At 36.8% G+C, this 62,482-nt stretch overlaps 2 protein-coding genes across 9 annotated transcripts; one reads left to right on the plus strand and one right to left on the minus strand.

Annotated features, from left to right (window-relative positions):
* Nucleotides 1–2,370: 2,370 nt before the first annotated feature.
* On the minus strand, nucleotides 2,371–13,774 carry LOC121372984. Of its 6 annotated transcripts, none has more exons than XM_041499454.1 (5): nucleotides 13,416–13,754; nucleotides 5,469–5,559; nucleotides 4,727–4,883; nucleotides 2,873–3,343; nucleotides 2,371–2,842 (listed from the first exon to the last, which is right to left on the minus strand). In XM_041499454.1, exons 2-5 carry the CDS (start codon nucleotides 5,538–5,540, stop codon nucleotides 2,535–2,537), a joined length of 1,008 nt encoding a protein of 335 aa, XP_041355388.1. In that variant the 5' UTR covers nucleotides 5,541–5,559; nucleotides 13,416–13,754; the 3' UTR covers nucleotides 2,371–2,534. The 6 variants fall into 6 exon arrangements, 5 of the variants coding, with proteins under 5 accessions (XP_041355388.1, XP_041355366.1, XP_041355381.1 ...); XM_041499432.1 differs by adding an exon at nucleotides 10,024–10,127 and having other exon boundaries at nucleotides 2,371–3,343; nucleotides 13,416–13,710; XR_005958027.1 differs by having other exon boundaries at nucleotides 2,371–3,343; nucleotides 4,703–4,883; nucleotides 13,416–13,774.
* A 21,970-nt stretch (nucleotides 13,775–35,744) lies between these two features.
* On the plus strand, nucleotides 35,745–54,976 carry LOC121373022 (putative cyclin-dependent serine/threonine-protein kinase DDB_G0272797/DDB_G0274007). 3 transcript variants are annotated; one of them, XM_041499482.1, is made up of 3 exons: nucleotides 35,745–35,951; nucleotides 52,252–52,336; nucleotides 54,056–54,976. In XM_041499482.1, exons 2-3 carry the CDS (start codon nucleotides 52,271–52,273, stop codon nucleotides 54,689–54,691), a joined length of 702 nt encoding a protein of 233 aa, XP_041355416.1. In that variant the 5' UTR covers nucleotides 35,745–35,951; nucleotides 52,252–52,270; the 3' UTR covers nucleotides 54,692–54,976. The 3 variants fall into 3 exon arrangements, with proteins under 3 accessions (XP_041355416.1, XP_041355402.1, XP_041355408.1); XM_041499468.1 differs by lacking the exon at nucleotides 35,745–35,951 and adding an exon at nucleotides 35,973–36,019; XM_041499474.1 differs by lacking the exon at nucleotides 35,745–35,951 and adding an exon at nucleotides 44,160–44,301.
* Nucleotides 54,977–62,482: the final 7,506 nt, after the last annotated feature.

Below are 62,482 nucleotides of genomic sequence, written 5' to 3' on the forward strand. Positions count from 1 at the left end.
TTGGTAAATCTGACATATAGTCTTAGAGAGGAAACTTGCTACATGTTTCTGTTAGTAGCACGGTATCTTTTATATGCATCATCCCAGAGACAGGATATCATTGGCTGGAACGAGAAATAGCCCCCCGACGGGCATTTCTAGTCATTCTAATGTTTGTATAAGTTTTAATGATAAATATCACGACACATCTCATCAGTAAAGTTTATTGTTTTTATTCTGGTTCAGAATTTGATATTGATTACTAGAAAATATTTCTACTTTCTGAGCTATCACAGACATTGCATGTATGGTCTAATGAAATCTTCAGTTTGCTTTACATTCAATCTCAACAAACAACTGTTTAGTAAAATTTATAATATTGTCTTTTTCTCCTGACCAATGAAGTTTGTTTTGTTTAACAACACCGCTAGAACACATTGATTTATTAATCATCGACTATTGGATGTCAAACATATGGTAATTTCGACATATAGTCTTAGAAAGGAAACCTGCTACATATTTCCATTAGTAGCATGGGATCTTTTATATGCACCATCACCCAGACATGACAGTACATACCACAACCTTTGATAAACTAGTCATAGTCCCGTCCCTATCTCCTGACCAGTTCAGAGTTTGATGCTGATGAGAAAGTATTTGTTCTTTCACGTCTATCAAACACACTGCATGTATGGTTTAATGAAATCTTTAGTTTGATGCTGACGAGAAAGTATTTGTTCTTTCACGTCTATCAAACACATCGCATGTATGGTTTAATGAAATCTTTAGTTTGATGCTGACGAGAAAGTATTTGTTCTTTCACGTCTATCAAACACATTGCATGTATGGTTTAATGAAATCTTTAGTTTGATGCTGACGAGAAAGTATTTGTTCTTTCACGTCTATCAAACACACTGCATGTATGGTAGAATGGTTTAATGAGAAAGTATTTGTTCTTTAGTTTGATGCTGATGAGAAAGTATTTGTTCTTTCACGTCTATCAAACACATCGCATGTATGGTTTAATGAAATCTTTAGTTTGATGCTGACGAGAAAGTATTTGTTCTTTCACGTCTATCAAACACATCGCATGTATGGTTTAATGAAATCTTTAGTTTGATGCTGACGAGAAAGTATTTGTTCTTTCACGTCTATCAAACACATTGCATGTATGGTTTAATGAAATCTTTAGTTTGATGCTGATGAGAAAGTATTTGTTCTTTCACGTCTATCAAACACATTGCATGTATGGTTTAATGAAATCTTTAGTTTGATGCTGATGAGAAAGTATTTGTTCTTTCACGTCTATCAAACACATTGCATGTATGGTTTAATGAAATCTTTAGTTTGATGCTGACGAGAAAGTATTTGTTCTTTCACGTCTATCAAACACATTGCATGTATGGTTTAATGAAATCTTTAGTTTGATGCTGACGAGAAAGTATTTGTTCTTTCACGTCTATCAAACACATTGCATGTATGGTTTAATGAAATCTTTAGTTTGATGCTGACGAGAAAGTATTTGTTCTTTCACGTCTATCAAACACATTGCATGTATGGTTTAATGAAATCTTTAGTTTGATGCTGACGAGAAAGTATTTGTTCTTTCACGTCTATCAAACACATTGCATGTATGGTTTAATGAAATCTTTAGTTTGATGCTGACGAGAAAGTATTTGTTCTTTCACGTCTATCAAACACATTGCATGTATGGTTTAATGAAATCTTTAGTTTGATGCTGACGAGAAAGTATTTGTTCTTTCACGTCTATCAAACACATTGCATGTATGGTTTAATGAAATCTTTAGTTTGATGCTGACGAGAAAGTATTTGTTCTTTCACGTCTATCAAACACATGCATGTATGGTTTAATGAAATCTTTAGTTTGATGCTGATGAGAAAGTATTTGTTCTTTCACGTCTATCAAACACATTGCATGTATGGTTTAATGAAATCTTTAGTTTGATGCTGACGAGAAAGTATTTGTTCTTTCACGTCTATCAAACACATTGCATGTATGGTTTAATGAAATCTTTAGTTTGATGCTGACGAGAAAGTATTTGTTCTTTCACGTCTATCAAACACATTGCATGTATGGTTTAATGAAATCTTTGAGAAAATATTTTAACTATCAAAACATACTGAATGTATGAGTTAACGAAAAACTGATGGAGTCTGCCTCACTTACAATATCATCAGTACAGTTTATGCCGTTTTCCTTTGCTCATTTTAATATGGATGGTAACAGATTTATACTATCTGAGGTAGGCCCATTTCTAGCTCAGAGTTTAATCAAGATTGTGAGAAAATATTTTGCCTATCAAACTTACCGCATGTATGGGTTAATGAAAAACTGATAAGATTCTATTTCACTTACAATATTATCACACAACCAATTAGTAAAGTTTATTGTGTTTTTCTAGTTCAGAGTTTGATCAAGATTATGAGAAAATATTTTAACTATCAAACATACTGCATGTATGAGTTAAGGAAAAACTGATAGAGTCTGCCTCACTTACAATATCATCAGTACAGTTTATGCCATTCTCCTTTGCTCATTGTAATATGGATGGCAACAGATTTATACTATCTGAGCTATCTGGCTGATTGCTCGTATCATCTAATGGAGAATGGAAAGAAATATCACAACTCTGGGTATCAGTAAACTGAATGGTATTTTCACTGTCAAAAGAGGGAGTATCATCACCATGACGACAGTGCAAGCTGGTTTTATACTGCTTCGAATACATGTTGCCTCCCAGTGACAAAGTTTCGTAACAAGAATCTGAAAACTGCAAACTTTCTGTGCATAATCTATCACAAAGATGATCACAATTTTCATTTTCTCTTGGCTTACTGTTCTGTAAAATATTATTTTCATCATTTGTACAATGTAAACTTTTCAGTGATTGTACATTAGTCTCTAATCTTCTCGTGCTGGAACCTTCATTATGATCAAAACACCTTGGTTCATTAATTACAGGCGAGTAATTACATGCTAAATTGTCATGAAAATTTTCTTTTTTGTCGTCTTCAAAAACCTCAGATTTCGTATTTTGGCCTAGCACTATTTTACTTCCGGGTGAATCTGCAACTGTTAGTCTTTCTGAGTCGGTGTCACTTGACGATGATGCATCTATGATGGTGTTGGATCCACTTTCGCGTAAGGCTTTAAGAGTTGTCTCCCTTGAATCGTTCAGCTCAGCACTGTCGCCATCAGCTGGTGACTGGGTTGATAGATCTGCAGGCGATACAACACTGAGATGTTGCACAGGATTATCTAACACATCATCGAGTTCAGTCTGTTCTGCAGAGCTAGAAAGGCTCTTGTGTGGCGTGGTTTCAAATTCTGTTTTCTTTAAATCTGTAAAATTAGAAGAAATTACAAGGAAGGAAATGTTTTATTTAACGATGCACTCAACACATTTTATTTACAGTTATATGGCATCAGACATATGGTTAAGGACCATACAAATATTGAGAGAGGAAACCTGCTGTCGCCACTTTTCGATTAGAAGCAAGGGTTCTTTTATATGCACCATCCCACAGACAGGATGGCACATACAAAACCACTTGAGCCATACCATGGCCTTTGTGGTGCACTGGCTGGAGCGAGAAATAGCCCAATGGGCCCTACTGACGGGGATTGATCCCAGACCTTACACCAAGCGAGCACTTTACCCCCAGAAGAAATTACAATATAGTCATAACATCAGGGTTTCTGCCAGAGGGTAAAACGGGTATGGCACCATTCCCAAATGTTTTTGCAGATTAGTGTGTTTTTTCCAGTTAACCTTTTGACAAAATGAATTACTGTTATCATTACTGTATGATTTTCTCAACCCTAACCCTAAACCTAACCCATTTTCTTTCTGGAGGAGGCTCCCTATACCCAATGTTGACTGTGGTTGCATTCACTTCCATAGGCCATACCCAAACATTTATTTCCGACAGCAACACTGGACATCATATTTCAGCCTCATTGTCTGATAACCTAGTGCTGGAAATAAGTTGGAATTTCAATATCAATCATCGGTTATAATAACTGATTGGGTTATTGGATGTCAAACATTAGTCTTAGAGAGGAAACTCACTACATTTTTCCATTAGTAGCAAGGAATCTTTTTATATGCACCATCCCACAGACAGGGTAGAACATACCACAGCCTTTGATATACCAGTCGTGGTGCACTGGCTGGCAAGAGAAATAGTACAATGGGCCCTGATGGGGATTGATCCCAGACGACCACACACGGAGCATTGTTTTGTTTAACAAAACCACTTGAGCACATTGATATATTAAATTAATGATTAAAAAATCATAGACTATTGGATGTCAAGTATTTGGTCATTTTGAAATATACATGTAGTCTTGGAGAGGAAACCTGCCAAATTTTCCCATTAGTAGCAAAGATCTTTTATATGCACCATCCCACAGACAGGGTAGTACATACTACGACCTTTGATATACCAATCGTCGTGCACTGGCTGGAACGATAGAAATAGCGCAATGGATCCACCGACAGGCATTTCTAATCATTCTAATGTTTTTAGTAGTTTAATAATGTAGATTTCTGTCTACATTTTGGAGGAAATTAACAGCATGATTCTGCATTTATTTTTCAGTTTAATAAATAATTTGGGGACTTTTTCTGCTCACATAGCTAGCTAGCCCTGGTTTTGGTATTGAAATACCAAGCAATTTTGTAGGAGGATCCAGTACCTTTAAGTAAAGGTTGTTACACACCTGATGACTTGAAGAAACTGAGCAGACTACTTTGTTTGGTGGTGGTCTTCAGCTGTAAAGGTGGCTGGGAATTCTGAGTCAGTTGCCATAACGATGAATTCATGGACATCACACGGGCCAGCCGACTCCTTTTAGGGAATTTCTCAGCAGGTCTCACCTTGAAAAACAAATTAAAAATATATATATTATAAAAAAACTAAAGAAAAAATGCCTGAATTCAGATGGCACAGACTACAGATCTATAATGCCATTCAGAATGCACAATATTTAATAATAATCAGTTTATACACACACACAGGTTTTGTTTTCCCCCATCTAATTTTTGAGAGTATCTCAAATACAACCAGGAATGAATGAAATGTTTTTATTTAACGATGCACTCAACACATTTTATTTATGGTTATATATGGCATTGGATATATATGGTTAAGGACCACACAGATATTGAGAGAGGAAACCCGCTGTCGCCACTTCATGGGCTACTCTTTTTATTAGCAGCAAGGGATCTTTTATATGCACTATCACACATACAAGATAGCACATACCACAGCCTTTGTCATAGGACACATTCTGGAAGGACGATTAATATGCAAGGAAATGCAATGTTCCATGAGAGGACAACAGCTGATCTGAGGAGAATTCCCACCCCTGCTTCAGTGTCGCCGTAAAGTTTGAGCCCTGCAGAGGTACAGAGATCTCTTTATGATTCAGTGGTTGCCCCATCACTGTTCTTACATCTCACCTTTTTTCTATTTCTTGTGGACAGCCATTCATCACACTGTTCTTGAATGTCCTCGATCTTGCGTTTCATCATTTGAAGTCAACAGGTAGTGCTGCAATTTACCATAAATATCATGTGTTATTTTAGGCTACCTACATACAGCACTCAATTTTTACGGTCGTCCGTGACAACCTAATATTCAGTCGGGCAAATTAATTCTATGATACTAGTTGCCCGTCGGATGACTAATATTTTTAAACGGCGAGTTAAGCTGTGTCCCATAATAATGTGCAGTTTCCTTGCCCACAATCGCTTTTAAACTGTTGTTATCTAAAGCGTCAGTCAATCAGTCGAAATCACGTGGGTTTGTTTGCCAATCTGTGAGACATCATGAAGAATCGTAATTGGCAGAAGTTTTCCGAATAGGAAACATTCCAGTGCGTTAGATTGGAACACAGAGTGCATTCGATTGGAAAATAGCTAAAATCACTGCTGCCAATGTTGACTCTGTGATGTTGACTGTTTCTAATCAGGGTTCGCACGCCTCATGGAAAACATGGAAAGTCATGGAATTTGAGATTTAAAAATCCATGTCTGGAAAACCGGGCTTTTTATTAAAAATCATGGAAAGTCATGGAAAATCATATTATTACCCATATGGTTACAAATATCTTGGTACATATCAAAGTGATACGTTCCACTAGAATGACAAGTGGGACGTAACACTTTTGACGTCATCAATTGGCGCACTACAACCTTATAGGAAAGTCAACGAAACGAGATGAGTGACATAAATTAAGATTGATTATTGGTAATAAATAGGATATTAAACGAGCTACCATTTCGTATCATGTTTATGTGCCATGTGAAATAATTTTCAGTCACTCACTAAAGCTCGTGAAAATTTAAAATTATTTCACTCGGGACATAAACATGATACGAAATGGAAGGTCGTTTAATATCCTATATAAATATCGCATCCACGCTGAAAAAAAAGGAAAAATAATTTTAATAATAAAAAAATTATTCTTAGATTGGTAATTCCGCTCGTCATCTCGAATTCCCAAACTGGTTCTGGCTTGAATTATGGAATGGAATGGAAAACGGTTTAACGTGCACATTCAGAGCACGCTTGTCCTGGACACAAGCACAGGTACCCTCAAACAGAAACCCATAATATAAATGCTATAGTTACATATATAAAGAGTAAAGGTAAGACACGTCCTAGTTCATCAAGATTAACTTTGACTACAAGTGCAAGCACTAACAAAGTTAATCCTGGGAACGAGCAGTTTTGCTTGGAATGGAATTCCATCCAAATTGTGGTAAAAAACCCACACACATTGCCCTCTGTCAATATCAATTTCCTAGGTCCATAAAACATGATATTGCCGTCAATGACGGTCAATAATTGATAATTATATATATCTATAACGCAATTTGACGATTAGGCCGGATTTTTTTTTTTACTTGTTTCCTATTACATGCTGGAAAAATATAGGGTAGGTAGGTAGGAAAAACATTTTATTTTGGAAAATAATTTTATTTATGGATATTAAATAAAGGTGTTGACTACCGGTATCCAAAATATCCTCTGCATGTAAAGAAATGCATTATGCAAACCAACAATACCATTCATCACAGTGTTTTCCCTAGAAATGAAGTAAGGCATGGTAAAGTGACGTTTTGGGGGCATATTTTATGTGCAGTTTTAAATATAAGGGTTTTTTTTTTTTTCCATTATACAATTTTCAAAAGGACAAAAACCGTATGGCCATTTTCTTTTCTTTATCTATTTCATAACTTAATTAAAAAAAAGGAAAGTTCCCAGTGACCACTTACAAAAAATAACGAAACGCATCGAGATCTTACTGACATATTTAATAATTTGATTTGGCAGTAAACTCCATCAGTATCGGTAAACATTCCCTTCCCTAGTTTATCGGAAGGTCACTAAATTTCTACAAGGCCAGTTTGTAGCTGGAGTAAATCATTAAATATAGTTATTATTATTATTATTATTAATCAGAACACCTCACTACGCTAGATGTAGAGTAAATCGGAAAAGATCGCATATATTCGTGAAAACAATTTTCCCGACTCTTCGCCCGATATTTCACGAAAGTTACTGAACTTCAATTTGAAGGGAAGTAACCCCATCAATCAATTGTTAGAAGAAAACATTTCGTGGCTAATGGGTCGCCAATAAAACTAAATTTGCGACAGTAAAACCACCGATATATGTCCGCAAATCGGAAAACACAGTAGGGTTATCCCCTAAATGACACCAAATTAGTACTTGGGATAGTTTTGGAATGTTTTCGTGGAAATCGTTGTTATATTAAAAAAACATTTTTGGATATACAAAAAAAGTTTTAGGGTCGGCAGGTTCAAATTAGGGTCGGTCGGGTAACCGGGAAACAAACAATATTTTATGATATGCCTTACTGACCTTGTTTTTGTCATATTTGCGGAAATAAACTCTGTATAAAGATGTTATCTTTTTGCTGAAGGACAGCAAAGAGTTTTGTCACAAGTTTGTGCTTGTTTACATTAGAATTAGCAGTTGAAGTTGCATTACGTTACCTACTCATTAATTGGATAGAATTTTGTCTCTGTTATTTTCACTGGTCAGGGCAATATCACTTTTGTTGGACCGGTGAGATCATCTCAGGGCAATATCACTATTTACAGACAGTCATGCGACTGGTTTTTGACCAATAAGAATACAGATATATTTTCATTATGTAATATATATATATATATATATATGTATGTATGTATGTATGTATGTATGTATGTATGTATGTATCAGGCCTTTCCCCAGGATTTTTTTAAGGCACTTACATATTTAGCATCATTATAACACAAATCAAGCCAAAAGAAGTGGGGTAGTGGGTTGAAAACAGTTAAGTGTTTGCCTTCAATTCATCTAATCATGTTGGGTTTTGTAAAAATAATTTTTAATTAGCAAATGCTAAATTGGCTACTGACAGCGCGAGCCCTGGATGTTTTCAGTGTGTGTTTTGGGAAGGGGGTGTTAGGATAAAAATTACTGATTGCCAACTTAATTGTATTCTGTCAATGGGCATCTTTTTTAATCGGCCTTGAAGCTTGCAATTGATTGCTCGGCACGGGAATCCTGTTACACGTAAGCGCCTTCCTGACGGATTAGTGGTCCCAGTAGATGTGGTAAAATTACCAAACACCAATTGTGAGCAGACGACTGGTCCATTGTTATGTGTTTAGGAAGTGTTTTACCTGTCTTAGTGATTAGGTGTGCTTGATATACTGGTACACAAGTTATTTGCAAGATAACGACTGCCACGCTTGTACTTGTGATAATTGTTTTTCTAAAGCACTTCAAATCAAGGCGTAGCAGCAATTGATTTAACTTTAAGGCCCTTTCATGCCATCAAAGCGCTTATTTTACGGACCAAGGCATGTCGGGCCGCTACACCTAACGGCCCTGGGGATACCAATGTGTGTGTGTGTGTGTGTGTGTGTGTGTGTGTGTGTGTGTGTGTGTATGTGTATGTATGTATGTATGTATGTATGTATGTATGTATGTATGTGTTTTCCCTAGCTTGTTTTAGCATGGTGCAGCACCATGCATCCATAGTCTAGCACAATCTTGCCTTAATCAGCACCATGCTGCCCTGAGATTAAACAAGCCTTTTTCTCTAATTAATTCTAAAATTGCCTTTATAAAACACCCAAAAAAGTATTATTAATTAATAAAATATGCCTTTTATATCTTTTGCCATTCATTTATTAAAGCAAGCATATAAATTACATTAATGTTTAATGAAAAACAAGTGCCCCGAAAATGGTGGAAATGCCCCAAAAGTGTTTGGTCTACCATGCCTTGCCAAATTTCTAGGGAAATCATTAGTATGTATATATATGTATGTGTGTGTGTGTTTAACAACAAAATAATACTTTAATATAAAAGTTCACCAATTTCTCTACAAATACATGTAACTAAAACATAAGTACTATAAGAGAGTTGAACAAGATATACCAAATTTGACGTGTGCCTTTTTGAGTATTTTTCACACACACACACACACATAAATTCATTATTTATTACAAGAAAAAACATTGGCATTTAATTTTAAGTAATTAAATTATATTTTTATTTCATTTCTATTAGGCCTACTTAATTAATAAAAGTATTTTATTTTCTTAACTTTAATTTCATTTTATTTTATTATATTAACTTTAATTTATTTTTACTTTTAAGTTATTTTATTAAATATTATTTTAATAAATTTTTAGTTTTATGGTTTTTTGCTGTATTTATTATGGAACGAGAAATTACTTCACTGATCCTTTTCCACATACAAGACTGTTCCGAGTTTCATTTTCCTCCCATAAGAAAAAACGATGTTTTTCCTTTAATTCAAAGTGAAGATTGTTTCAAAGTAAGTATTTCTAAGTCTCCATATGCTTGAAAAAGATCACAATACACGATTAGGGTGGGAAAAGGTGATGGTAGTCGCTATTTCGACCGCAATTCCTGTGTCTGTGAATGGAAAAATGGCTATGCCAGATAAACTCAATGTGCACTTACATTCGAGTTTATCTTGATGAACTAGACATATCCTAGTTACGGTAGACACGTCCAGACAAGAATTTACGATGTTCATGTACAGGTGATGCACCAGTTCCGGATCACTTCAAACAAAATTGTGAATTATGTCAACATGTGCGCGTATGACTTTAAAAGAAATTCTTGGTAATAAAGACAATCAACCACATAAATAAACAGTCATATAAAATGTAAATTTAGGTAAACATTTAACACCAAAAACTGTGTTGTTCGAGCCGGCATACCTACGCCAGTTGCGGATCACATTGTCCATTTCCGGATCACTTTAGAAAGCCTTCAAAAGCACTATTTCCAACATCTTAGCACTTTCTGTACATTCGTGGATCCTGCCTGACATATTTTATGGCCATTTGCAACTCTATGAGGTAACCCCCCCCCCCCCCCCCCCACCCCCCCCCGATTACGCCCCTAATTAGCAATTTCTAAAATTGACTGAAAATGAACAATGGCATCCCATGATGTCAGATATACGGGGCTTGTGTCAAAAATAAAAGTGTGACTACGATCCTTATTATTTTCGTTTTGTACTTTCAACAAGTATGAATTATATTCGATTTCTGGCATTCTATTATATAATAATAATAATAAATATTTTTTTCATTTATTACCGTATATATCAATAATAATAATAACAGAGGCGATACAGTGTAAAAAAAAAAAGTGGTACGGCTCGTGGTTGCCAGACTCACCTTTCAAATTACTTGTAAGGACATTTTCACAGATATAACAAATATAACACACACACACACACACAAGTGGTACGGCTCTTTGAAAAGTAGTATGGCCATGGCCATACCGTCTGCGCTGCCCCTGATTAATAATAAAATAATAATTATTATTATTATTATTATATTGATGACTTTTAAAAGTCACATTTTCTTTGTGAAAGTAACAAAGGCTTGAATAATCAGCACCTTTTATTGGAAATAGAAAGAAATGACATCAGCAAAATATCAACTTTGGGACTGCTTAGTATTTATCATAATATTAAAATTAAGCAAGTAATTTTGAAGCAGGACGGTTAGACCCCTAGTTAATATAATGATAAATATTAATATAGTGATACACACTAAACAGTCACAAAGTGGAATTATTATTATTATTTTTTTTAATTCCTTCATTGGGATGTCCTTTTAAGTTTTAACATGTTGTTCCATTTGCTCTTTTCCAGTTAGTCCCCCACACCCGCAAAATATTTCCTGGATCTGCTCCTGAATGTAGAATTATTTTCAACGGCGGTCTAAAGGCTAGGACTAGCTCAGATTGACCATGCGAATACACAAATCATTTTCCTGCATCAGAATGCGATTGTATAAAACAAAAATCCCACTGAAAAAATTAATCCACCATATAGTGGTACACACTGTTGAAAGGAGAAGCCGTATAAGAGATTATAAGAGGACCCTTTCCCCAAAGTCGAGCAGTCAAGTATGCGAAAAGCACGTGCAGTGGCATATGTGAAACAGACCGCTGGCGGTGGCAGGATTTTATAAAGGTCCTCTAATTTGTCAAACTTGTGCCGATTCTTTTGTTTGTACAGTAAAATGTTTTTGTGGGTTTTTTCTCAATAAATCAAGCAAGTAATGGGGTGGACGGCTCTCACACTGATGGGGGGTGGACAATAATATTGAATAGTCTTATGGGCAAATACAAGACACGTGTGCAGCGATTTTAATAGCAGAGATGTGGGGTCTAGACTGGCGATCTAACATAGGCCATACGGGCTCCCGTTTTTGTGGACAGGGCAGACTGATTTTTGCCCGAATTAAACGAAAATGGATTTTAAAAAACAACATTTTATTTATATTAGCATTACTGTTGAATGACTGCAGCTGTATGTGTACAAATGACAAATTACATACATGTACAAATATAATGTTAGAGACAAGTGGACGAACACTTAAAATCATAGTTTCAGTTTATAAAATAGGCCTACGTGTCTTTACATTATATACATATTGTCATTTACCTGTAGAAAACAAAAATAATACATGGTTCATACAAAAATTTCAAACCTAAATTTAGGGGCTTTTTAGGGACTTTTAGGGTCAATATAAGTAAAATTTAGGGACTAAAACTATGCTGTCCACCATTTGCAATGACCAATGAAACGTGTTTCGTTTTAGAATGACCAATCATGCGCTCCCCGAAAGTTAAGAATGAATCCTTCTACGAACAATACCAAACATTGACAACGTTTTACGAATGAATCGTTGTTATCATTTTGGCATTATTCACACACCAACGTTCGAGCGAGCATTGAGATCAACAAATGAATGTAGATATTGATGTATTTTTGGCAATTTATTTAATGTTTCCGGAAGAAGAAAAATGTCTATCGATTTCAGGGCTTATATGGTCCAATTTAGGGTCTTTTGTGAACTTGCCCATCAAATATAGGGCTTTTTAGGGCTAAATCATCAAAATAGGGACTTTTTAGGGAGGGCAACCCTTTAAATTTAGGGCCTTCTCAAGCGTGTGCGAACCTTGTAATAAGAGAAAAATAGATGGAAATACAATTATTAATAGAATATTTTGCAGAGGACGACTGGTCATGGAACGAATAGTCTAGAGCTACTATGATATGGGTCCGACACATGCAGGGTCGAATTATTATGAACTAGTGATCGAAATGACGAATCCAGAGACGTTTAAGGAAGAAAATAATAATTTAAAAAACAAAAACATTCCAGTGTTTAGCGTTTTTGAGTCTTGAGATAACCCCTGCGTTCATTGCGCCATCTTGCTGCAATTACAATGTAAATACTTCCGTTTTGTGAGTGATCCGCAATTGGCGTATCAAGTGTGTCCCCTTTGAGGAGTTACGGTAAGTCGTTTACAGCATCACTTTTCATAAAACTAGTCAAGCACAATCTATATATGTTTCCCCTACACGTACTATAAAATTTCAAAGGATATAAATAGAAAAAACATCAAAAACTTCATCTCTCTTGTTAAACGTCTTTTTTTTTCATGTCGTCTGCTCGTGTAAATGGTAGGACTTTCCTTTGGCACTGTCACATAGCGTAGGCTATAATAATAAAGAACATTATAAATACTTATCATTGAGTTAGGGTTAAGGTTAGGGTTAGTGACAGTCCCAAAGGAAAGTCCTTCCCAGTTTATTTTACGTACAATTTCAAGAAACATGTATTATTTGTTTGTTAGAATACATTTTTTAATGAAGTTTACATCAAGAATGACTAAAAATTGATCGGTAAGTGATCCGGAACTGGTGCATCAACTGTATTAATTTTAAAAAGATCACCACAAAGCACATACCAAACTCATCAGCAAAACCTGTATTGCATTTGATTTAATTTTCATAAATTAAACCAATGAATTGTATTTACCATCTAAAATTAAGTAGAGTTTGAGTTAAAGTTGGTTTTTATCATGACGGACTCGTTTCGTGGTGGGGTTTTTTTTTTTCAAATGAAGGGCGCGCAACTCTTTCAGCATTATTTTTATGTATTTCACACCTTCCTCACGAGCACAAACGTAATTTTATTTCATTAAGGTCTCACTACACAGATGTCATCTTCCATTGAAACCCATGTTAAATTACCCAACTTCAAACGAAGATTGCCAATAGAACGGGTTCTCACTGGCACTAACAACATACACCACTGCGAACATACATTATATAAGCATTTGTTTTCACTCCAAAATTGAGAACATTTTCGTCTCAGTTGTTTGCTATAAGACCGCATCTGGCTGTAGTACCGGTCCGAACAGGTGGTTCATTAACCGATTCACTCAGGCTGTCTCTTGCGCTGTACACCAATGTCCCAAAATGTCAATGCACAATATTACAAAATAACATGGGTAAAATACAGCCAGAAGGCTTACCATTAAACATACATATTGTTTTAATTCTTCACCATTTCCTAGAAGTGAATATGTGAACCATAGCATGTGTCACAATTAGGAACTATAATAGTGGACCGTCATCAATCAACTCTCACCCGGAAGTTATCTGTGTAGTGAGACCTAAGAACAAACGACAGACACGTATTCGAGAACAGCAGCATTTATTTAAATTATTTGAAATGTTAACTTGCATGTTCGGCACAGACGTTTCTGTCCCGGTAAATTTCAGCCACAAAACCGTAGTCATTTCTCCCCCAGACACATGTTGATTAGCGTTTAATTAATTGAAAGTATTTATTCAATTTGTGTGGGTTTTGTTTTTCAGATATCGTTATATCGTGTACAATGCTTTGTGCTATTAATTATCAATTAATTTGTTACATTTAAAGCATAGACAAATCTTCAAAATAATTGGAATCATGAATGTCTTCCCATTTCTTTCTTTAAATTAATAATTAATGGAATGAACGTTCAATGGAAAAAGAAACAAAACAGAAAAAATACAACAACATTTGCTTCTGGGAACATGTAACGTATACAACATTCAAATTATTTAGGTATATATGCATGATATATACTATATTTATTCAATACAGACATAGTTTGTATTGTCGGTCGGTGTTACATGCTGAGGTACAATGAGCATTTATTAGCGTTCGTTCTTGATGAGGAGGAAAATACACAAAAATAATGAAAGAGTTGTCGGCCTTGTGAAAAAACGAAAAAAAAAAAAAAAACCCCAAAACCACCAACCCTTACGCATCCCCCCCCCCCCCCCCCCCCCCCGTTTCGGTCACACTGAAAGAAAGAAAGAAATGTTTTATTTAATGACGCACTCAACACATTTTAATTACGGTTAGATGGCGTCAGACATATGGTTAATTTAAGGACCACACAGATATTAAGAGAGGAAACTGTCGCCACTTCATCGGCTACTCTGAGTCTTTCCGATTGGCAGCAAGGGATCTTTTATATGCACCATCCCATAGACAGGATAGCACATACCATGGCCTTTGATATACCAGTCGTGGTGCACTGGCTGTGACGAGAAATAGCCCAATGGGCCAACCGACGGGGATCGATCCCAGACCGACCGCACATCGAGCGAGCGCTGTACCACTCACACACTGAAGTTCCCAATATGATGGATGCCCCTTATTTATTTCTCCCCCATCCACTAAATAAACTTCCTGTGGCGCGTGCTCAAAATCCTGGTAAAGAACCTCCCTTCCAACAAATAAGAGTTTCTGTATTTTTTTTTTTTTTTCTATTTAGAATCGCCCGACATAAAAATTTGTAGTAAAATTATCCATTAGGGGAAACCGGGGCACAGTGAATCAGTGAAATGATTTTGCCAGTTTTCTTCTTCCTATTTGTAATGGAGTTTCCATTATGTGTTGCATATATAATAGGGGGATGTTGTATATAAACACAAAACAGCAGCTCCTTGCCAACTCCCTTATGTTTTTGGTGAGAGACGATTTTTGTTTTTTCAATTCAAAGTACTCCGGTACTGGGGCAACGTGCCCCAGTACCGGAGTACAGTGAATAAGCTTGCAGGGCACAGTGAATCACTCATTAATATGAATGGCATTCACTTAATTTGCTTGATTTACATTTATGTAAACTTTAAACATAACAGATCCCACATAGGCTGGTTCATGGTAGATGGATAAAATAACTGTAGGCCTATTGTCCACATTATTTGCCTGCACTTCGGAAAGGGAGTGGGACGTAGCTCAGTGGTGTGGTGGGTGGTCGTATCGATTCCACATGGTGGACCCATTGAGCTATTTCTCATTCCAGCCAGTGCTGCACAATTAGTGCATCAAGGGCCATGGTATGTGTTATCCTCTCCATTGGAATGTGCATATAAAAGATCCCTTACTACTAATCGGAAACAGTAGCCCATGTGGCGCAGCAGGTTTCCTTTCTCATTATCAGAATGGTACTTAACCATATGCCTGACGCCATATAACAGTAAATAATATGTGGTGAGTGAGCCGTTAAATAAAGCATCTCTCTCTCACTTCGGAAATGCCCAGTACAAATGGGGGCAGAAAATTCATGATTTTGTTGAATCCCCTCAAAGTGTGCCAGTAAGTCATGACGAGGACACTTCTAAACACTTTAATTTTTAAACTTTTACAAGCAGACAACACCACTGATTGTTTCCAATCGTACCAGGCCTAGCTCTAACGCAGGGTATCAGAGTAACACTCCAGGTCCACTGGAAAAATGAGATGTCGAGCAAGTCTAGCAGTGCCACCATATTAGACAACATCCTTGTTACCTTAATTAAAAAGGTGTATGGGCTTTTGACGAACATATTGATTTCATGTGGGGCACAGTGAATCACACAAGTAGTGATTCACTGTGCCCCGATTCACTGTGATCCGATTCACTGTGCCCCATGTGCACTCATTGATCTAAACTACCTCGTAAGCTCACGTGCTGCTTTACCACAGACCCCAAACAATTTTTTTTTTTTTTTTTTTCTTTATGGTCATAGTTTCATTAAATATGTTGCTCTTATTGAAAAAAACATCACTATATTATCCAAATGAATCAAAATAAAGTCGTAGTAGCCTTGTACTTCTGTGACCAAACATGGCCGACATGACGATTTTAATTGTCATTTACGTCCACTTTTGTAAACCAAAAAATAACAGAGAAATTTCTGTTGTAAGCTTATAGATGTTACAAGCAGTTATCAATGTTGCATCTCTGAAAATTTCAAGTGAAAATATAAAGGGTTACTATTATTTCTGATAACATATGTATTCTTGGGGTAGGTTCGAAACCGCTCCAAAATGACAAAAACACACAGAAATCTTGGAATACGTAATTTAATGACATAATAATTGATGCAAATGTTACATCAGAATAACATTTTCAGTTCACATTTATTTACGCTTATACAATAATGTACATCTAGACCAATAATAAAAAGGAAAACACAAAGGTTTAGATCGCAGATAGAAAGTGGATACACGTTACATAAAAAATAAGCTTCGTTTCAAAATATTTAAAATATATATATATATATATATATATATATATATATATATATATATATATATATATATATATTTACCTAGACTCATAATAATATTGAATACTTGAAGATTTCAATAAAAGATGCAATAAAACTTATCATATGTACCAGTCTTTTAACTCAAACCAGTAAAAACTTATCACACGACGAATGACAATGATTGACCAATATGTTTAATCAATTTCTTACATAAATATTTACATATTTTACACCTTCAATATCATTATTAAAAACAAAGCAATGTAAGTAGCCATATTTCACCTTTGAAAGGAATGTCCAAACACTCGTACAATATCAGAAAGGTAAATTTCTATCCAGAAAAAATATCCCCAAAACATATTTTAGCAGCTGAAACACTTAAGGCATGAGACAGCAGTCACACATGTGTGCTAAATAATTTACTAAATGCAGCTATGATTATTTTGGTTCAATAAAGTGCTTTATAAAAACAAATTCAAACAATGAATTATTATAAATATAACTATATACCACTTTGAATTATAATAAACAATTTATGGCTATATCTACCAAATTTAGCATCCATGAAAGAGTATTAGTCTAAATTTGTCGATGAATTATTGTCACACACTTCATTTCTGTTCCAGGTTCTGTCACAGTTGGAAACAGAAAACATAACAGCATCAAGCTTGAAGTATAATTGAATCTACTGAAAGTTGTCTCATAACCACGTGTACTCTCCCACTCCGTTTCCATTTCAGGTTTCTCCATAGACGCACAGAGACTATAAATTTCCTGGAATAAAGAAAAATACCCATTATGACCATGGCTATTTATCTTTTTGTTTCAAATATTGTAATTAGTTTGACATAATATTTGTAAATAGAAATATTCATTACATCAGATGAAACACACCTTCAAATGTTTTTTCTGTATGTAGTTATTTTCACCTGTACAAATGGTTACCAATAGTGCCACCTCACATATGCCAATTTTAAGCAGAAACTTAATGTTCAGCAGAGTTCTTCATTATATAAAAATATGATTACCAGCATTAATAGAATTAAATCGTGAGACGTTATCTTTTTTCTTATTTATAAATAGACTGAGACTTCAATTGAGGATTTTATTGGTATGTGTACAACTATTTTGCACATAAATGTAGAGGTGCATATCTTAGATACGGTAACTGTGAGAGTAACATACACTGTCATAATCTAATATTAAGTGTACTTCTTAGATCAGAACGTGTCATTGTGGGATCATCTGTTAGTCCTTAGCTGATGTGGAAGTATTCGCAACTGTAATATTGATTAGAAAAAAAAACAATTATTACAGAGAACATTTTGTTTTTAAACTGTTTATTAGTGACAGTGCTATCAATTTAAGAATTGATTAGCAACTACTATTTAATGTTTTAGCATTGTATAGCTACTTATATATCTGAAACTTGCAGAGTCGATTGTGATGCTATACAAATGTTCCCTGTATTAAATATGCTAATCTCATCTACTTTACACTTTAGTATCTTTTACAAATAATTAATTCTTTACCATTTTTAACAGTACTTAATATTCATTGATGAAGTGATGAAAAAGTATAATTATACTTAGAATTTAATGTTACTTGGTTACCAAAAAATTGAAGTTTGTGTCACAATGTGAGAAGTTATGGTACCTGAAACATTTTCTTTAAAAAATGTATTTACAAATATAACAGACTTAAAAAGTACAAATTCTCTGTATTATACTTAATAATTTATTTCCATTGCATTAATACTATTCTTTTGTATAAAACTGATCCAGTCATATGCTAAACTCATTCAAATTATTTACATGAAAATAGATTTACATGTCTATATTTGAATAGTTATGCATTATCAAAATGTTTTTTAAAATCAACTTCAGCTATCAGAAACTGCTGAGTCATCATGATAAGCAAAACATTATTTTAAGTTATTTTGAATTCAATATGCATTGTCTTCTAAAAATAACGCTTCAGTATGATATATATTCTACCCAAAAAGTTAATAATGGGTAGATAAATAATGACAAAGCATCAAATACGTTTAATTTTATCAAAATGTGTCCCTGCTGTGAAGTTCTGTATTTTCGCTTTTGCGGGTCAGCGGTTCAGAGTTACCTCCCTTGAAATATTTTCGATGTCGAATTAAACTAAATTGCTTCTTTTTTTTAAATTACCAAAAAAGTATTTTTATGCTGTTTTATTATATTACTATATATATCTATCAATATCTTAGTGAAATCGCCCTTTTTGGGGCAAAATAAGACGTATTCAAAGTTTCACTTGCCTCAAAAAAAGTCTTTTTGTAGTCGTTCAACTTCGGAAACAGGATATACATCAATCGGAAGGTGTGTACTTGTCATAACAACAAAAAACCCGTGCAAAATCGTCATCAAAATAAGCGTATTCTGGCCTTGAACAACACTACCAATTGTGAACCAAACTCGTGACATTTCGGAATATGGGCGCAGCTGCGCCCCTAGCGGCGGCTGCGGTCGCTAGCTTTAGTTTGAAGGACACACCCCTTCAGTAATATCACAAATAAACACTCTAAATAATACATCATAACTGGTTTAATACTTCTGGATTCACTGTGCCCCGGTTTCCCCTATAATTTTTGTTTCTTTTTTCTTTAGGCTATGCGCAAATAAATTATAAAGTACCCCTCCCTTGTTTTGATTGAAGTCAAAATTGTCCTTGCTAAATTCTGCCCCGGATCACGGCCGTAGCTAGCGAGGGGGGGGGGGGGGGGGGGGCAAAAAAATCCGGAGAGCATTATAGAAACTTAAAGAAAAGTCTCTTCTTGACTGTTTAAAGAGTTTTAGACTATTAACTACTCAGTTGCCCCCCCCCCCCCCCCGACAAAAAAATCCTAGCTACGGCCCTGCTGATTGGGCCCCTGGAAGGTCAGGGGCCGAACCTAGCTGGGGCGGACGTGCTCGAAACCTCTGTGGTACATGTATGAGCATGTGAAAGCCTTACGCACGCACCCTTACGCATCGCGTCTAGGATTTATAAATCAACTGTAAACTTTAGTTCATAAAAATAAACTCGAATGTAAATGTACATTCGAGTTTATTTTTATGAACCACTGTAAACTTATGTTGAATATATACAGGTAAATTTATTTACGATTACAGTAATGTGCAATTTTTCGTTGTTAAATGTTGGTTTTTGGGGGTGAAGATTTCAAAAATATTTTCTATCGGACGTCTTACTTTTACTCTTTATTATATAACTTAAAGTTTAAGTTATTATATAACGTTACTATAACATATCTGACGTTTTTTGGGGATACATGACGACACAGGCTCTGTGAAGTTGGTTACTGATTCCTCGTTCCTCGTTCCTTATTCAATATCGAATAAGTAACTGGAAATTCTGTTTCACATTCGCTTTGCGCGTATTACATGTTTAAATTTATCGACTGGTAAGGTCTGTCTGAAACCTTGCAATATTGTCAAAAACAAGTGAAAATTCGGTATTATCGTAATTATCAGAAATATTTTACAAATAAATGAGTTGCAGCAACAACAACGACTATTAGTATTACTACTGCTACTACTACTACTACTACTACTACTACTACTACTACTACTATTACTACTACTACTACTAATATATACGAGTATGCGTTTTCTGCCAATTTTCATTATGGCGACAGGCCATAGACGAACAACGTCGTGACGATGGGTTAGACGGCATGGACCACCAGCCCGTTGCATTAGATATGTACTTAGAATATGTCTGAACATTTTGACACCTAGCCTTGCCTGGTCCATGGGGTATAAGTGCATGTAAATGCATTGCGTATATACGAGTATGCGTTTTCTGCCAATTTTCATTATGGCGACAGGCCATAGACGAACGACGTCGTGACGATGGGTTGCACGGCATGGACCACCACCCCGTTGCATTAGTTATGTACTTAGAATATGTCTGAACATTTTCACACCTAGCCTTGCCCGGTCCATGGGGTATAAGTGCATGTAAATGCATTGCATATATACGAGTATGCGTTTTCTGCCAATTTTCATTATGGCGACAGGCCATAGACGAACGACATCGTGGTGATGAGTTAGACGGCATGGACCACCACCCCGTTGCATTAGATATGTACTTAGAATACGTCTGAACATTTTGACACCTAGTCTTGCCCGGTTCATGGGATATGAGTACCTCAAAATAGATTGTATAGACATGATTATGCGTTTTCTGACGATTTTCATTATGGCGACAGGCCATAGACGAACGACGTCGTAACGATGGGTTAGACGGCATGGACCACCACCCCGTTGCATTAGATATGTACTTAGAATATGTCTGAACATTTTCACACCTAGCCTTGCCCGGTCCATGGGGTATAAGTGCATGTAAATGCATTGCATATATACGAGTATGCGTTTTCTGCCAATTTTGATTGTGGCGACATGCCATAGATGAACGACGTCGTGACGATGGGTTAGACGGCATGGACCACCAGCCCGTTGCATTAGATATGTACTTATAATATGTCTGAACATTTTCAAACCTAGCCTTGCCCGGTCCATGTGGCATAAGTGCATGTAAATGCATTGCATATATACGAGTATGCGTTTTCTGCCAATTTTCATTATGGCGACGTCATGACGATGGGTTAGACGGCATGGACCACCACCCCGTTGTATTAGATATGTACTTAGAATATGTCTGAATATTTTGACACCTAGCCTTGCCTGGTCCATGGGGCATAAGTGCATGTAAATGCATTGCATATATACGAGTATGCGTTTTCTGCCAATTTTCATTATGGCGACAGGCCATAGACGAACGACGTCGTGGCGATGGGTTAGACGGCATGGACCACCACCCTGTTGCATTAGATATGTACTTAGAACACGTCTGAACATTTTGACACCTAGCCTTGCCCGGTCCATGGGGTATGAATGCCTCAAAATAGATTGTATATACATGATTATGCGTTTTCTGACGATTTTCATTTTGGCGACAGGCCATAGACGAACGGCGTCGTGACGATGGGTTAGACGGCATGGACCACCACCCCGTTGCATTAGTTATGTACTTAGAATATGTCTGAAAATTTTCACACCTAGCCTTGCCCGGTCCATGGGGTATAAGTGCATGTAAATGCATTGCATATATACGAGTATGCGTTTTCTGCCAATTTTCATTATGGCGACAGGCCATAATTCGATCAGCTCAATATTCAGATTTGACCTACAATTTTGAAACTAAACTTAGAATGTTTATCATATGATAAACAAGTGTTCAGTAGTGCACGTCCTAGCCATATATATCAAACACGGGTTGGCTGAGGCGCAACTTCCTAAGTAATATGTATGGTACACTGTGTAAAATCAATCTACCCACAATTCTGCAACTAAACATGTTTATCATATGAAATAAAAAGAGGAAGATATAGAATACGGGATGCCCTCTTTTGTTTTTGTCATGTAGTATATACTGGATAACAAGAGTATATTTAATAAAAGTGTTTATTTATTTATTTGGAATGCATAATAGTATTTGTAGAAATAATTATCGACATATATTTCTACTAATCAGAGCCGCAGCTGTTTTTACTCCATGAATATTTTAACTTTGACACGGGGATTTCTTCTGTGATACATTGGACGCTATAGCTTTGCACCGTCTATATTGCTATATTACAATAATGTCATTCATGGTCAGCACCTTTTCAATGGTATTGTCAACGAAAAAGTTCATTACAAAACGATAAAATAGTAATAGTGACATACGCCATTTTATATTGCCAATTATTTATTAAAGCCATGTTAATTACGTCGGAAACTCGATGTCGCCATGTTATGGACTAGTCTTCGATTAGCAACACGGGATCTATTATATGCACCGTCCCACAGACAGGTTAATATATATCCCGGAATTTGTTACACCATATAATGAAGACTGGCTCGAAAGAGAAATAGCCCAATGAGTCACGCCAAGAATCAATCTTAGACCGACTGCATATTACGAGTGTTTTTACCACCAGGCTATGTCCCGCCCCAAAGAGAGAGAGAGAGGGAGAGGGGGTGGGGGGGGGGAGGGGGAGGGGGCAGAGACAGACAGTCACAGACACAGAGGCGGAGACTGAGGAATATATAGTTACACGCGCGCGCGCACGCACACACACACTTTACTTTGTTTTGTTTAACAACACCATTAGAGCACAACGATTAATTAATCATCGGCCATTGGATGTCAAACGTTCGGTAATCCGCTACATTTTCCCTAATGCAGCAAGGTATCTATATGCACTTTCCCACACACCGGAAACCACATTTGTGGTGCAAGAACGAGAAAAGCCCATTCAGTTGATTGGATCCACTGAGGTAGTCCGTCTGAGCTAAATCCCGCTCTCAGAGACGGGGGGTGGGGGCATGGGCGTACGACCGGGGGGGGGGGGGGGGGGGGCAAAACAGTGGGGAAAATTCGGGCAGTTTTTATCTGGGTAAAATTTCGGGCAAATCAACCCCTCCAGCCCCCCTAAATCAAAGAGTCCCCATACGCCCATGGGTGGGGGTGTGTGTCACAGACAGACAGACAAAGAGTTACAGATAATCACAGACAATCACAGACCGAGAACGAGAGAGAGAGAGAGAGAGAGAGAGAGAGAGAGAGAGAGAGAGAGAGAGAGAGAGAGAGAGAGAGAGAGAGAGAGAGAGAGAGAGAGAGAGGTATGTGTATATATATAGATAGATAGACAGATAGATAGATGCATAGACAGATAGATAGATAGATAGATAGATAGACAGATAGATAGACAGATAGATATTAATATATGGTTGTTACCTTTATTGATGCGTCAGTGGGCTTATTGGGCTATTTCTCGCTCCAGCCAGTGCACCGCGACTGGTACACCAAAGGCCGTAGCGTCTGTGGGATGGTGAATATAAACGATCCCTTGCTGCTAATCAAAAAGAGTAGTCCATGAAGTGGCGGCAGCGGCTTTCCTCCCTGAATATTTGTGTGGTCCTTAACGATATGCCTGACGCCATATAACCGCAAGTAAAATGTGTTGAGTGCGTCGTTAAATAAAACATTACCTTCCTTTATTGATGATAATTTATTGCAACATAATATATTGACGTGATCAGTGAAGTTATGACGAGCTTTTTTTAATTTTGAGAATAAATGTTTGTTCTGGAAAATTTTCTGACTCTTCTGACTCTCACTTGTTTTTTCTGTCTCCCTTGTTTGGTTCTCATCCTCTATTATTTTGTTACATTCGACTGTACGTAAATAAATTGTAGACATACTAAATGATTTGACAAAACCGTATTACGTGATCAAAATTGTATCTCTGCACAAGGCAGAGTCGAAAATATGTTTTAGACAAAGCATACGCAGCATAAATTATGTAGACACTGCATATATATCAAATGAACATCATGTATTGAAATTAATTATAGTATATCAAATGCACACTAAATACGTCATATATACACAACGTATGTCAAGTACAAACTACTAACGTACATTATACACTGTCAATATACAGTATACGCTAAACAAGAGCTGACCATTAGCTACATGCCATATGTAATACGTACTCAAGATCTACAGTATACGCTAAACAAGAGCTGACCATTAGCTACATGCCATATGTAATACGTACTAAAGATATACAGTATACGCTAAACAAGAGCTGACCATTAGCTACATGCCATATGTAATACGTACTAAAGATCTACAGTATACGCTAAACAAGAGCTGACCATTAGCTACATGCCATATGTAATACGTACTCAAAATCTACAGTATACGCTAAACAAGAGCTGACCATTAGCTACATGCCATATGTAATACGTACTAAAGATCTACAGTATACGCTAAACAAGAGCTGACCATTAGCTACATGCCATATGTAATACGTACTAAAGATCTACAGTATACGCTAAACAAGAGCTGACCATTAGCTGCATGCCATATGTAATACGTACTAAAGATCTACAGTACACGCTGAACAAGAGCTGACCATTAGCTACGTGCCATATGTAATACGTACTAAAGATATACAGTACACGCTGAACAAGAGCTGACCATTAGCTACGTGCCATATGTAATACGTACTAAAGATATACAGTACACGCTGAACAAGAGCTGACCATTAGCTACGTGCCATATGTAATACGTACTCAAGATATACAGTACACGCTAAACAAGAGCTGAACATTAGCTACATGCCATATGTAATACGTACTAAAGATATACAGTAATTGCATTAATTTAAAGGCGCAGACCTTAGTTTCAACCCATGAAAATGGACACTACGATTAGATAAGTTACAAACCTGTAACGCATTTGGATAACGGTGAAATATCGTTAAAAGTAGACTAATACTCTCGACTCCATAACTGTTATTTCTCAGACGCACGTGCGTTTTTTAAAATATGAAAAATGAATTTTGTGGTATTAGAAACACCAGGATAACCAAAAACACTCCGGTTGTACGGAAATGGATTATCTAATCAATAAAATATAAGTAATGTTTGAGTTCAGTGATCATAAACAGCTCAAATAGTGAACAAATATGCTGTAGTGTTTAAAAACTAGGGTCTGTCCCTTTAAAACTATTTTTGAAGTAAACACTGCGCATTTCAGGTATACATTGCGTACATAGTGTATATACTTGGTGTACGTAGTGAATACTTGATGCACATAGTGTATACTTAATGTAAGTACAGTACATTCTGTGCACATAGGTTATCCTTCATTTAAGTTGTGCACACTTGACCTACTTAGTGAATACGTATTACATGTGGTATAACCTTTATACACGTATTACATGTGCGTAATGTGTAGTATATGTATTTCATGTATATCGTATACACGTAGTGTGTCCCGTATTTGCGTAGTGTTTACTTGATGTATGTATAGCATACTCTATACATGTTTACTTCATATACTTAGTGTATACTTGTACGTGGTATATATGTATGTGTGTAATGTATGTGTATAGTATATAATAAGCGTATGTAGTGTATGCTTGATACAAGTGTGTAAACACAGTATGTTAAACATTCTATGATAAACATTCTATGTTTGCTTTCAGAATTTTGATTTGATTGGTTTTGCACTGTGTACCTATATATATGGGGCGTTAAGTGGAAAGTTGCCCCTTAGCCACTCTATGTTTGATATTTATGGTTGGGTGTGCACTACTGAACACGTGTTTATCATATGATAAACATTGTATATTTAGTAACAGATTTATGGGTCTAATTTCAATATTGAGCTGATATCCGAATGTCGAACTTCAAGGGGCGTCACGTTCAGATAGAGCCTTGGTCTACTCTAGGTTCTACTCATTTCCATAGAACAGGCACTAAAAGGTTAATCTGTAGAATTTCATAAACTTTCTATTTTTAGTTCCAGAATTGTGTGTTTTGTAAACGAGTGTGTTGTAATTATACTATGAACCATACACTTTGACGGGGCGTTACCTTGGAAGTTGCGCCTGAGCCACCACGTGTTTGTTATATGTGGGTTGTATGTAAACCACTGAACACATCTCTATCATATGATAAAGATTATGTGTTTAGTTTCAGAAGCTGAATGGGTACGTTCATTTTACACTGTATACCATATATGTATAAGGATGTATAAGGATGAAGCGTTACGTGGGAAATTGCTCCCGAGCCACCCTGTGTTTGGTATTTGTGGGTTGGATATGCACCGCTGAACACGTGTTTATCATATGATAAACATTCTATGTTTTAATAGTTTCAGAATTGTGGGTATATTGATTTTACACTGTGTACCTTATATATGGATGGGGCGTTACGTGGGAAGTTGCCCCTGAGCCACCCTGTGTTTGTTATTCCTGTGTTGAGTGTGCACAACTGAACACTTGTTTATCATATGATAAACATTGTATATTTAGTAACAGATGTGTGGGTCTAATCTGAATATTGAGCTGTTAGATACATTCCAGATACATATCTAATGCATCGGGGTGGTGGTCCATGCCGTCTAAGCCATCGGCACGGCGTCGTTCGTCTATGGCCTGTCGCCATAATAAAAATGGGAATAAAACGCATATAGTCATGTATATGCAATATATTTTGATGCACCTATACCCCATGGACCGGGCAAGGCTAGGTGTCAAAATAGTCAATCTCATTCTAGGTACATATCTAATGCATCGGGGTGGTGGTCCATTCCGTCTAAACCATCGGCACGACGTCGTTCGTCTATGGCCTGTCTCCATAATGAAAATTGACAGAAAACGCATAATCATGTATATGCGATATATTTTGAGGCACTTATACCCCATGGACCGGGCAAGGCTAGGTGTAAAAATATTCAAACACATTCTAGATACGTATCTAATGCATCGGGGTGGTGGTCCGTGCCGTCTAAGCCATTGGCACGGCGTTGTTCGTCTATGGTCTGTTGCCATAATAAAAATGGGAACACAACGCATAATCGTGTATATGCAATATATTTTGATGCACCTATACCCCATGGACCGGACAAGGCTAGGTGTCAAAGTGTTCACACACATTCTAAGTACATATCTGATGCATCGGGGTGGTGGTCCATGTCGTCTATCCCATCGGCACGACGTCGTTCGTCTATGGCCTGTCGCCATAATGAAAATGGGAACAAAACGCATAATCGTGTAGATGTATATCCAGTATATTTTGATGCACCTATACCCCATGGACCGGGCAAGGCTAGGTGTCAAAATGTTCGTACACATTCTAAGTACATATCTGATGCATCGGGGTGGTGGTCCATGCCGTCTTAAGCCATCGGCACGACGTCGTTCGTCTATGGCCTGTCTCCATAATGAAAATTGACAGAAAACGCATAATCATGTATATGCGATATATTTTGAGGCACTTATACCCCATGGACCGGGCAAGGCTAGGTGTCAAAATATTCAAACTCATTCTAGGTACATATCTAATACATCGGGGTGGTGGTCCATGCCGTCTAAACCATCGGCACGACGTCGTTCGTCTATGGCCTGTCGCCAGAATGAAAATTGACAGAAAATGTATAATGATGTATATGCGATATATTTTGAGGCACTTATACCCCATGGACCGGGCAAGGCTAGGTGTCAGATTGTTCACACACATTCTAAGTACATATATAATGCATCGGGGTGGTGGTCCATGCCGTCTAAGACATCGGCACGACTTCGTCTATGACCTGTCGCCATAATGAAAATTGGAAGAAAACGCAGTCGTGTATATGCGATATATTTTGATGCCCTAAAACCCCATGGACCGGGCAATGCTAGGTGTCAAAATGTTCAGATATATTCTAAATACATTTCTAATGCAACAATGTGGTGGTCCATGCCGTCTGATCTATCAAAACGACATCATTTATCTATTACCTGTCGCCATACTGAAATGTATTGGTGGTGGAAATGGGGTGGGGTGTGACAAATTTGTCACTTTGATTGTCCGTAATGGTGATGTTGACGATAATAATAATAATAATAGTAATAGTGGTAGTGGTAGTGGTAGTAGTAGTAGTAGTAGTAGTAGTACTAATAGTTGTTGTTATTGCTGCTGCTCATTTATTGGCAAAAAGTAGTAAAATACCGAATTTTCACTTGTTTAGACAATATCGCAAGGCTTCAGACAGACCTTACCAGTCGATAAAGTTAATCGATATTGAATAAGGAACGAGGAATAAGTAACCAACTTCACACAGCTCCGGCGTCATATGAATTAATCTTACGACTGGTATTTGTATAGCTATTACGCATTACATTCAGGCATATCGCATGCGACAGAGAGCTCTGTGAAGTTGGTCCGTTTCACATTCGCTTTACGCGTACTATACGTTTAAGTTTATCGACTGGTAAGGTCTATCTGAGGCCTTGCGATATCGTCTAAACAACAAAAAATTCGGTATTATCGCAATATATCACAAATATTTTACTACTTTTTGCCAATAAATGAGCAGCAGCAGCAGCAGCAGCAATAACAACAACTATTAGTATTACTACTACTACTACTACTACTACTACTACTACTACTACAACTAATAATAATAATCTTATTATTATTATTTAATTATTATTGTTATTATTATTATTATTACGACTATTATTATTATCGTCAACATCACCATTACGGACAATCAAAGTGACATATTTACATAACACGTAATTTGTCACATCCCACGCCATTTCCACCCCATTTCCACCACCATCTCTCTCTCTCTCTCTCTCTCTCTCTCTCTCTCTCTCTCTCTCTCTCTCTCTCTCTCTCTCTCTCTCTCTCTCTGTGTGTGTGTGTGTGTGTGTGTGTGTGTGTGACATGTCTGGAATTATTGACACCTAGTCTTGCCCGGTCCATATGGCAAATAAGTGCATCAAAATACATTGCATATATACATGATTATGCGTTTCTTCTAATTTTCTTTATGGCGATTGGCCATGGATAAACGACGTCGTTGCTATGGGTCAGACGGATTGGACCACCACAACGTTGCATTAGAAATGTACTATAAATGAATGAATGGTTAACGACACCCCAGCACGAAAAATACATCGGCTATTGGGTGTCAAACTATGGTAAATGCAAACAAATAAAGTGATGAACAACATCAATATAAAAATTCAACAGATAAATTAAAACACAGTGTAAAGAACTGTGCAAAAAATACAAATATCACAGATAGATAATATTAAAATTTACAATAAAAATCAGTATCACGTAAAAACTGTAAAATAAGTTCTGGATGGAATCGAAAGGATTCTAGAAATGTACAAAGACCACATTTTAACAACTAGACTTGTCCAGTCCATGGGGTTTAAGTGCATGCAAATGCATTACATATATACATCATATTGTTGTTGTTTTTTCTGCCGAATTTCAGTATGGCGACAGGTCATGGATAAATTATGTCGTTTCGATGGATCAGACGGCATGGACCACCACCCCGATGCATAAGATATGTACTTGGAATATGTCTGAACATTTTGACACCTAGCCTTGCCTTGCATATACACGACTATGCGTTTTCCTGCAATATTCATTATGGTGACAGGCCATACACGAACGACGTCGTGCCGATGGCTTAGACGGCATGGACCACCACCACGATTCATCAGATATGTACTTAGGATGCGCGTGAACATTTTGACACCTAGCCTTGCCCGGTCCATGGGGTATAGGTGCATCAAAATATACTGCATATACATCACTATGCATTTCCTTCAATTTTCATTATGGTGACAGGCCATACACGAGCGACGTCGTGCTAATTGCTTAGACGGCATGGACCACCACCACTATGCATCAGATATGTACTAAGGATGCGCGTGAACATCTTGACACCTAGCCTTGCCCGGTCCATGGGGGTATAGGTGCATCAAAATATATTGCATATACACGACAATGCGTTTTCCTGCAATATTCATTATGGTGACAGGCCATACACGAACGACGTCGTGCCGATGGCTTAGACGGCATGGACCACCACCCCGCTCCATTAGACATGTACCTAGAATGTGTCTGAAATTTTTTGCACCTAGCCTTGCCCGGTCCATGGGGCATAAGTGCCTCAAAATATATTGCATATACATGATTATGCGTTTTCTGTCAGTTTTCATTATGGCGACAGGCCATAGACGAAATACGCCGTGCCGATGGGTTAGACGGCATGGACCACCACCCCGATGCATTAGATATGCACGTGGAATATGTCTGAACATTTTGACACCTAGCCTTGCCCGGTCCATGGGGTATAAGTGCCTCAAAATATATTGCATATACACGACTATGCGTTTTCTGCCAATTTTCATTATGGTGACAGGCCATGCACGAACGACGCCGTTCCGATGGGTTAGACGGCATGGACCACCACCCCGATGTATCAGACGTGTACTTAGAATGTGTGTGAACATTCTGACACCTAGCCTTGCCCGGTCCATGGGATATAGGTGCATCAAAACATATTGCATATACACAACTATGCGTTTTCCTAACATTTTCATTATGGCGACAGGCCATACACGAACGACGTCGTGCCGATGGCTTAGACGGCATAGACCACCACCCCGATGTATCAGACGTGTACTTAGAATATGTGTGAACATTCTGACACATAGCCTTGCCCGGTCCATGGGGTATAGGTGCATCAAAACATATTGCATATAAACGATACTGAATCGAAACATATGTTTATCATATGATAAAGAGGGAGATATAGAATACGGGATGACCCCTATTGTTTTTATCATGTAGTATATACCGTATAACAAGATTATATTTGATAAAAGTGTTTATTTATTTATTTGGAATGGCTATTGACATACATTACTACTAATCGGAGCAGCAACTGTTTTTACTCTGTGAATATTTGACGGTGCACCTCGAACTTTGACACGGAAATTTCTGCTTTGATACATTAAAGGTTCTAATAGACCAAATCAATTCCTATTGTCGATAATGTTAACGTTCAGCAATAAAACTGATATAAGCTGGGTATCAACACACCCAGGAAGTACAGCAATAAAACGTCTGGCACCTCGCATCTAAATTACCTGGAAGAAAATCGGGGCTCACATACAATTTAGGAGATTTAATGAATGTTTATAATAGCAATCGTCATTTTTGCTGAAAAGTGCCGTTCCATTTTGGGGGTACTCCGCATTAGTTTCAACCTCTGGTATATACTGCATAACAACTGTATAACAAAAATGTATTTATTTATTGTCAATTGATAATAGTATTCGCACAAATAATCAATGTCACATATTACTACCAATCCCACACACAGCTGCTTTTACTCCATAAATATTTGAACTTTGACACGGAACTCTCTTCTTTGGTACCATGTAACCTGGAAGCTATAGCTATGCACCGTCCAGTATGTTATATATTACAATGATGTCATTCATTGTCAGCACGTTTTCAGTGGTATTGTCAACAAAAAAAGTTCATTGAAAAGGATAAAACAGTAATAGTGACATACGCCATTTTACATCGCCAATTATTTAGTAAAGTCATGTTAATTACGATTATAAATATGGCGTCTGACAAATGGACCGGGCAAGGCTAGGTGTCAGAATGTTCAGACACATTCGAGGTACATATCTAATGCATCGGGGTGGTGGTCAATGCCGTCTAAGCCATCGGCATGACGTCGTTCGTGTATGGCCTGTCGCCATAATGAAAATGGGAGGAAAACGCATAGTCGTGTATATGCAATATGTTTTGATGCACCTATACCCCATGGACCGGGCAAGGCTATGTGTCAGAATGTTCACACACATTCTAAGTATATATCTGATGCATCGGGGTGGTGGTCCATGCCGTCTGACCCATAGCAACGACGCCGTTTATCCATGGCCTATCGCCATAAAGAAAATTAGAAGAAACGCATAATCATGTATATGCAATGTATTTTGATACACTTATTTCCCATATGGACCGGGCAAGACTAGGTGTCAAAATGTTCAAACATATTCTAAGTACATATCTAATACAACGGGTGGGGGGGGGGGGGGGGGGTCCATGCCGTCTAACCCATCGTCAGGACGTCGTTCTCTATGGCCTGTCGCCATAATGAAAATTGGCAGAAAACGCATAATCATGTATATACAATATATTTTGAGGCACTCATATCCCATGGACCGGGCAAGGCTAGGTTTGAAAATGTTCAGACATATTATAAGTACATATCTAATGCAACGGGGTGGTGGTCCATGCAATCTAACCCTTCGTCACGACGTCGTTCGTCTATGGCCTGTCGCCATAATCAAAATTGGCAGAAAACGCATACTCGTATATATGCAATGCATTTACATGCACTTATACCCCATGGACCGGGCAAGACTAGGTGTGAAAATGTTCATACATATTCCAAGTACATATCTAATACAACGGGGTGGTGGTCCATGCCGTCTAACCCATCGTCACAATGTCGTTCGTCTATGGCCTGTCGCCATAATGAAAATTGGCAAAAAACGCATACTCGTATATATGCAATGCATTTACGTGCACTTATACCCCATGGACCGGGCAAGACTAGGTGTCAAAATGTTCAGACATATTCTAAGTACATATCTAATGCAACGGGGTGGTGGTCCATGCCGTTTAACCCATCGTCACGACGTCGTTCGTCTATGGCCTGTCGCCATAATGAAAATTGGCAAAAAACGCATACTCGTATATATGCAATGCATTTACGTGCACTTATACCCCATGGACCGGGCAAGACTAGGTGTCAAAATGTTCATACATATTCTAAGTACATACCTAATACAACGGGGTGGTGGTCCATGCCGTCTAACCTATCGGCATGACGTCGTTCGTGTATGGCCTGTCGCCATAATGAAAATTGGAGGAAAACGCATAGTCGTGTATATGCAATATATTCCGATACACCTATACCCCATGGACCGGGCAAGGCTAGGTATCAGAATGTTCAGACACATTCGAGGTACATATCTAATGCATCGGGGTGGTGGTCAATGCCGTCTAAGCCATCGGCATGACGTCGTTCGTGTATGGCCTGTCGCCATAATGAAAATGGGAGGAAAACGCATAGTCGTGTATATGCAATATGTTTTGATGCACCTATACCCCATGGACCGGGCAAGGCTATGTGTCAGAATGTTCACACACATGCTAAGTACATATCTGATGCATCGGGGTGGTGGTCCATGCCGTTTAACCCATCGTCACGACGTCGTTCGTCTATGGCCTGTCGCCATAATGAAAATTGGCAAAAAACGCATACTCGTATATATGCAATGCATTTACGTGCACTTATACCCCATGGACCGGGCAAGACTAGGTGTCAAAATGTTCAGACATATTCTAAGTACATATCTAATGCAACGGGGTGGTGGTCCATGCCGTTTAACCCATCGTCACGACGTCGTTCGTGTATGGCCTGTCGCCATAATGAAAATTGGAGGAAAACGCATAGTCGTGTATATGAAATATATTCTGATACACCTATACCCCATGGACCGGGCAAGGCTAGGTGTCAGAATGTTCAGACACATTCGAGGTACATATCTAATGCATCGGGGTGGTGGTCAATGCCGTCTAAGCCATCGGCATGACGTCGTTCGTGTATGGCCTGTCGCCATAATGAAAATGGGAGGAAAACGCATAGTCGTGTATATGCAATATGTTTTGATGCATCTATACCCCATGGACCGGGCAAGGCTATGTGTCAGAATGTTCACACACATTCTAAGTATATATCTGATGCATCGGGGTGGTGGTCCATGCCGTCTGACCCATAGCAACGACGCCGTTTATCCATGGCCTATCGCCATAAAGAAAATTAGAAGAAACGCATAATCATGTATATGCAATGTATTTTGATGCACTTATTTCCCATATGGACCGGGCAAGACTAGGTGTCAAAATGTTCAAACATATTCTAAGTACATATCTAATACAACGGGTGGGGGGAGGGTCCATGCCGTCTAACCCATCGTCAGGACGTCGTTCTCTATGGCCTGTCGCCATAATGAAAATTGGCAGAAAACGCATAATCATGTATATACAATATATTTTGAGGCACTCATATCCCATGGACCGGGCAAGGCTAGGTTTGAAAATGTTCAGACATATTATAAGTACATATCTAATGCAACGGGGTGGTGGTCCATGCAATCTAACCCTTCGTCACGACGTCGTTCGTCTATGGCCTGTCGCCATAATCAAAATTGGCAGAAAACGCATACTCGTATATATGCAATGCATTTACATGCACTTATACCCCATGGACCGGGCAAGACTAGGTGTGAAAATGTTCATACATATTCCAAGTACATATCTAATACAACGGGGTGGTGGTCCATGCCGTCTAACCCATCGTCACAATGTCGTTCGTCTATGGCCTGTCGCCATAATGAAAATTGGCAAAAAACGCATACTCGTATATATGCAATGCATTTACGTGCACTTATACCCCATGGACCGGGCAAGACTAGGTGTCAAAATGTTCAGACATATTCTAAGTACATATCTAATGCAACGGGGTGGTGGTCCATGCCGTTTAACCCATCGTCACGACGTCGTTCGTCTATGGCCTGTCGCCATAATGAAAATTGGCAAAAGACGCATACTCGTATATATGCAATGCATTTACGTGCACTTATACCCCATGGACCGGGCAAGACTAGGTGTCAAAATGTTCATACATATTCTAAGTACATATCTAATACAACGGGGAGGTGGTCCATGCCGTCTAACCCATCGGCATGACGTCGTTCGTGTATGGCCTGTCGCCATAATGAAAATTGGAGGAAAACGCATAGTCGTGTATATGCAATATATTCTGATACACCTATACCCCATGGACCGGGCAAGGCTAGGTATCAGAATGTTCAGACACATTCGAGGTACATATCTAATGCATCGGGGTGGTGGTCAATGCCGTCTAAGCCATCGGCATGACGTCGTTCGTGTATGGCCTGTCGCCATAATGAAAATGGGAGGAAAACGCATAGTCGTGTATATGCAATATGTTTTGATGCACCTATACCCCATGGACCGGGCAAGGTGGTCCATGCCGTCTAACCCATCGTTACGACGTCGTTCGTCTATGGCCTGTAGCCATAATGAAAATTGGCAAAAAACGTATACTCGTATATAGTAGTAGTAGTAGTAGTAGTAGCAGTAATGCTAATAGTCGTTGTTGTTGCTGCAACTCATTTATTTGTAAAATATTTCTGATAATTACGATAATACCGAATTTTTACTTGTTTTTGACAATATTGCAAGGTTTCAGACAGACCTTACCAGTCGATAAATTTAAACATGTAATACGCGCAAAGCAAAAGTGAAACAGAATTTCCAGTTACTTATTCGATATTGAATAAGGAACGAGGAACGAGGAATAAGTAACCAACTTCACAGAGCCGCGACAGAGAATTATTTATGTACGACTGGTATTTGTTGACCCCTCCGCATGACGAGTTAACCACGCCCCCCGTCACACGCGATGCAAGGTTAGACAAACTTTTAATAATGGGTGCCAATTCGCATAGGTCGATAGCAAAATCAACCGATCTGCCGAGTAAGTTTTGTCATAATTCATTTAGAAATATCGTTCTTTAATTAAAAAGCCGACAAGAGGAGACATTAATTAAGGTATTTCACTACTGAGTACATTTACGATGACAACGTGATTTAAATCGACGAAACCATTTTTACTTCCGTGTTCTGAAGCACAAGAACACGGAAGTGACGAACGTCGAATGCAACCAAAACACCATTTAAAATATCCAATGCTAACTTTTCTTGTCAGGACTGATAAATTAAAACGTCTTGTTAGTTTCTTTGGCCTCAACTTGTTTAAAACCGTGGCGTCTTTATTTTTGGTCGGGTTGCCTTTAATATTTGGTTTAAAAAATGGGGTTGGGGACGTGAGCAGTAACATTAAAATACAAGGCGTAGGGGAATGCTAAAAGTGTACCATAATCATAATGTTATGCACGAAAGGTTACAAAACTACAGCAGGATACAATCGCCTGTGCAAAAATTATGCAGGCGGTGGTTTAGATTGTGGGATTGCTAAGTTTATGGGGATGTATTCTTACATAGCTGCATAGCCCAAGTAAGAGAGCTAGACGGACATTTGGACATAAATACGCTGTAATGAGAGCGTATTTATGTCCAAATGTCCGTCTAGCTCTCTTACAGTCAGAGTACTCGGGCTAATAGCTGCACTGCTTGAACTAACCGATATACGGCACTTGCCCTAACTAACCGATATACGGCACTTGCCCTAACTAACCGATATACGGCACTTGCCCTAACTAACCGATATACGGCACTTGCCCTAACTAACCGATATACGGCACTTGCCCTAACTAACCGATATACGGCACTTGCCCTGTTTATGAAACCAAAGCCGTACACGAAATTCAAAACAAAAAAAATCACAACTGGCGTAGCCAGAGATAGTGTTGGTGGGGACCACATCTTTGGCCCTCCAGTTATGAATACTAACATTGACCCGTCTTCGTTCTGACAAGACCTATTAGGGCTGTGTACGTTTGGGTGTCCCATCCTCTCTTTCTAAAATCAGGCTGTCCAGCACACCCTTATGAAAAAGTAGGACACAATTAGGAATGAAAATATAGAACAAAAGTAGGAAATGTAGGACAAAAGTAGGACTTAAACAGTACAGAGCGACATTATTCATGCTCATATTGAGAAAAACCTTTTTTATGTGGTGCTCAGTTTGTACATGTATTTTGTGTTCTATCAAAAATTATGTGAATCTTATGTAACGATCACGTTATACATTTATTTCAAATTACTGTATACTATATTAATCAAAATACATGTTTACATGCATAGTAAGGCTGATGCACAGTAAAACAGAGTTAACATGATAAATTTAAGTTTTCCATAATGTATTATAAGATTCTGAAGTCATACATACACATAGTACATTATAACCCTATTAATCATTGGAAAATATGTTGGTTTTGAGGGTTAATTTTAATATGTTGAGATTATATGGTGCCACAAATTGGGAGATATATCTTGCTGCCAATAAAAATAAAAATAATTCTCATAACTGTTTACTTTTATAACAACACAAGGAATATAACACTTTAACAGCAATTCGCTGCATTTTCAAACAAAAAAGTAAGAAAAACTATGTATTTTGAAGAAAAATTAGGAAAAATAGGACAAAGACCAAAAAGTATGACAAAGTAGGATCACTGGGCAGCCTGTAAAATATTTGCCAATTAAGCCAGTACAATACAGTATTTAAATAAATTATAAACTCATGTGTTGTGGCAACAACTGTTGGGAATCAAACGAAGCTTCTGGCCCCCACAACCCAATCTCACCCCCCCCCCCCCCCCCCCATTAGTTATCCTACTGTCAGCACAAAATGTACTCGCAAAGATTTCATAGAGGCATAGGCAGAAAAGAAACTACTAAATATAAGACAACCCATGCCTACAGAACAATAATAATTATACAAAATAAAAATGTAATTAAAATTTTTTTTACTTAGGTCAAACAAAAAAATAGGTGTTTCCGGTCGACCGACCGTCCCTAGTTTTACTACCCCCCCCCCCCCGACCCTAATTTTTTTCTCTTAAACAAAAAAAAAGAAATAAAAAAAAAGAAGTAAAAATAAAAGAGGACAACATCACCAAACAAGAGTATTTCCTTCCTTGCACATTGTTTATGTACTATTATATACGATACATTTTGCACATTTAATTCCCTTCCGAAAAACATCGAGAAATTATGGAAAAGCTTTTGTAATAGAGTTCCTTCCCCTGATTAGCTACCACCGAAAAAACAAAACCCCGAAAAAAAACAAAAAACCTACCTACCTACCCTAATTTTTGGGGGGGATGCAATCGGAAACACACCTATTTTTTTGTTTGGCCTTATGTAAAAAAAACAAAGAGGCAAAATTATATATTACACTAATTTCACGTGAAACTAAACCAGAGATTGCAGTTCGCACAATTTTTTTAATATTATGAGAATACTTCCTAACATTTTCATTGTCCTCATTAATCACCATGCAGTCTAGTACCGGTAAATATATATATTCTAAAATGTATCTTTCTGTGGCATCCATCTCCAAATCCTTGAAACTTGTACAGTCAACTGAGAAATTAAATAATACCATTTGATGGGTGGTGTTAAACTAAATCCCAGGTCTTGCAAGTCTGAATTACTCCTTAGCAGCAATATGTAAACACAAAAAAAACAATGAATATTGTATTAAATGAAATTGTTGAAAGTGTTTCATTTTCAGCAGCAATTTCATCCCATGCCCCAGTTTTTCTTTCACATATCAGTTGAAACTGTTCTATTATTTCTATCATTTTGTAGTCAGTATCAAGAAGCAATGTAATTTGTTTAATAATTTGTCTTCAGAATCTCATTTTCGACATCAATCAATGACTCCACATCCATTGGTTCAGTTGCTGAAATATATAAAAACAAACATGTTAAGTATTTCACATCCATTTGAAGAAGTATATTAGTCTGTAGCTTAAGTACATATCGTTGTATTAATTTAAAGTTTAATTTAATTTCAGGAAAACATTTGTTTAACAGGAAACAAAATCAGTGTGACTAAACAAATTATAAAATTAAAAGTATAGCAGTACATTAAGAAAATTAGTAAACAATGTATTTAACTTGACAATGTTATTTGATTTTTTATTCAAAAGTTGCAGAAAGCTACATACATGATGACATGCGGAAGAAGAAAAATGCCTTTGCTTTGCTAAAATTTTGGGTATAAAATAATGATGAAAAACAAAACTACTGTCTCTAAAAGAAAATCATATGTAGGGTAGGTAATAAAAACAAAACAGACGTACATGTACGTGCCTCATCTAGGTGGTTATGGGTTTGAAATGTTTTGAAATTAGGACATTACATTTCAAGCACAAGACCAATTGTAAACAAGTGTTCTTTTACTATTATTCATCTAAACATTAAAAATATATATCCATTAATTTCCAAGATTTTAGGGTACATAATTTTACCCTCTGTACCCTCTGGCAGAAACCATTTAAGTGGAAAGTTCTAAAAAATATATCCATTAATTTGCAAGATTTTAGGGTACCGTATATCTTCGCCTATAAGTCGAATTTTTTCCACCCAAAAATTATTTTATAACTTGGGGTCGACTTATAAGAGGGTAAAAAAATTTCACCCAAAAATATTACCGTTTTGGGGATTATTTTACAAGTTTTATTGTTGAAGTTTGCCCTGTATTTATACTCAAATATGTTAATTTGACACATTTGTTTTTTATAACCTTTTTTTTGTTTTGACATTAGAACGGTTTTGGTTATGCAAAAAGGCATGCGATCTCACTCGCATGCCAAGAGAACAGTCCACTTAGTTAAAATAACAGTCATCACTAATAGCAAAAATGTAAACAATACTAACTACCTGTTGCCTGAGTTTATTTTGAAATCTGGTCACTGGCATTAATGGTTGTTCAAACAATGTTTTGTTGGTGATTAACTTCAGCTTAGACTGATATCTGCAGTTAACTGGAGCAATAGGGACATACATAAAAACCAGTGTACTTTCCAGAGTTATCCTCCTTACATGTATTAATATGGCGACAAAACATGTGATTAACTGATACTTTCAGTTTTATTGTAGTGATCTGTTGTCAGTGTTTATAAATAAAGTTGTTTTCTGTGCACAAAACCATGCTGTACAGTGCCATACGGTATATAATTATAACAGCCAAACAGCTTTCACTATCTACTAAGGGAATATTTTGTTTTGATGCTATGTTACTTGTTTGCGATGTACAAAACGTTAAAACCGAAGTTTGTAAAATAATTTTCATTTGTTCAAATATTGTACATTATTGTTCTCATGTGCTGAAAATAAGAAATACTTCAATATTTATAAGTTGTTTTTCATGGGTCGACTTATAAACGGGTCAATAAAAAAATACGTTTTCAGGGCTTGAAATTAGGGACTCGACTTATAGCCGAGATCGACTTACAGGCGAAGATATACGGTACATAATTTTACCCTCTGTACCCTCTGGCAGAAACCATTAAGTGGAAAATTCTAAAAAATATATCCATTAATTTCCAAGAATTTAGGGTACATAATTTTACCCTCTGTACCCTCTGGCAGAAACCATTAAGTGGAAAGTTCTAAAAATATCAAAGGGCTAGTCACAGATCACAAAAATTTGAACATAATGCGATAACAGAGGAGCATAAAACAAGTCTTACCCATGAATGTCCAAATTTACTTTTGTTCTTTTGGTTCCTTGCAAATGTTAACAGAATAAGTGTGGGATTCCCTTTGTGACAATACACTGAATTTTTTTTTAAAAATACACCAATACATGTTGTACCTGTTTAATTACCATAGTAAACAAAATGTCATTAAGGTTAATAGTATACAATAAACAGAAGGTGCATGTACATATTTTAGAATTTGTTCAAAATAAAATCCATTCTGTACAAATACAAACAATAAAAGAATAATAAAGTATTTATTATAAATTACCTAAGATTGGTAATTGATCTGCTGTTAAGTGAGGAATTGTTTTAATATATATTATGGTAAAATTGTGTTTTAATTGGGGGTGGGGTGGGGGGGGGGGGGGCAGCAAAACCAGTTAAAAGTTTGTTTTGTTTAAAGACATCACTTAGAGCACATTGAATTATTAATCATCAGCTATTGGATGTCAAACATTTTGTACTTTTGACATGTATAGTCTAGAGTGCAAACCTGCTACATGTTCCCATTAGTTGCCAGGTATCTTTTATATACACCATCCAACATACATAATAGCACATACCACAGCCTTTGATATGCTAGTCGTGATGCACTGGCTTAATACGAATCAAACTGAGAAACCGTAACCGGCTGATGTGTTTTGATTGCAAAAAAAAAACACGATTTGTTTTTTTTCTCTCTTTCTTTTTAGATTCAAACAATTTCAGGGTCCCTACATAAAATTAGGGTACGTCAGGGAAACCGGAAAAATACACACTCACACACACACACATATATCTCGTCAACGTCCCTAAGTGAATTATGCTTCAAATTCTGTTCACTTTGTTTTCTCGTGCACGGTTCGCGCAGTCAACATCCGATTTGTTGTCATCGGCATGCTATTCATTTATGAGGTTTTTCTTCACAGTTCAGGAACATTTTTCTAAACAATAAAGTTGAGAAAAGTAAGTATCTAAATACAAAACTTTACAAACCCCTAAAACCATTAATTTTACTAAGTTGTTTTTGTTTATTCCTTAAAATTACCGATATCGGGTCCACATGACTCTTAGAAATTGACGTAAAATGGAGAAAGATGAATTAACATTCGGTGCGTGTCACACGACCTCACACGTGACAGATCAACAAGGCCAAAGAATTAAATTTTTATGATTTTTAAGACCCCTGTTGTTAGAATTTGTTTTCAATTATTATATTCGATCTGCAAAAGGTATGCTACATTTCTGTGCCTCTATTGTGGTAAATAGTATTCATAATCTATTCATAACAGTTGTAAATAATTTTGAGTATATAAATTGTGTTAATTTAGAATCAATTCATTAAAAAAAAAATATTTTACAAACTATTCGCAGGTATGAACGTAATGCTTATCAGTATTGACATCAAGTGTGAGCGATGTGTGTTGGTAAAACACGAACCGGACCAGAACGCTTGATAAATTGAATTTTTCCTTTGAAAAAATTAATAAATTAAGTGTTCGGCAAGTTTGCATAATTAAAAAAACATATATTTTTTAAGTTGTTGCCTTAAGTATAGAAAATTACGAACCGTACATGCGCAGTACGATACTTTTTGCAAATGCATGCGCCTGAACGCAGTTAAAAACGTCGCACTCTTTCCTGTTTAACGGAGGGTGTTTAACTTTTATTTATTAGAATGGATTTGTTTTACGTCCACATTGTTGATTTTTTACGTTACTTGATTGCAATTTATTTTGTTTCACGTATTGTAGCTGAAAAATGTAGAATAATATTTCCGTAAATATTGTATTCGTGTTTTTGTTGTTAGGTGAACGCAGTTTGGGACGTCGATGGTATATATTATTGTCCGAACCAAATTGTTAACAACTACAAAAAATTACTCTCCTACCTTTAATTGCTGTTAGATTTCCTCCAAAGCTTGTCCAGACACAAATTGCAAAAAACACACTACAAATATACAGATTCCACACACGAGACTGCAACGATGTCGCCGATACTGTCTTTGCTGAGATTGCATAGGGAAAAATACATGCAGTTTTTTACTGCCGTCTGCCATGTTGCTTGTTTATGGAATACTCTTCAAGAGGGGTGAAAGCCTCCAAAGTATGTGACACAATTAATATGAAATCGATGATCTCTAGTGGTATCATTAAAATAATAATAATAATAATAACAAAAAAAATAAAATAATATGACGTCATCACGTTTGCTTTTATATCATAACATGTTATGACGTTGTTAGATTAAGTCCTATCCTTTCACCCCTGTTGAAGAATATTCCATAAAAAGTCAAAATGGCAGCTGATACAAAATTACATGCTTTTTGTCCCTATGCGCTCTCAGCGAAGTCGATATAGATGACATGGTTAGCATCTGGTATGTGGAATCTGTGTCATTGTAATGGTTTTTTCAAGATTTGTGTCTGGACAAACTTTGGAGGAAATCTAACGGCAATTAAAGGTGTGAAAGTAATTTGTCATAGTTGTTAACAATTTGGTTCCGATGATAGGCCTAATTTATAACTTTTCAGACAATACTTCCTTATCTCCCATAAAGCTCACAACCATATAGGCTACTCCCTCACTCCAACACACACACACACACACACATACACACATACACACACATCACATGCATACACTTGCATACATACATGCAAACAAAAAAACAAAAACAAAAAAAAGTTGTTTTTATATTAGGCATCATGATTAAAAATGGTTTAAGGACAGTCACTTTTCGCATCCTTGTTTTGGGTTCGTACACAATAAATATAGCATATTTTACCGTAATTTCACTTGAAATCCATATTTCGTAAAAGGTACAATTTTTTAATCACAAGATTTTCTTCAAACACATTCAGATGCATTAGTAATGTTCAAACCAAAAAATGTCAATAGCAAATTTGTATTGGAATTTCCCCAGCATTCTTAAAAACGGAAACGTCATGTACCCAGTGTATGGTTATTGTAAGGTCTCACTACACAGATGCTATCTGCCATTGAAACCCACGTTAAACTGCACAACTTCAAGAGAAGACTGCCAATAGAACGGGTTCTCGTTGGCACTAACAACATACACCATTGCGAACATACATTATATAAGCATTTATTTTCACTCCAAAATTGAGAACATTTCCGTCTCAGTTTTTTGCTATATGACCGCATCTGGCTGTAGTACCGGTCCGAACAAGCGGTTCATTAACCGATTCATTCCGGCTGTCACTTGCGCTATATACCCATGTCCCAAAATGTCGATGCATAATATTACAAAATAACATGGGCAAAATACAGCCAGAAGGCTTACCATTAAACATACATATTGTTTTAATTCTTCACCATTTCCTAGAAGTGAATATGTGAACCATAACAAGTGTCACAATTAGGAACTATAGTGGACCGTCATCAATCAACTCTCACCCGGAAGTGATCTGTGTAGTGAGACCTAAGGCGATTCAAAGTGACGTCATTGGAATACTGACCTCATTCAAATTCAAAATTAGCTATATTATTACAATGCTTTGCCACATTAAAATAAAAACTGGTCTACTAACCTTGACCCCTCTAAAATTTCTATAACAAGCGGACAACATTGTTTACAGGTTAGTATTTTGTTATTTTTCATAATTCTGGACAAAATATTAATTTTAAGTTTCAGAAGATGAAAGAAATAAAAAGTACCTTTTGTCAATTATACAGGGGACAATATTTCGAAATCTGAGGGAACCAGAAGTAGGTTCACGTGGTTTTTACCTAGGTAACCAACCAATTGTTCGGTTATGTGAATTATATTTGCGTGGGTTACCTAATCGGTTACCTCAAAATTACTTTGAAATTATATTTTAAATACATAGTTTTTAGCTGAAACATAAAGTTAAAACAAATACAAAAGAAAACATTTTACAAAAAAAAAAGAAAAAAAGTCTTTAATGCTTGCTATAGTTAACAATAACTGAAGTTAACTGAACATCAGCCCCAGTACTGAAACAAAATACAGGGGCGTATCCAGAAAGTTTTTTAGCGGGGATATTCAGGGGGCCTCCCCCTGTGAAAAGTTTGAAACTCTGGACGCCTGTAGATGCAATCTGAGCCTTTTCGGAGGCCTTTTTTTTTGTAATCTGTTTTATCGAGTCAATTTTAAGAGGATAGTTTATAGAACAATTACAGACAACCTCAACTTATTCCCGGATTTTGTTTTTGCATTACGCAGATGCGTACTGTGCGTAATGGGCGCTACATCTTTGAAATATATACATAATCATTTCGAGGAATTCCTTTTTGCGGTGACTAGGCTACTTTGACTTTATCGATGGTACTTCTATACTTTTGTTTGTTTTTTTAAAGCTCATTATGCGATGTTAGTATTTTAAAATTGTTGCGACACTTTTGGATTCCTGTTTACGTTAAAACTGTTTTTAACATGTGTAAAATTATAGGCAATCCAATATTAAGTCTACATATATTCCTTTAGAGATAAAATAGCAGCAGATAATTTAGCTGTCCCCAGTGGTCTGAGCACATTTCTTTAAAACTTTTGGCTCGACTCTATACTGAACATTTACTTTAGACTGGTTGCAAATTACAACTGTTAAAATATAACGTTGTTTACTGGTTTGCTGGCATTAAGTATCTAAAATTCAGCCTAAAACATTTGTCGAAATAATAGTAGTATGTCTGCGTGAATAAACGTCCTGTAATCGTGAAGTTTGCAAGTTTTAATTTCTGAACATTTACGGGTCATGACGTAACCAGTTTGCGGTTCGCGAACATTTAACTTTGCGTAACCGATGCTGTGATTATATCATATCAAAAAATTACCGTTGGATATGTTTTATTGGCAACACTTCCGAACATTCCAGCATGCATGCCAATACTATCACTAACCTTAACCCTAAATCTAAGCCTGGATGATCTGAATGCTGGAACGTTCGGAAGTCTAATTCTTAAACTGTTACCTTCGTAGAATTTATATCAGTTGAATTTTAATGGATTTCGGCAGAACTTCACTATCAATACCATGTGACGTGTTTCGCAAGAAAACACTGCTTTTAAGTCAATCGTAGGTTCAGCATAGCTGTCATCGCTGTTAACACGTCAGCAGAAGTATATGTTTACTATAAAACTATACAAAAACGTTACACGTAGAAACAAATTGTGTTGTCTAACCTAATGGCGTCCGAGCAAAGTTCGGCCCATGGTCTTTGTACCGCAAACTATGATTGGTCCAGCGTGGTAGTCGATCACGCCCAACGGAGGGGTCAAATTATTTCGCGCGAATTATTAAAAAAACAAAAAAACTGTTTTGACGTGTTTTATATGGTGACAATTATGCCCGGTCATTGTCACTATAATGACATCTGGACCACTCACCCGGCATACAAGGAGTGGCTAATGCCAGATAAATTAGACTCAAAGGCGCGATGTGGCCTTTGCCATAAATCGTTTGATGTTTCTTTTTATTATATGGTCATGGAATTATGTTATTCGAGTCTTGGGAAGTAAAGGTGTACGAACCCTGTTTAATGTTGACGGTTTCTGATGTTGATGACATTGCTTTTGATGTTTTATTACCCAGTGTGCTGTGTTTTATCAGACTTCATTTTGGATTCATCCACCTCTTATCTCTACTTTTTTTTTAATTCGCATTTTGACTTGTGTGTATCAATTTTATTCTGGTCTTTATCATTCCCAATCTGAATGACGAGTGACAAAGACAAATATTAACAATGAATGCTCCCTTCTTACAAACTGAATGACAGACAGAAATATTGACAATGCATTATTTGTGTGAATAATTATTATAATATAATATTATATATATGGAATGCATATATATGCACATACTAGAATCATGTCATAGCTCTTTAGAAAGGGAATGACAGAAGCCTAATTTATACTGAATGACAGACTAGGAAGAAAAAGCACACAAAATATAATTTTTAGAAATGGAATGACAAACAGAATGATAGTCTTGAAACTCAAACAGTTATCCACTTAGGTAAAATATCCGACCATTATCCCCCCCCCCCCCCCCCAAAAAAAAAAAAAAAAAAAAAAAAAAAGGATAACTATTGCTATGGTCAAAGAAAGAAAAAAAATGAAGAAAGATAATAATAAACAAAGTTCATGATTTTCTAATGAACATGGCGAAAATTCTATGTTATGTATGCATTTGTTCTATTGTTGCCAGTTCAAAACAGAAGATGAAAGAATGACTCCACACATCAGTCATTCTGATGGACATTCTTATTAACAACATTATAGTTACATGTAAAAGACTATTTTTCTAGTGATTCAGTTGTATGCATTTGTACAGAGTTCTTTCAAGTCTATCATTCAAACTAAATTATAGTGTTGTCATTCCATTTCTAAAATAATATGATACGATCTATACTGACAGATGCTGTGAGCTATTTTCCAATTTCCTAAAATATTAAGTACTCTACAGCATGTGAGACTCGTAACAATGTAGGGTAAAAAGATATAATATATACATACACATGTAGTCATACACGTACACCAACAAATCATTAGCCCTTCCAATACTGTCATTCTGTTTGTCATTCCATTTCTAAAAGTGATATGATAGATACTGTTAAACTTGTATGTGTACTTCAATGATCAGCATTTATACATTGTTCTTACTAGTTAAGCCTGTTAACTATCTAGTGATTCAGTTGTATGCATTTGTACAGAGTTCTTCCAAGCCTATCACTCAGATTAAAGTTATGTATAATACATTAAAATAATACAAGTACTATTTTGTTTTACATTCCATTTCTGAAAGTAATGGCAGATACCATGGATACATATTTGAAATTTTCTTAAATATTATTAATGCATAGTATTTGGGACTATGCAAACAAATTAAGTCAGTAAACTGTGTATGCATAAAAAATATCTGTTTCAAGAGAAAAGACTGTCTGTTTGTCATTCCATTTCTGAAACCAAGCACATTAAATTGTAGGGGAAATCGGATACAATATACGCACAGTAACACGTTTTCAGTCCTTCCACAACTGTCATTCTGTTTGTCATTCCTTTTCTAAAATGATATCATAGATACTGTTCTAACTCTAACCCTAATCCTAACCCTAGCTCTAATCCATATCCATGTTAATTTGTTTTTGTTAATTTTTTGGGGGAGGGGGTAATGGTCGGATATTTTAGCTAAGTGGATAACTGTTTGAGTTTCAAGACTATCATCCTGTTTGTCATTCCATTTCTGAAAGGTATATTTTGTGTGCTGTTTTCTTCCTAGTCAGTCTTTCAGTATAAATTAGGCTTCTGTCATTCCCTTTCTAAAGAGCTATGACATGATTCTTGTATATGCATATATATGCATTCCATATATAATATTATAGTATAATAATTATTCACATAAATGATCCATTGTCAGTATTTCTGTCTGTCCTTCAGTTTGTAAGAAGGGAGCATCCATTGTTGATATTTATCTTTGTCATTCGTCATTCACTGTCATTCGTCATTCAGATTAGGGTGTCCCAAAAGTGATTATTTTATTGTCAGACAGTACATATTACATTTTACAGTGACAACATATTAATTCCAAACCTGTTGGTTGCTGTTTTTTTAAAAATATAAATATAACTCTTTTTTCAAAACACGGATGACATCAGGGCAACCAAATTTTTGGAGGGGCAACCTCAATGTGAACCCATACTTGCCCTCCGGGCTAGCAACCAAAATCCTTAAAATTGAGCACTGAATAGTATGTTATCATCGTATTAGTTTTGTATACTTTCCAAACGACAACGTAAAATTAGCGAAATTGCTCCTTCAGGCAGATAAATTTAGTAAAACATCTTATGACACCCAATCTGTTTCTGATTGACAACATTAGTACTGGTTGATAGCTTTTAGAAAGCGATAATTTTTTATTCTATCACATTATTTAGAATGACAAATCGACGACGACAGCAAATTGTTTAAATTGGGCAACATTAGTGAGAAAGGATGTATATTTACATACTAGTATATAACGTACGTTACTTAGGAGATAAACATATGGAGTTTTTAGATTTGCGCGTGTTATTGTCTATTTAATCCCGCAAATGTCATTTTTGACCGAAGGCGTTATTTCCAAAACACTTTTACTTTTCTTCTTACATCAAACAAAACTGAAATTAGTTACAAGAAAAAAACATGTTTATAAAATAATGGGACGGACATATCACAAAACATCGTAAGCCTAGTTTTGCACGTAAATGTAAATTTACAACTAAACCACAATTCTTAATACGATTATAGTACAATAAATATAGTTATGAGTACACCTATTTCATTCTCTTTTGTCTTTAAAATTTTCTATCTTGATGTAATTTTCTTTGTGAAATAAAGAACTATGGTACGAAATGACTTGATGGTTTTAGTGGTAACATTAAATGGGTTATAAAGTCAAAAACAAAGAAGAAAGTCAGTTGTAGGTGGTGTTTGCATCTTATAGATGTAATGTTATTTTGTAAAAGACACATTACAATTTGTTGTTGTAGTACGATACGACTTTCATGCAGTTAGGGTACAAAATGACTTCACAGTTGTACACAATGACTTGCATTTGGGTATGAAATGCCATTTTGCAATGGTACGAAATGACTAGGGTACAAACAATCGTACACAACTGTGGTACAAAATGACTAGCAACCAGAGGACATTGATGTATTTATCATTAACTATTAGTGGAGCAACAAATTAGAGCCAAAAAGTCCTCTAGTTTACAGAATAGCACATACCACAGCCTTTGATGTACTAGTCGTGGTGCACTGGCTTGAACGCGAATTAACCAAACGGGTCAACTGATGGGTATTGATCCTAGACTGACCACTCATCAAGGGATTGTTTTACCACTGGGCTATGTCCTGGCCCTGCCTAAGCATTGACGGTATACAAATTGTTACACGTTTTATTAGTGTTATTAGTAGTATGTTTTAATAGGGTATATACTAATAGTTACATGGTTTCTGTGACAGGGCATATACATGTAGGATTATTATATGTAAAAAATACATTTGGTTTTTCACCAGGAGTGCCAACTGTTTGGCTGTAATGAGGCTCGGTATTCAAAGACCAGGTTTCACTTGAGATAAAAGTGGGGCACGACCAGTTTGGGTAACTGTCAAACAAGCTAATTTTGTGAACAGCTAATCATTTCTTCAAATGAGGATTTTTGTAAGGTTTGATGAGCAAAGTTTCCATAAATATATGTGTCATATCCGCCAACTCCTGCTTTGGTGTACATGTAGTTTGTATCGGTGTGAACATTGTCAAAAATGCACACAAAATCATGCAGTTTGGGGACACATTTTGGAATATAACACAACAATTTAACACTTTATAATTATGACCCTTATTTGTAATTTCTTTGAGACTAAAACTACCTGCATCTTTGTTTTTTTATTTTATTATTTATTTTTAAACCATACATGTCAGCATAAATCTCAGCTGAAGATTCACAGATAACTGCAGTCCTGACCCACTAATGTCAAGAGCAGATGATTTGTAAGCAAAGGAGGACAACTGTTATTGCCTTATTAATTATGTTGCATGTTTTTGGGTTTTTTGTTTTTAAATGAAGGGCACCATTCACTTCCACATGGTTCTAAAAATAAAGTTTAATTGTGGTACTCTAAACTTTTTTTTTCTTCAGATGTAAAATGTTTAGTTTGTAAGTCCAAACTTTTGTTGAGCAGGTATCGCTGACAAAAACGTTATGACACTTTTTCATCTGCCAACATTGTTTTCATTTCAACTTATTTTCGTGCTTATATCCAATTAAGGTTAAAGCATGCTGTCCTGGGCACTCAACTCGTCTATCAGGGCTGCCTGTCCAGGACAGTGTTAGTGGTTAATGGTTAGTGAGAGAGAAGAGAGTGTAGTGGTCTTACACCTACCCATTGAGACGTTAAAACTAGCTCTGGGTGGGAGCTGGTACCGACCTGTGAACCCTTTACCTACCAGCTTTAATATGTCAGATGACATAACCACGACACCACCGAGGCAGGTACAAAATATTAAAAAAACAACAAAAAAACAATGTTTATTTACTTAATTATTTTAATGTATTCAAACAAATTAATGGTGTAATAAACATTGTTGTAAAGCTTAAATCTTTTTTATCTTTGCAATCAATTTACTATTATGGTATGCCATATCCATAAACTTTCACACTTCATTTCTGATTGTATTAACAGTTCACCGGCCTCGGTGGCATCGTGGTTAGGCCATCGGTCTACAGGCTGGTAGGTACTGGGTTCGGATCCCAGTCGAGGGATGGGATTTTAATCCAGATACCGACTCCAAACTCTGAGTGAGTGCTCCGCAAGGCTCAATGGGTAGGTGTAAACCATTTGCACCGACCAGTGATCCATAACTGGTTCAACAAAAGCCATGGTTTGTGGTATCCTGCCTGTGGGAAGGTCAAATAAAAGATCCCTTGCCTGTCGTAAAAGAGTTGCCATGTAGCACAATAAATTCCTGCTTACATGTTATCACTACGGTTGCTCCATGGTCCGACAGCCCATCGGGCCAATGGTTTCTATATAATACTGGCCCGACTTGGTAATAGGGTCTCCATGAGTACTCGAGTACTCGGGCACGGTCCGAGTCTAGCAAGACTATAATACAGTGGACAATGTAGGACAGTAATGTCAGCAGTAAATACTCAGTAATATATGTTACACAATAATTATATGATCATGTGCAAGTTTCTCTTTTCAAACTGGCCGTCCGTCCATCACAAAACTGAACATATCAACCGCTTTCTAAATGCAATACAATGGCATGATTTGGCATCCATGTTCAGCGCTGGAATTAAGATGCATAATGCTATTTTACTTTATTCCCCTGTCTGATCATCATCTAGTGTAAGTGGCGGGTACTCTGGTCTGGGTCGAGTTTGACCCTCGAGTACTCGAGTCCTATATTTTGGACTCATAGAGGCCCTACTGGGTAACCTATTCCTCTGCCCTTGAACCTCAACAATGGCAAAATGTATACATCTGGGGTACATTATCTGCCAATATTGAAAATTTGAACATTTGAAATATGTCTACATAAAACAAAATAACCTTTCAGTCATGTTTATTTGCTGTACATTTCATTGCAGCTAAAATGCAGTGAAAATAAGACTTTTCAGCAAATATCACCTTGATGGTTTCTGTATATCTATATAACAAAATTAGTCCATGGTTGTATGCATATAATAAAATGTTCAGTCTATGAAATGATAATACATACATGTAATTGAAAAAGGTTGCTGGTGTACCTGGCAGTACATTGTTATGAGAAATCTTCACAGGTAAAGTAACATTTGTTTTCCACTAGTAGCACTTGATTTTATAGTACATGTCCAATATACATCGATTCGCACATAATCCTGGAGATTTTCAAGAACTTGTGATAGAATGATTTCGGAACCAGCTAATAAAACACCATATAAATACATTCAGTGGATGAATATTTTGTTATAGGTTCAATATCCTTTCCTTGCTTTGCACAAACATGTTCTTATTTCTCTCAACTTTACACATTTGTAGGTGATGGGTAACGATCTCGATGGAAATAGAATGGCAGCAAACTGCGATAGTATGCAACATTGAACCGAGTCCAGTGGAACTACAGGTAAGTAGTGTGCATGCGTTTTACTAGTATGTGCTCTGGTCAGTGAGACTACAAGTAAGTAGTACACATGTGTTGTACTAGTATGTGCTCTTGTCAGTGGAACTATTGGTAAGTAGTGCTCATGTGTTGTACTAGTATGTGCTCTGGTCAGTGGGACTAAAGGTAAGTAGTGCATGTGTTGTACTAGTATGTGCTCTGGACAGTGAGACTACAGGTAAGTAGTACACGTGTTGTACTAGTATGTGCTGTGGTCAGTGGAACTATTGGTAAGTAGTGCACATGTGTTGTACTAGTATGTGCTCTGGTCAGTGGGACTACAGGTAAGTAGTGCACATGTGTTTTACTAGTATGTGCTCTGGTCAGTGAGACTACAGGTAAGTAGTGCACATGTGTTGTACTAGTATGTGCTCTGGTCAATGGGAATACAGGTAAGTAGTGCACGTGTTGTACTAGTATGTGCTCTGGTCAGTGGGACTACAGGTAAGTATAGTGCACATGTGTTTTACTAGTATGTGCTCTGGTCAGTGAGACTACAGGTAAGCAGTGCATGTGTGTTTTACTAGTATGTGCTCTAGTCAGTGGGACTACAGATAAGTAGTGCAGATGTGTTTTACTAGTATGTGCTCTGGTCAGTGCAGATGTGTTTACTAGTATGTGCTCTGGTCAGTGTTGTAATAAAACTGATTATAAAATATGTAACATTGTAAGTAAATTCCCACTAATGTGTTAAATGTATTACTTAAACAATGTTTAACATTATTTTGTTACTACATTATAGGCTTTCTGCTAGAAATAAGTTGAGGGTGGTAATAAAAACAAACCAGACCATAATTAAGTACCCCTGGAAGGTGGTCCTGGCTTTGAAACCTTTTAAAACAGGACACTGCATTTCATGATCCATGACAAATTTAAATTGTTAAGATAATCTGTCTGCAACATTTTAAAAATGTATATATTAATTTGCAAGATTTTAGGGTACATCATTTTTATCCTTCATATCTTCTAACAGAAAACCTGCATTAGACATGTCACAATGCAACTAGTTAAAGTTTGTTTTGCTTAATGACAACACAAGAGCACAATGATTTATTAATCATTGGCTATTGGATGTCAATCATGTGGTAATTTTAACAGATATATATTTTATACAGGAAACCCGCTACATTTTTCCATTAGTATAGCAAGGTCACTTTTATATGCACCATCCCACAAACGGGCTGGATTACACATACCACAGCCTTTGATATACCAGTTGTGGTGCACTGGCAGGAACGAGTAATAGCCCAATGTGTCCACCGATGGGGATCGATCCGAGACCGACCGTGCATCAAGTGAGTACTTTACCACTGGACTACCTCCCATCCTCATGGCAACTACTAAGAAAACGTGTTCTTTGTGTTTATAATTTCAGTTACTTAGTACTATCTGTCATCTCAGATAATAACAAATTAATGCAGGCAAGTGTGCAGGGGGTGGGTTTTGGGTGTCGAAACCTATCCCTGCTCAAGCATATTTATCGGGGAGCGTGACTCGACTCCTCTATAAACTTCAGTTACCACAATCTACCCCCCCCCCCCCCCCCCCCCCCCCCCCCCCCCCCAGGTACTAAAATTCCTGCATACGCACATGTAATGTATGGGGAAATTGGTTGAAGTTTTCTGTGTTTACTTTATGTACTATTAGTCTGGAGTGGGCGTGTCTCATTTTTATCTCTTGAAGGTATTATGGATAGACCTTCAAAGACAAAGGGGACACCAGCTCAGGTACCAGAGGAACGGCAAAGGAGAGATCCCTGTGCGGAAGAAGTACAAAACAACCAACCGATGTCGGCGACGCAGAGCCAGCCAAACTCATCAGTACAGCCCCAAGCAGGGCCACAGTTACCAGTTCAGCCCCAAGCAGGGCTACACTCACCAGTACAGCCCCAAACAGGACCACAGTCACCAGTACAGTTCCAAGCAGGGCCACAGTCACCAGTACATCTCCAAGCAGGGCCACAGTTACCAGTGCAGCCCCAAGCTGGACCACAGTCACCAGTACAGCCACCAACAGGACCACAGTCACCAGTACAGCTCCAAGCCGGACCACAGTCACCAGTATGGCCCCAAACCAGACCACAGTCACCAGTACAGCCCCAAACTGGGCCACAGTCACCAGTACAGCCCCAAGCATGGCCACAGTTACCAATACAGCGCCAATCAGGGCCACAGTCACCAGTACAGCTCCAAGGAAGGCTTCAGTCACCAGTACAGCCTAAGGCAGGACCACAGTCACCAGTACAACCCCAGGCAGGGTCACAGTCACCAGTACAGCCCCAAACTGGACTACTGTCACCAGTACAGCCCCAGTCAATAGTTGTGGACCTTGAGAAGAACCAACAGCCATCTTCAGGTGAAAGACTTTCTAATCATACTCATCATATACCTATCACAGGTTATGTTCAGGGCATATGGCATCACGGGAACAAGGGGCCAAAAAATATATCCAAATCGGAGTTTCAGGGGGTCTAACTTAATTATTGATAGAGCTTAGCTGAATGTGGGTGCTGTCGGGTTTCTTTCTGTAGTGTGTGTATTAGTGATTAATATGTGGATTTTTTAAAATCAATTAACTCGAAAGTTATCGATGTAAAAGTATTTAACGTCAAACATAGGATTGTTGTGATATTAGAGCAGAAATCTTTGCCAACTTTTTGGTTGTCGGGAATTGCCAAAAAAATACATAGCTTGGTCTCTGACTGTAATGAGAGCGTATTTATGTCCAAATTTCCGTCTAGCTCTCTTACAGTCAGAAGTAACCAATTGGGCTATCAAATCGCATTGGAAAGTGAAAACAGCGAAATAACAGAAAAAACTTACAAAGTGGATACTGCTGGAAAGCTTCAGTATAGCTCAGTTATTCAAGTCTATTATCGGATTTGAACATTGTTCTCGGTGAAAAGGGCAACCAAGATGGCCTCTTTTCAAATCTTTGGAAATATTGGTGGTCATCTTGAACTACCTATTACTACTTGACCCCTAAAACCTATGACTAAATACCAAAAGTATCATCCTGTGTTTATATGGTGGAAGTTACATGTATGGCCGAAGAAATGAAATAATTGCTATCTTGGACTACATCTTGATTTTCTCAAATCCGTCAGCGATGACTGGTTCATCGGTTAGATTTTAAAAAGGGCCACTTCTGACTACATAAATCCATTGAGAAAAACTATATACAAACTTTCCAGGCTCACTCAAAAATTCTCATTTGGCTGCCATACTAATTTAGTAATATACAGTTTCATAGGAAAATACTTCAGTTTACAATGGTTTTAGATTTGCGGCTATTATTGTTTAACGCCTTCAATCAAAATTGACATTTGCAGGCATCAGATAAATCTAAACATACAAATACAAATCTAGCTAGCACCATCCACTGTTGTGTGGTTACAATATGTCATGTCATGTCATTGGTGTTTACGTGCACATTCAGAGCAAGCTGTTGTAGTGCACGACTGTCATGGGCACAGGTGCCGGCCTTGGCCGGCTTCTCTATCCGAGACGGGAAAGGGGTTGGGGTGGTGGGTGGGACAGGGGATCCGCCCGCACTGGCAGGTACAAGGGAGCACCAGCAGCCCGATCAGGGTTCGTAGCGGACGGGGGTAGTTTTGGTGCTATGGCATTTTTAATGTCCCGTAGGATTAAGCCAAAGAGAAACTCGCGCAGTTTTAATGAAGAATGTGGGTACATATTTTTAAGGAGAGCTACGTATAGTTTTTGACTTCAGTATATCGAGAGTAGCTCGTTGTTACAGTATGATGATTAATGTGCTTGAAAAGGCAAAGAATTCCGTAATTCTAAATACTTACACAATCATACACAAACCTTTCTTGGGCATTTTAGAATTGTTAGTACTGGGATAGAAGTTGAAAATAAAAGTAAGAGAAAAAAATAAAGAGAATAGTAAGACAGAGAAATAGACATTTCAAAGTCTCTTTACCCGTATATGTACACAAGGTGACCAATTTTCATCAAATTATTTGTAATTACAATTTTTATAATATACATGTGTACATTTTTCAATATTCAATTTATCCAATATAATATTTCTAATTGCATCTATGTTCAGTTTGGCCTTTCATACTTTTATAATATATATGCATGTATAGTATTTTATATTAATCATTAATTAGTTTAGACATTGATTCTTTTTATTTTAAATATATAATTCCAAACAATACTGTATTTTTATCAAGAGTTTTGCGTTCACCTTTGTTTAGGACATTCATTCTTATGTCATACGTTCCTATGTCACTGGCTGAAGATTGCAAAATTAAAAATATTTGAATGAACACATTTTATTTTGTGTAGGAATGAATTAGTTGCAATTATTCTGTATAAAATTATGTTCTGAAGCCATATAAGAGTACGGTCTTATACATCTCATGGTATACAGTGATATTTTTGTTTACATTCATTCAAAGGGAAAATATACATGTATGTAACCTTCTTCCAAATATTTGTGCTCCGATGTTGGACAGGCAGTAGAATGATTCAGTATATTATGTGTAGCCTTACAGTAAACTCAGAGTTATTTCCAACAAAACACCAATTATTACATGAAATATTTTCGCCAAATTAAAATAAAATTCGCCAATTGTTCCTAAATTTCGCAGTTGGCGAATTTGTCAAGTGGCAGGCTACCCCTGCTTACTACCCTGTTTATAGCTGTTAAATACATTGTAATCAGCATAATGCTCAGTCTGACGACAATTAACATGTAATTGATACTACATCGAAACTGTAAGACACAATTTGTTAATGTAGATGTTGGTGGTCAATTATCCAGTTCAGAGGATGATGTAGATGTTCGTGGTGCATCATCCAGTTCACAGAATGATGTACTAATAGATTGTGTCCAGCTTCAAAATGTTTCTGGAGACCGTTTAGGACGAGCATCAGATGGGGATCATGGTGGAAATTGGGCTGGTGCTCTAGCAGGTGGTGTATCATATAGACTAGAAAAGATATACTGTAAAAGTAGGAGATAAACATCATCTGACGTCAGATTGGAGGTAGTTTATCGTGCATTTAACACCGCTGTTGACAATTAAATCAAAACATATGACTGTAGAATTTCAGACACATTTATATATGTAACTATAGTATTTGTATTAGGGGTTTCTGTTTGGGGTACCTGTGGTTCTATACACGCTTCATTTAGTTACTGTTTAGTCTTGTATAAAATACAATCTGTGTACTAACTTTCTTTTTGTTTTTCGCTTGTTCTGTTGTGTTCCCCGTCGCTGGGTTCCATGTCGTTATTGAATCATTCAGGATTATTTCTCTTTCTGGATCGAAAATATCCACCGGAGTTCCCATGTCAAATGTAGCTGTCATCTTCAATTCTTTGTTGATATTCATATTCCTACGCAAGTAAAGTGGCCTAATTAAATCAGAATTGGTTCTCGTAAATTTAACACCTAATTTAAGGTGTGTAGCCAATCAGAATCGAGTATTTTCCAAAGTCATGGTAGAATGGGTATTATTCGCGTGTTTGTGATTTTTAACCATGAAAATTGCATTAACACGAATAATTACTAGTAAGTTCCATTAAAAAAAAAAAAGAAACAAGAAGAAGACAAACGTACCACGGTACATTTATTCACAATACTTGTATCACCAATACGGTAAAACAATAAACACAAAACACAGCCAACTGCTACAAAACAAATAAGTTTGTTTTGTTATTGTTCAAAAATAGAATTTGGACAACGTGCTTCTCACTCAGTACTGCTTTCTATTTTTAACTGGCCAATCAAAATATGAGACACTAACTGTTTTGTAAAGTGCCGATAAATGTCAACCACAAGACTAGCTTTTTTAGTATTAGTGTACAGGAACAAAACAGCTGAGACATTTTTAACAAATACCAGAAGTGTTTGTCTTTATTTCTTCACACTTGCTGGAGAGTTGATTGAACCACATTCAGGATTACATTCATTAATTATATGCGACATGCGTTCACTCGTGCATACACCTAAAAGACGTGTCATTCCAGCACAAGTCGCTCAGAATGACATACTATTAGGCTAACTGTAACTATTGAAGGGACAGACCACAGTTTTGAAACACTAAGGCATATTTTTCACGATTACAGCTGTTTATGATCACTGAAATCAAACATTACTTATATTTTATTGTTTAGATTGTCCATTTGCATACAACCAAAGAGTTTCTGGTCATCCTGATGTTTCTAACACTACAACATGCATGTGTATCTGAGAAGTAATGGCTATGGAGTCGCGTTTTACATACTTACCAACTATTACGATTTTGGCGGAATGATAACAATTTGTTTATTCCCATTCCGCCCTATGAATTATAAAGATAGTATTCCGCTTTTTTAAAAACAAATTTCAAAACATCGTTCGGTGTGTCTTTAACTTGATCCTTTTAAGTGTGACCTGCTTTAGTACGCAATCATCCAACCCGGCAAAAAAAACCAATGGCTGATGAATCCGATTCTCTAAAACATAATCGCAAGAAATACGCAAAAGAAATTCAAATCAGAATATGATAAAACTTATCGGAACATCATAGAGAAGCCGAAGTTGGGCGATTTGTTTGCGTTCTGTTGCGTTTGCCAGTAAGATGTCAATGTAAGACACGCTCCATGTTATGACAAGTGTCATTCCTGTGAACTTCTACAGAATTGCAAGTCTGCAACTTATAATGCAGTGCGACAGCAGTTACATACTAGCTGAGTGTATAAAAGTGACTAAACGTTCTAGGTTAGTGCTATATAGGTCTCCAAAATCTCCATTTGGCTACTATTTTGAAATTATTTGAAAACATAGCCAATAGTTATTTTTTTAGTTTATTTTCACCTTTTGCACCTTAGCAACAACCTAGCAATTTGTAGTTTGAAAAGACACTCAAGGATTATATGCACATTGTACATGTTTATCTACTGTGATTGTGTTACACACTCACTGTAAATATGTTTTTTATAAAGTACTTATGAAAACTATTAAAAATCACTTCAAGAATGTAACTAAAATGTCTCAGAAAATGCTCCAGAATGCACCATTTTTAATATAGTTTTTCAAAATGTTCCTGGGAGGGCATGCCCCTGGACTCCCTTAGTGCCACCTCCCTCTGCTCGATTATCAATCAATTATTAGTATTTTCATTTTATTACAGTTGGCAGGTATGGTTTTATTCTATTTTTAAGGGTATTTCAACGTCACAGACTTGTTTCACTCTGTTGTGTCAGAATTTGTTACAGGTTTGTAAATTAACCAAACTTAGTGTCCATTTTTATGGGTTGAAACTAGGGTCTAGGTAAAAAAAATATGCCTTAGTGTTTAAAAACTAGGGTCTGTCCCTTAAACTACTATAGTACTAATAATCTAGTATTTACCAAAATAATTTTGTACATGACGCAATTGTTTTAATATTGTATTATTGCTATCCACGAAAATTAAAAGCCGCAAGATGGCTGCATTTTCAATATTGCGGACATTTGGTAGACGAAATGTGGTGGAATCTTTTCCATTCCATCGTAAATGTATGTTAAAATGTTTAAGACACTGATTATATTGTTAACTTTTCCATGATATTTTTATTATCACAGAGGACTGTGTTTTATTATAAATATTTTATTTTTGTACTTAAGTCATTTATAAATTGCTTTATACATCACCTTTGTTTAACACCCAATGGGCGATGTATTATTTGTGTTGTGCATGGTATGCTTAAATATTCATTCACATCCACACATTAACTGGAAAAGGTAGTGATATATATCAGTCGTTATTCAAGTGACTTAACCATTGCATCATTGAGTGTTATGTTCAGTTCAATGTTTTTCAGTCATATGAATCAAAACGAAAAAAAAGAGCTCTTTTTGATGTGTTTTTTATATAGTTTTTTAGGTGCAGTGTTCTCGCTGGGTGAAAATTAAAGGAGGGCGGCCGCGTGACACCATACCCTTAAAAAAAAAAAGCAAACAAAAAAATAATAATAATAATAAAAGCAAAAAAAAAAGGGGTGGGTGGAGGAGCTTGGTTACCATATTGTTGTGTGTTGGTAGACTTTGTGGAAAGACATACACTTTATTTTGCCTACAAAAAAGTGCACAAAAGTTTACACGAGATGTAAGCAGACTCATCTTTTAGTTGAACCGAACATGTTATTGGTCTGACATTCACGGGCAGTTCCAGTTTTGCTGAACCGATGAAAGTTTTAATATTATTATTTTAATAAAGATTTAAAGATGTACGAAAAACAATAAAGATGTTTGTAAAGTGATCTCCTAATGTCGAATACATTTTATTTTTTTTCTGTTTTATTAAAACACTCGTTTTTGTAAAGGTGGTGTAGATATTATTTGACACCCAAGATAAATGATTTTAATTATAAACACTACCACTTTCGTTGTTTTCATAAGCGGTGATATCCCCCCCCCCCCCCACCCCCCCAAAAAAAAACAAAAAAACAAGAAGAAAAGTTTACAATATTTTATAAAGAACTGCTGAATAAACAGAATGAAAAAAATGACAGGAAGTAAAAATCATCAGTTACAACCAATTATGTCTGCAATTGAGGACAACATATCAGACGATAGTTAGTGGAAACAAAAGACAGAATGGTCGTTCTGATCACGTGACAAATTTGGCACTAAATAAGTGGGGGGTTTTCAATTGGAGATTGCCGAATCCATAAAAAATAAAAATATTTTCATTGTTCAAATAAAATATAACTTTTATTGTGTGTATTAAACATACAAATGGATACATGTATGGGACAAAACAGAGGCTGTTAAAAATACTGTTAAATTACGTTATGGTAACTGTCGTAAAATTTAATGTTTCGTCAACTGCTTTTTTGTACACAACACGACTTGTTTCCTTTGATGTCCAGTGTGCAGACTGATTGTTGTGTTGTTTTTTTAGGTGTAAAAAAGTGTGCATTTGGAAATAGCGGAGATAGGTACTGGAAAATAAAGAGGGTCACAGACAAATAAAGGAGGGCGGAGAACGTGAAAGGAGGGCAGCAAAATGCAATAGCGGGATGGGCAGCCCCGATTAAATGGAGCAGCGAGAACACTGAGGTGTTTTTTTGTTTGTTATAATTGTTCTTTTAGACTGAGAAACATGATTAATCAATACATTTATTTTTATTGTTCACTACAGATGTGTCATCGTGTCTGCCAGTTGGACTAAAAGACAAGCATTTGCCGAATGTGATAGTGACAGGAACTGGCAGTGTACACTTGGGAACAGGAAATAAACACAATTACAGTAAGTGTGTTATTTCAGTGAATTATCAGTTTCTTTCTATATCAAGACCACACCAATACTACCAACTACTCTTTTGCATAACACTCAAGCCCAAGACATCGATAGTAGCAAGTACTCTACTGACACTCAAACCCATGACTACACCAATAATAACAAGTACTCTACTGACACTCAAACCCATGACTACACCAATAATAACAAGTACTCTACTGACACTCAAACCCATGTCTACACCAATAATAACAAGTACTCTACTGACACTCAAACCCAGAACCACACCAGGCTTCACCTAGTGTTGCGACTAACGCAGTTTTATTTAGACACAGACATCAAATTATTGTTATATTTGCAGTGTTTCCCCTAGGGGCCGGGAGGACCCCACACCGACCCCATGAATTTCTTTACTGGGACCGTAAAAAGTGTAACCATTAAAAAAGGGACGAGTTCACTTCTGTGATTAATTCGCCGATATTATAAAAAAAACATAAAATGCAAATGCTAGTAGTCATAAATATACTAGTATTCCACAAATATGTACATTGTTAGAGCCTGGTGGCCAGTGAGGGGAAAACAAATAAACCATCATCTATCATATGTAAAAAGGAAAACGGATCTACAAGTCAATACTTTCGATTTCCTTTCACATGCAACAGTTCACTAATGAATCTATGGTCACCAGTAACCTATGCCCCATCCCAGAAATGAATATACTTACAGATGTAATTTTATTAAAGTCCAAGTTAACAAAATCTTGCAGTCATTTTGGCGCAAACTACTAAGTGACTGGTACCCAAACAGTCGTTACTCCAACACAGTGCAGGCATAACAAAATGAGCGGTGCCAGTCTCGTCAGATCA

Source organism: Gigantopelta aegis, chromosome 1 (assembly GCF_016097555.1).
Source record: "Gigantopelta aegis isolate Gae_Host chromosome 1, Gae_host_genome, whole genome shotgun sequence".
Taxonomy (NCBI): Eukaryota; Metazoa; Mollusca; class Gastropoda; order Neomphalida; family Peltospiridae; genus Gigantopelta; species Gigantopelta aegis.

Bases quoted from the DNA above. Each gene is read 5' to 3' on its own strand.
- LOC121372984 (XM_041499432.1), bottom strand. From the start codon at position 5,540: ATGATGAAACGCAAGATCGAGGACATTCAAGAACAGTGTGATGAATGG. The intron at 4,884-5,468 runs GTGAGATGTAAG...TTGTTTTTCAAG, and splicing joins CCACAAGAAATAGAAAAAAG to GTGAGACCTGCTGAGAAATT. The intron at 3,344-4,726 runs GTGTGTAACAAC...CTAATTTTACAG, and splicing joins CAGTTTCTTCAAGTCATCAG to ATTTAAAGAAAACAGAATTT.
- LOC121373022 (XM_041499482.1), top strand. From the start codon at position 52,271: ATGGAAATAGAATGGCAGCAAACTGCGATAGTATGCAACATTGAACCG. The intron at 52,337-54,055 runs GTAAGTAGTGTG...TATCTCTTGAAG, and splicing joins CGAGTCCAGTGGAACTACAG to GTATTATGGATAGACCTTCA.